This window comes from Macrobrachium rosenbergii, chromosome 32 (genome assembly GCF_040412425.1).
Source record: "Macrobrachium rosenbergii isolate ZJJX-2024 chromosome 32, ASM4041242v1, whole genome shotgun sequence".
Taxonomy (NCBI): domain Eukaryota; kingdom Metazoa; phylum Arthropoda; class Malacostraca; order Decapoda; family Palaemonidae; genus Macrobrachium; species Macrobrachium rosenbergii.
The window spans coordinates 9,538,266-9,610,354 of NC_089772.1; the positions used below are offsets into that span (position 1 = coordinate 9,538,266).

Sequence of the window (72,089 nt, forward strand, 5' to 3'; positions counted from 1 at the left end):
GTAGGAGCCAAAAGATGAAATGAGATGATGCAGAAATGCGTTGCTTAAAAATACAAATAGTAGAGTATTTGTAACCACATTGTCATATATGCAATACTGTTAGAAGACAAAAGAACACTTGAATTTTTCAAATGAATCAGATCACACCAAAACCCTAAACTAAACTAGAAATATATCAGTTGCCATTTAGAGACATTACAATTGATAAAATTTGTGTAGACCTTTGTATGTTCAGAAAATGTTACAGTATTCTTTTATTTGACATGTTTTGAATATTGCTCGCTTGTTTGGCCTTCAGCAGCTTACTTGCATCTTAAATTGCTGGACAAAAACTTGAGTTCGACTAAATTACTTATCCCTGATCTTGTTGCAGTATTTTTATCTGCCTCATTGTTTATGCTGAATTACGGTAGTTCATTGCGTATGCTGCGTGAAACCCTCTCATAATTCTGATCATCCTTTGCATTCAAATTTTCCACCTTGGTGTACTAGATGTGCAGTCAGTTGTAAGCTTTCCCTTGTCTGATGTGAGGTTTGGTACCATAGGGCTCCTCAGAAGTTTTATGGCAGATTTAACCAAGTTGTATAATGATCTTCATCATTATTTGAATCAATGGAGCTTCAGCAAACTTGGTTTCTAATGCTTTTTTGTTGAGCAGGCTGACTTTTGTTATTTTTTCTTGTATGTTTTACTGTATCTTATTCTTATTTGCTTTCCTATGTTATTTTTTCTTCATATAATTTATTCTTTATGTTGTTTATTATCTGTTATTACAGTATTTTTATTTTGCAGTTTCTTCTTTATGTCACAAGTTCTTTTTCCATGCTATGCTGCTTTCCTCAGTGGTACCCCTTGGGCTTGCTTTTTGAAGTGGTGTTGCTTGGCTTGTAGTAATAATAATAATAATAATAATAATAATAATAATAATAATAATAATAATAATAATAATAATAATAATAATAATAATAATTTTGCCTTCTCAACTGGATGTTTAAGTTTCTTCATTTCAGCAGGTATGTTATAAAGCAACTGTCCAAAGTTCATTTATTATCCGGCAATTCAGTAGTTGTTCTACCTTTGGAAAGGATTTGAATGTCACCAGGGGTACATACAGGGCGTATTTATACCTGAAAATGGGTTTACAAAAGAAGGGGTCCAATTTTCCATTGGTCAGTCGTAATCCCGGGAGCTCTCCTATTGGCTGTGGGTCTGGCTGACTGACACAGTCCTTGATTGGTTGGCACCAGGGGGCTCTGCTTGTGGCTCGAGGAGGAGGGTGGCTGTGTCACTGTCTCAGGGCATGAGCAGAGGTCCCCAGCAGCAACCAATCAAGGCCCATGTCGGTCAACCAGACTTGCAGCCAGTTTGAGAGTTCCTAGGATTGTGACCAACCAATGAAAAATCGTCCCTCTTCTTTTGTAAAACCATTTGCAGGTATAAATTTTCCTTTTATGTACCCCTGGTGACATTCAAATCCTCTTCAATGGTAGAACAACTAATGAAGTACCGGGTAATAAATGAGCTTCGGACAGCTGCTTTTTAATTTACCTGTTGAAATTAAGAAACTTACATGCAAAGTTGAGAAGGCAGAATAGAAGCTCAACGGCATACAGAATGCCATTGTTTTCAACGAAGTTTGCCTCAAAGAGGTTCTCTGTCCAAGATATTTTGATAATGATAATAATAATAGTAATAATAATAATAATAATAATAGCAAAAGGCAAACTTTGATATAGAAGAGAAAGGCAATAGATTTACTCAAGTAAGATACTTTAAAAACATTAATTATTCTTTCCAGATTTATTACCCACATTCAGGATTAAACTTTTATCTACGCTTCTTTCATTCATTTCAGTCAGCTAACTCATATTTAACTGACATTACAAATACCAGAAACATAGGTTGATATATGTCATAACCACACCTGAAGTAATGGTCAGACCTCAAATTAGAGTCATAATAAGATCATTATATAAACGAACCCAAGTTATCCTCATACTTTACCCGAATGTAAATGGCCACTCTCCATTCTGCACTTCTGTCTTTTTTTTCTTTTCTAGACTCTTAAGCTTTGTTTTACTTATTTTCGATTCCTCTGATTTTGCTGTTGACATAGGTTATTAGCATACAGCGGCTCATAGGTGCCTCCCTTTTTGCAGTTCCTTATGATGCTGTTGTTTGTAATAAGGGAATCTATCAGTACTTTCATCTCTTACAGCTGCTCAGGAAAAAGTATTTAAGGAGGCCGATGAAGACGAAGAAGGAGAGTCAAGCAATCGTAACCAGGTAGAGTCTTCGGAGAATAACAAGCGAACGTCTGTGTCTGGGGAGAGTGCTCAGAGTGGACATTCAAGTAAGTCCGAACAAGTCGAAGAGATGGAACAGTCAAGCGATGGCAGCAGAGCAGATACAGAGAGACAAATGAAGAAAACTGCAAGTAGTTCTTCTGATAGCAGCAGCAGTGCAAAGCTATCAAGCTCTTCTTCTTTCGATAATTGATTAAGATACACTGTACGTTACTGAATTAATACATTTTTATTTATTTGTTTGTACCTGATAATAGTTAAGGTACTGTTTGAACAGTTACAGTAGTGTGTAGATGGAATTTGTTAATAAAAGATATTTTGAAATATATATTTTTTTAACCCATTATTGCCTGTTTGAAAGATAATAGGTACAGTGCAATTTTACTAACGAGAATATTTGGCATTATTGTTGAATAATTTACCCAAACTTTTGAGATAACTTTCTTAACTCATAGGATGGGGATACTACAAATGTTTTTTAAACGAATGCACTGAATAGTATCAATGAACATTCTGCTTACAGTATTATCACTACTTTATTAATAACAATAAGATAGTCCGTAAGCAAATAATATTAAGAGTTGAACCAAAAGTCTTAAGAGTGCTGAATGGCCATAGTAGTCCCAGTATTTGGCAAGTATGCTTAAAATCTATAAATCAATCAGTCAAAACTCTTAAGAATCACTGTTAAATAATAAAGACAAGGTTTCCAAAAGTAAAGCAATTTAGTACAAAATACCATGGTACTAGATGAAAACTGATTCATTCAGAAATCATGGAAGATTACAAAGGTAGATAATCATCAGATTTGGCAACGTCCAAATTTGAAGTCCTTACATATTCTAGTGAATATACAGTATACTGACTTTGAAATTAGAATGAGAATCTTGCTAAATATTCTCCACATTCTGCAAATATTTATATTTTGCAGTCAGGTGCTCATAAGAGTTTCCATCAACTTTCTACTCTATACCATAATTTTGGGTGAAATTTTCCTTATTTTTTCTTAAGTACATTGGCAACATTATCAGATTTAAGCACAGAATAATCTCCCACCCCCTTCATGTCTCAATATTTATAACGTCTCTGTAATATGCTGTTAGCAACTAATTCCTCCCATAATAATCAGGTTCTCTCTCTCTCTCTCTCTCTCTCTCTCTCTCTCTCTAGATTATTCTTCTACTTTCTCTCTCGTAGAGGGATAGTACTGTCCGTGCGCCTCATTTGTGCATTGTAGGTATTACTGAAGGGTATTTGCAGCATCCCTTTGGCTACTATAATGGTTGCCCTCACGCTTTACCCGTCTCCTTCACCTCTGTTCCCGCTTTTCCTGTGTTGCTATCCAACACCTTCAATTACTGTACTACGTTCTTAGTGCGGCTGTGGAGTTTTCTCCCAGTGCTGCCTCTATATTTTTGTACCGGATTTCCTTCATTTTCTAGATCTTTCTCTTCCTGTCCAACCACCGTACCTCCCTCTATTAACAGTCTTATATTTTCTTCCATTTCCACCTTAAGATCCAAGGACATTATCTTTTTTTCAGGATCACTTTATCTTGCTCTCCTACTTAATTCCCTCTTTTCACTGTCTTGAGCGCTGAATGACCGAAAGTACACCACTGCCTTGGGCTTGACATCGTAATTTTTTACTAAAATCTTGACTGTTTCTTCTTAATGCAAGTGCAGGTTTTCCCCGAGTCTCATCTTTAGATTCATATACGTACTTCATTGCATCCCTCTTACTTTCCACCATCTGCTTACAATTGTGTAACAGTGCAACTGCGAGGTTTTCCTCCTGTTACACCTTTCAAGCCATTTTACTCTCAATTTCCCTTTCAGCGCCGAATGACCCCGTAGGTCCAGCGCTTGGCCTTTGGCCGAAATTTTATCTTCCAATTCCAATCTACGGCTTCCTTAATTTTTGCAGTTGGGGCGAAGTGGCGGCTTGCACCAGCAAATATATAGTGGTAAAAATACTATAAAACGTCAGATAAATTGAAAAATATCCAGTTCGTGTATCTGTCGAAAATAAATAGATAGCCCACAATAACAAAACTTAAAATTCTGTCGTAGTAAAGCTGATAATAATATTTTTTTTAAAGTCTCAGGGTGTTAAATATACTTCGGTTGTGTTGTATTGGGAGTCAACCACGAACCAAAACACGTGCGCAATGGACTGCGACAAAACACGAGAGACGTTTGTTTACAATTGCAACTTTGACATGACGTCAGTCGTGTCCCACTGATCGCCTGCAACGCTATTTCGTATTTTCGGCCATTATTAAGCAGTAAGTAGCCTCGCCTGACATCACTGTTGATTATGATGTAGAATAGAATTCGTAGAATTCAAAATTTAAGAGATGGCGATACTAGAGAAGCCCAAGGATCCTAATCCAGTGTCCGAAGACAGGCTGAGACATGGCCCGCAGACCAGGGTTACCGAGTATTTAAAGCAATTCGTAAGCTTATGCTGGACTCTTAGTCATTTAGTATTGACGAGGAAGGCTCTTAAACAAGGCAAAATTAGTAGTTTATGGTTACACTGGGCTGTGTAACCTAGATAAGGACTGGATGAGGATTACGCAATGCCCCTTGAGCAAGTTGGGGTACACCTATATATAACCTTTGAAAATGAGTTTAGTAATTCTAAGTATTAGCTCTGCGCCTGTTTTTACATTGGAAACTGGTTTTTTTCTACGTTTTTAGGGCTTCTGATACCAGCGGTCATTTGTTTGTTGTCGGCCAAATGGAATGCCCCTTCGCCGTGTTTAGTACTGGCCCGGTTGGTGGGGGGACGGTACCCATATGTTGACAAGTTATTGCACTTGCTGGACGGGATATGAACCGTTCCAAACAGATGTACCCGTGCTCTGTCTTGTGAAGATCGCGTGTGGAAACCCCTGTTGGATGGACTTCAGGGGTTAATTACAGGTCAATTACATTTGTGCAACAAAAATTGAAGGTAAATCCATAATTAGCAACCAAAAAACTGTAGAAAAAGTCAAGTTAGGAGGAAATTGCCGCCGCGGAGCTACTACTTAGATCTACCTTGAGTTTTTCTATAGTATTTTGGTTGCTTATCAAGAATTTACCATTATTATATGGCGGTTGACTGTGATTAACCTCAGAACTGATATGTTATTGTATGCTGGCCATCCTGGAATGCTGTTGCATATGCACAGTGTTATAGGAGAGCTTTTGCTAAAAAGAGGAGTTTCCTTCATCAGGGGGGTCCAGGGGCTCTGCCCCCTGACTAAGTAACATAGCCTACTAGGTTAGCTTAGGTTAGGGTAGGTTAGGTTAGTTTAGTATTGTTCCTGTGGTAGAACTAAGCAATAGCTCCACAAGGGGGTATTACTTTGGAAATTGATTTTTCCTATGGTATTTGCTTATCAAGAATTTACCATTATTTTTTGACAGTCGATTGTAATTAACCTGTGATTAACCTCAGAACTGGTATGTTATTGTATGCCAGCCATCCTGGAATGCTATTGCGTATGTGCAGTGTTATGAGGGAACTTTTGGTAAAAAGTGGAGTTTCCTTCACCGGGGCTCTGGGTAGGTTAGGTTAGGGTACGTTAGGTTAGTTTAGTTCCGTTTGACATAAGTTCCTTAGTCAGTCCCTTCTTGAACATATGGCTCCCATGTGCCTGGTGTATGCAGAGAACCATTCCTGGGTGGCCATCATAAAAATAACATGTCCGTTCCTCTCCCTGTGTTTTACCCACCCAGAACCCCTGTTCCCAAAGGGTCCCGATAAATATTTGAGGTTAGTAATAATTGACCGCCAATAAACAATGCTACCTCCTTCATCAGCAACACTAAAAGCACAGTATAGGAAAACTCAGTTTCCAAGGTAATAAGCTGTGCAGAGTACTATAGTTTTACCCAGCCTGGTAAAACTTAAGACTTCTGGGCCTACTGCCAGTAGCCAATCGGAATATTTACCGCCTTTTTTTTTCAGGCTATGGTTTTGATTATGTTTATGAGATTTAGCCAAATCAAAACTGCAAAAATGGGAATAAAAGCACGTTAAAAGAAAAGAAGAAGAAAAAGGTTTTGTTTGTTTTTTTAGCCGTTTTTTGTTTGTTCATATCTAGCTGAGGGACTGTTGCTAAAACGGCACCCATTTTGCATTTAAACTGGTACAGTAGTTACCGAACCAGAAGGGTTCAGTAGTTTTCAGCTTTACAATGGGGTTTTGTGTAGAAATTTAGTTTTTCCAGTTGTTTTCCATTAATGTGGTCTTATTGAAATTTTAACATTAATATTTGTGGGAAATGTGGTACATTTTTCATATTACTTTACTTTATGGAGTTTTTATGTTGTGATCTCAAGTTTTCTTAAGGTCACCTTAACCCACAAGGTGCTGCATATCGCTAGAATTGACACTTTATATGTTGAGCTGAGACAATGACGGTATTATCGACGCTTTATTTTCAAATATCGCGGTAAATTCAGTCTGTCCCCTTAGCTCTGCTTGAGCAGTGGTAACAGTCTCATCAATCATTCACCTCGCTCTTGAATATAAAAAAGATGCCAGATTCAGTCTTAATCATAGGTATAAAAATAGAAAAATTTTAAACCTGGGGGCGGGACCAGGAAGGGTTTTGTATCCTGAAGTTGAGCAATGATCGAAAATTTTTATAAATCTTTGTTTATTTTGTCAATTGTGGAGGTACAGTAATGGCTTTTAATGATAATGCTTATTCATTTTCATAAAATAGTGATTTCGAGATACATAATTAGAATGAGTGACAATAGTAATACAATATTGGTTTTTAAGTTAGTGTGCATGTGATGTTAAAGTACATACACACATATACACCCAGTCAGCCAGTTAACATCTTGTTGTATATTTTTTGTGCTTTTTTAGGTGCGTCTTGTGACTATAGCTATGTAATTACTTACCAAGTAATTACATAGCTATAGTTTCGCCTGGTGCGGCAGCTTAAATTTTAAAAACCACGGTAGCGCTTCTATTGTTTTCGTGTAGGTGAACAGGCCCCCACCACTACCGGGAAACAATAGGAACAACATAGCCGAAGAGCTCAATTCGTTTTTGCCGGCTTCCGACTGAACGTTGGTTGTATGCAGCGGATTATTTTTGCTTTTCATCGCCTTGTTGGTTGATATTTCTCCAAGATTCGGTGACGTACTCTTACTTTTGGTAGCCTTTGAGCTTGTTAGCTTTAGTTTAGGTTTTTTGAGACATTTCTTGATCTTATTATGTCAGACTCTATTTCCTCCAGTATTTGTTATTGTAGCGAAGGCTGCAAGACGAGACTTACGAAAGCTTCCTATGGTTCTCATACTATTTGTACTAATTGTAGGGGGCAAGTGTGTACTAAAGATCTAACATGTGATGAGTGCAAGGACTGGGATGATAGAAAGTGGAAGGTATTGAAATCCCATTTGGATGAGCTTGAAAGGGATAGGAAGAGAAAGGCGGCCTCTAGAGCCAAGAGTAAGGCTTTAGCTATCCTAGAATCTAGCCGTAAGCCTAGTAATATAGATACAGTGACTACTGTATTCTCTCTTCCCCTGTTCCTGTCTTGTCTCCCATCACCAGCCCTCCTACTATACCACCTACTCCTATGCCTCATTGAGCCTGTTGATCGATGCCAGGCTTCGACAGACAGCCATTGGAAAGGCATCTCTGTGAATGTGTGTTAGACATCCTCCGGTTCTGGGGATTCCAGTCCTGACGAGGCGCCAATGGCGCTTCCCAGATGAGTCGTGGCCTTTGAAGAGGCACAAAGCCAATGCTGACCGCTCTTCCCTGCTGCCCTGTAAGCAGTTTAAGGAAACTTTTTGCAGCCCCCAGTCTTCCTGCAGCAAGTGGGACAGTCCAGAGCATTTTTCTCCCAAGCGCTCTGTTGTAGGACGCCAGTATTTGGCACCCAGGCACCCTTCTAGTTCTCGCAAGCATCCATCATCGTCTTTTAGGCGCCCATCATCACACAAGCGCCCAGCGCCAGCTCCCAAGCACCTGACTCCAGCTCCCAGGCACCGGGCCCCAGCTCCTGAGCATTCAGCGCCAGTTTCCAAGCGCCCGGTGCAACCTCTTGAGTTGCTTGCTTTAGGTCCTTCCGTGCCTGCAGTGGATGATCTGTCTTTGGCGCCCACACAACAACTTGATGACATTTTGGGCTTGCTACAGAAAGCTCCTACTGCAGTAAAGGCAACTATGGACTTGTCCCTGTCCCCAGTCTCCTCGGACGATGAGGAGTTAGAACATGAACCTGCTCCCTCAGTGTACGCAGCTGTACTCAGCTACTTCCTGCCGAGCTTTCCTATGTTTTTTACTACAGCTGCCCCTGGTCTCACCTGCCTCGACCTTCATAATGAGGAACCAGCCTGATGACAGTACAGGCAGTCCCCAGTTAATGGCTGTGGTTCTGTTCCCAGCCAAGCACCACTAACCAGAAATCACTGATAACCAAAAATCGGCAGTAATAGCGCTGATAAACCACTTAATGGTGCAGGTAAGTGGTTTACTGGCTTCCAGTAAGCAGTTTATTGGCGTCAGTAAGCAGTTTATCGGCATTGGTAAGTGGTTTATAAGTGTTGGTAAGAGGTTTATCGGCATCAGTAAGCGGTTTATCGGTGCCGATAACCGCTAACCAGTTATCAGCACCAATAAACAGCTTAATGGTCCTGTTAACCAGTTATCTGCGCTGATGAACCACTTACCAACACTGATAAACCGCTTATGGATGCCAATAAACCGCTTACCGAAGCCGATAAACTACTTACTGGCACCAAAATCGCTTACTGGTGCCGAAAATCCAGTTACCGATGTTGCTAGCCAAGAGCTGTACAGGTAACACCAAAACGCCATTAACTGATGCTGCTGGTAAGTGGGGACTGCCTGTACTAGGCTGCCCAAGATGGTCCTTTCCTCCTCTTCAAGGAAGGCCTTGAATGAAGTTTGAGTTTGGCTCTCTGAGAAGAGAGTACAAGGCAAGGCCATTTTCTCTTTTCCTCCCTCCTGGCTTTCTCGTAGGGGGTACCTGGGGAAGCTCCTTCTTTGAGTCACTGCCTCCTCTGAGGGGTACTTCTCCTGTCTCATCGATTCGCCATGTCAGTCAGCCTTCTCTTTGGCGAAGATAATGTTCTCGCCGACGGAACTCGATCACCTGGTTAGGAACATTTTTAAGGTGTTCAAGGTCTTCAGTTTTCTACACTGGATGGTCAGAGCCCTTGCCAAGAAGATTGAGGATTGTTCTGACTTGGCAGGAGACTTTGCTTCAGACTGGCCTTGGCTTCCTGTCCTGTGTGGACAAAGCCATCAGAGATGGCTCCTTGGAACTTGCTGCTCTTTTCTCTCAGGTGGGCCTCAAGAAAAGAGTTATGGTGTTCCTTCATGACTAAGGGAGTCACTTCTACACAAAAGTCAGCCCTTCTTTTCTCTCCTTTAGACTGTCACCATCTCTTTCTCCCAGGCCATGGTTAAGGAAATAGCTTTGGACCTCCAAAAGAAGTCTACACATTATCTTCTTGCACAGTCTGCTGAACGACCTAGAGTCATCCTCGTTTGGCGCCAAGTCATTCTCACCGCCCTTTCGTGGGAGCAGACAGAGGTTTCAGCCTAGACCCGATCCAACATACGTTTTTCAGCCAGGGCAATCAAGAAGACCTCTGCCAAGCCTTCTTCCAAGAAGTGAAGACTCAGTCCTTTGTGCATCAGTAGGAGGCAGACCTCTCCATTTCTGGGAGAAATGGACGGTCAGAGGAGCAGAACAGTGGATAGTCAAGGTTCTGAAAGAGGGCTACTCCATCCCATTCAGGGAGAAACCCCCGTTAGTCGCTACGTCCATCGTCTTGACAGCCTACTTGGAAGGCTCAGAGAGGTATTCAGCTCTTTCAGAAGAAGTCTCAGCCCTCCTTCAGAAGAGAGCTGTAGAGGTGGTTGAGGACTTCAACACAGAGGGTTTTTACAACCGTCTGTTTGTAGTCCCCAAGTCATCAGGATGTTGGAGACCTGTCCTCGATGTTAGCGCTCTAAATCTTTTCGTCCAGAAGGCGAAGTTCAGGATGAAGATGAACCAGTCAGCCCTGTCATCCATTCACCAGGGTGATTGGATGATTACCATCAACATGCAGGACACATATTTCCATGTCCCCATACATCCAGACTCCAGAAAGTACCTCAGGTTTGCTTCCCAGGACAGAGTTTTTCAGTTTCAAGCTCTGTGCTTTGGCCTCTCTACAGCTCCCCAGGTTTTCACTTGAGTTCTCGCCCCTCTCGCAAAGTCACTCCACCTTCTTGGCATAAACATCTCCCTGTATCAGCCTACCTCATTGCCACCAATTCCTTGTTTGTTATTTTTACTGGTTTCCAGCTGACGCTTGAAGAAGTATCCATAAGTTAAGACTGCAGGTTTGTCAGCTATGAAGAATACAAAGTGATTAAAGATGTGTCATTTTGAAATATTTTGCCTGTTTTGAAATAATGCAACAAGCTATATTCCGCTACTTTTTGTCTGCTCTTTTTTGCAGCATAGTAATTCCTACACAGTTATGCTACGTAGTTGTTATCAACTCGTTTAAGCCCATGAGCCTTTCTTTTTAATTCCCTTTCTAACATGGTTTTACCTTTTGATACAGTGCAAACCTAGTTTGGTCGTAGCCAATGAGCCGAGTTCAGCCAGTCGTTTTCGGTTTGGGTGTGTGTGTTTTGTTGCTGTGTGTCGTAGCTTCAAGAGCTGCTTCATCCCCGCCCTCCCTGGCTTTCGACATTGGATTTGCAGAAGTCGAGCATTGTCCTTCATCTTTTGTTGTAGTCCACAGCCGTGCCTTCACCCGGACGTACCTCCCCACCCGTGCATCTGCCGTCACTTCTGCTCCTCCCCAGATCTTCTTTCCCCTTCCTTCCATTGTCCTCTGGGACATGGGCAAGCTTATCCTCAGTGCCAGAGTAGTTCCTAGCATACTTGGACTTCTCTTTCCTGCATTTTTCCTTCGAGAACAGTTCCTGGTTGCCTTTTTTGGTGATGCCGTCACAGTTTTCCTGAAGTTAAGCTGAAGATACACTCTCCAAGGCAGGAAGAATTCGCAGCCATGTAGCATTGCATGACCATGTTTTTGCTTCACGTTGTACGAGGAGGAAGCAGAGAGGCCCAGGATAGGCAGATGTAGCCTTGCCACGCAAATACTAGAATGTTTTAAAACCAAAATTGTTTTATTCCTCATTTTAATTGTTTTCTTAAGTTTAATACAGTGTATTTTTAAATGTCTCATACAACTTTGTCGTTAATGAACTTTTTCTCTTACATTTTTAGAATTACATTTGTTGTGTGATTTGTAATCTCACTATAAGAAGAAAATTTATCTTTTGTATATTTCCAATAAAAAATTTACTTAATCCTGGGCAAAAACTTTGGGAGAGCAGTGTCAGAAATTATGTTTATGATAATACAGCTAGTTGTATGTTGTGTCATAAGTATCATTCAGATAAGTGTTTCGTAGACAAAAATAGCATATTCTTATATGTTAAACAATGTTCTTTAACAGTGTAAATTTCATTCCCTTGTTTATTTTCAGATCTCATGAAAAATGAGTGCTCCAAGCCTTCCGCTTTCAACGATCTTGAAAAGCAAACATGAAGAAGCAGACGGTGACGAGCCTAAGAAGAAAACACGAGAGGAATGGAAAAAGGCTAAAGAGTTAGAGGAGGCTCGAAAAGCTGGTACAGTCCCTGCTGCTGTTGATGAGGAAGGTAAAGATATCAATCCTCATATTCCTCAGTATATTTCCACAGCACCTTGGTATTTTGGTTCAAGTGGTCCAACATTAAAACACCAGCGCCCACAGCCAGAAAAGCAAAGTTCTTTCAACCATCTCAATGAACATTACGTGCGAGGGCTAGCTGGCACTACAGCAACTCGCTATCGTAAAGGTGCCTGTGAAAATTGTGGTGCGTTGGGTCATAAAAAGAAAGACTGCTTCGAGAGACCACGTAAAGTTGGAGCCAAGTATAATGCTAAACAGATTGCCCCAGATGATATTATGTTACCAGAGCTAAAACTTGATTTTGATGGAAAAAGGGATCGCTGGAATGGCTTCGATCCATCACAGTATGCAGCTGTAGTGGAAGAGCACCAGAAAGTTGAAGAATATAAACGACAAATAAAAGCAAAGAAATTGAAGGAAGGTGAAGAAATGAGTGGTGAAGAGCCTAATGACGACGATGAGGACGAAGACAAGTATGCTGAAAGTGTTGATATGCCAGGGACTAAAGTGGACAGCAAACAAAGAATCACTGTGCGTAATTTGAGAATTCGAGAAGACACCGCTAAGTACCTCAGGAATTTAGATCCTAATTCAGCATACTATGACCCCAAGACGCGTTCAATGAGGGACAATCCGTATAAAGACACGGGTAGACGAGACGAAGAAGTGGACTTCGCCGGTGAAAACTTTGTCAGGTTTACTGGAGACACAGTCACTCAGGCTAAAGCACAGTTATTTGCGTGGGATGCTTATGAAAAAGGTGTTGATGTAAGCTTACAGGCTGAGCCAACAAAACTGGAGTTATTGCAGAAACAGTTTATAAACAAAAAAGATGAATTTAAGAAGAAAGGATCAGATGATCTTCTAGAAAAATACGGCGGGAAAGAACACCTTGATGTCCCTCCTCCCGAAATGCTTTTATCACAGACAGAATCATATGTTGAATATTCACGTCATGGTAAAATCATAAGGGGAGCTGAAAAGCAAGCTGTGAGGTCTAAATATGAAGAGGATGTTTACCCGGGGAACCACACTAGTGTTTGGGGAAGCTATTGGCATGATGGAAAGTGGGGTTTTCAGTGTTGTCATTCCTTTGTCAAGAATTCTTATTGCACTGGTGAAGCGGGTAAAGCTTCTCAGGCAGAGCAACTGTTACCCAAAGCTTCCAGTCAAGATCAAAATGATTCTGAAGAAAAGACTTGTAAAACACTACTGGAGATGCATAAAGAGAAGACCAAGAATAAGAAGAAGAAAAGGAAAGCAAAGAAGAAGAAGACAAGCAGCAGCAGCAGCAGTAGTAGTAGTAGCAGTAGCAGCAGTAGTAGTGATTCCACAACCGAATCTGAAGACGAAGAAGAAAAGGAAAAGAAGCGGAAAAAGAAGCTACGGGAGGCATTAATTCGTGCCAAGTTGGAAGAGGATGCTGCATCAGAGATGTTGAAGTTGGATGAAAGAGAAAGAAGTTATAATTCTATGTATAATTACAAAGCTCCCACTGAAGAAGAGATTGAAGCTTTCCAGATGAGGAGACAGAGGGAAGATGATCCCATGGCTGCATTCCTGGGGAAGTAAGTATCTTTTAGGGAGTTTGTATATAACTGCTGTATTTTATTTTGACTGTTGAGTTTGTATTTGAAACACTGTCGATTTACAGACAACTGAGGTAGGCTAATTTACAAAGCATAGCTTTACTCTCCCACAGAAGCACTTAATGACCTAAAAATTAATTTTCAAGATGAAATATTTCAACGTGCACAAAACCAAGATACGCTATTCCGTTTTGACGTGTTACTTTACTTTAGGTTCTGAGATTTATATAGAAATGTATTTTGCCGTTTGTAATTTTAATTTTATTTGATGCTACATAGAGGTTGCAAAGCATTGTTGCCTCCTATCATTGAATTTAACCAAAACAGGATATTGTAGTAATTTTTCCATTTGTTGGAGCTTGCAAGGAGTCAGATCTGAGGTTAGTTGTATTATGGTATGGTGATTATATATATAAAATTTATTCTTGGTGGACTGGCTAAACTTAATGATAATGTTACTCATGATGCCAGGATATCCATATTAAAGCAGGGAGCACACAAGAATTAGAAACCTTTTTTTCTTTATTGTGTGCTTGTTGAACTAAACTCTTTGCCAGAGAACCAAAATGTCTGTTGCCTTACCAGTTCAGTTACTAAATATTCCTTTATCCAAACTAAGATTTGAGGAGGAAGTAAGAACCAAAATAGCTGAAGACATATCTCTTCGCCATCAGGGAAAAATTCAGTGTTCTGGTCCACTCTATTTGTTAATCAGCCTTTGCGTAATAGCTGTAAATTTTATTAGCAGGGCCATCATACACCTTCCAAATTTCATCAATTTTTCCAATATTTTGGAAGCTATAAATTAATTACACTTTATTTCTTTTCAGTATATAATCAGTGCTCCATTTCTTTTAAGTATGTAATCAGTGCTATGTTAAATGTACCTGTCATTGTTAAGCACAGGTGAAATAAAAGGTTTATAAATATGGAAGATAAAATATATAAAATTTTGTATATTCTTGTAAATTTGAAATATTATATAAACTTTTGTTATTTTTTATAAGTAGGCTAACAGGTCAACATAAGTTTTACAACTCACTTAATTCCTCTGTATTGAGTATTAGTTTATGAGTTGTGTGAAAATTTGATAAATTCCAGCGTATTTTGAGTGCAATAACAGGTATGTATAGTGTTATTCCCCAACTTACATGTGTATCCTTAGATTATAAAAACAAAATTAACTTATGCCCATTTCATTTATGTTTTCTCAATTCTCTTATAAGTAAAATTATAATTATTTTACTTAATGCCTTTCATTTTGAAAAGTCTTGATATGAAGTTTATTCCTTATTCACTTGAAGAATAAACAAAAATTTATTTGTTCCTGTGGTAATACAACCATCGGCTTTTATCTTATAGGTGTAACTTTCAGAGTGAGCTGGATCGGTCATTGAAAGCTGGTAACAACATAGTTAACTTGTTGAGATGGGGTTGAGAGGGGGTATATTCCAAACTTGCCCAACCTTGCCACTTACTTTTTCTTTAGCTGTCATTCTGAATGGGTGCATCTGCTCTTTCTTTTCCTTGTGTGCACATTGGATTTTGAATGTGGATGAGTAGCTTGCTATTCTTATTTATTTATTTCTTTTGCATGCCCCAAGCATTGGTTCTGTTTTTCTTTTGAGATGAAGAAGCAAGACCAATGCTGGTGCAGGGGCTGTTGGCGACCGTGTGGTCACTTCTTGTCTTCCTTGTCAGCAGACCCGTATTTGATCCCAGACCTGTGATACTGTAAGTGCGCCTCCTGGTCCTCTCCTCAGTAGAAGTACGGTAAGCGGAGAAAGAAAGACAAGAAGCATTTGCTGGTTTTTTCAGGGATAACACTCGCCCAGTGATGCTACCAAATCCTTCCCGTTCCTTTTATCCCTCTTCCTCCTACTCCTGGATCTCCTCCTAGGAGGGTTAGCTCCTTAAAGTACAGTACCACAAACCTGTTCATCCTCTGGGGACAAGGAAGCCCTTTGCATATCCTTGTAAAATCTGGCCACCCTCAATATTCCAAGAAGTCCATCATGAGCTTTCTTCCCCAACTACCTCAGGGGACCCTCTGGTAGCAGTATTTGCCAGTATGATTGTGACTGCAGTTTTTGCAAGCTGGTTCATCACAGGTCCACTTTGTTTTGTGATCATTTGATCCACAGCATGCACATCTAGAGTTGCCGTGGCATTTTGTTTGTCTCCATATTTACTGAAGTTATTTGCACTGTAAGGGTTTAGGCCTTATGTTGTTACCTCTGTTCTGACTTAAAATTTTTACTTGCAATGTTATTTTTTGCCCTCAAATTTTATTTTTGCTACTTTTAAAGAGGTTTATTATTCATTCATGACATCTAGATTTCACACTCTTGCACATTATTTCTTCTTTTGATAGTCTATTTTTTTATTTGGTTAGTGTTCCTTGTACATTATTAGGCCATGCATTGTTATTTTAACTTGAGTTATCTACAGATTGTATTGTAATGTAACTCTGACTGACTTTTTGGTGTTTGCTTTTATCTACCATATTTTGCTCTTAAATTGTCTAAAAAAGTTTTCTCAATATAAGGTTCTATCCAGTTATGTATGGGGACATATTTTGAAAAATAAATCTCTAAAGAGAGCATTTGGGAATCTGTTCAAAAGCTCTCTAGAGATTTTTTTAATATGTACCCATACATAACTGTGGATCTGTTTCTTCAATTGTTCCATAGTAGAACTGTGAGGTATTCCTTTTATGCCTTTAAAATCTTTTTTACCCTTTACTTCCCTTTCAGCACTGAATGACTTAATGGGTCCCATTGCTTGGCCTTTGGCCTAAATTTTATATTCTTTCTCTCTCTCTTCCTAATCCAGATAATTTTAAGGTCTTCATTGAAAAGTCTTTTGATAGAAGGGAAGAAAAATGAAACTGCTATAGGAGAAAAAAGGCTTGACTACAATTTGCCAAGTCAACAGTCGGTGTGCTGGGAATCATCACCAAAGCACTGGGATATTGCCTCTCAACAATGGGTCATGGATCCAGGTGGTTTGGGGGTTGGGGGGGGTTGAACAAGGCCCAGTAAAATGCGTAATTACTTCATAGATTATATTTTCTGGATATAATACATTCATTTATAATAAACTACACTACAATCATCACAGAAGCGCTTTATTATAAAATCCTTGGGTTGTTATATCAAACCAAGACACTTCATAGGACTAAAACTGGTTGTGACACCAAGATCTCAAATGACAGACCTAATAGGGTTCTGTTGGTCAAAAAACACAACAGTCTGGTAGCACAGCTGAAATACATTTCTGCATTACTGATGACTCGTAAACTTAAATGACATGTTAGCACTGCTAAAAATGATTCAGGGTTCTGAAACTTGTGCAACTGTTGTGAATTCAGTACACCAGTCAAAAGTGGATAATGCACAGGTTGTCTTGAACAGGTGGAATTACACAATTAACTTCTAGGACTGGAATAGTTATCATAAATTTTTTCACAGTGGTTATTGTGTTGGTTTAGATTTTGGTCACACATGTATAAACAGAAATATTCTACTAGACTAGTTAAATGTCAGCATCACAGTCCCAAAAAACTTATTTAACTTCAGTACTTACAAATGATTATCACATTCGCATTAAGAGTAAATTATATTTACAATGTGATTTTACTTTCATTTCCCACTAGCCTAATTATCTCTTTGCCATGTTTTATGTAACATCAGTTCATGCTCAAACCAACCATACTTGCAAACTACATCCTTTTCTTCTGGAAAAACAAGATGACTGATAACTGAAAAATTACCATAAAAAAAAAACTTCTTTGGGTTGGGAACACTTAGTCAACGTGCCTAATATCCGACTCTGCTAAACATACAATGATATTCTCCAGTGCTTAGAGTAATTTGCTTTTAAATTAATACTTGATCTTTCTTCCTTTATAAAACATGAATTATTTTCAGTAATAAAAATTATGCCTTTGTTGAAGCCAGACGGTTGCTGTTAAGGAGAAAATACCTTCTAACACTTTTACCAATCACTCCAATTATGTAAAATATTTCCACATGGTCAATCAAACCGTATCAGATATGGAAATTATAATTTCATTAACACTGATTTTTCTTGGGGAGATAACAGTACTAATCTATAATTTTCTGAAACAAATTTTCCTTTGCAAATTATAAAATGGCTATTTACTTTAAACACTACTGAAACTGTGGTGACAACACTATTTTACAATAAAAGTTTTTTTCATAAAATCATTCCATACCTATTTTCATTAATTTTACGAGACATGAAAGTGTTCACACCCAAGCTGGCAGGTCACTCATGCCAGGTTCTAACACCTTTTGTGTAATTCTGCCTATCTTTGCCATTTCCCAGGTATTTTATGTTCGTTAGTAGAATGCAAAATAAACATATCTCAAAATGGTTTTGAATTCTAACCTTGCCATATTTCTTGTTCCTATCCAGCCATTATGATTACAAGGGGAGAATTTGCACAATAATCATGGTAAGTCTCACCTTTACTACTGCCACTTTCAGGTGTTCCTTGTTAACACCAATTATTCTCCCTCATTTGTATCGCAAAAATGGTCAAGAATATTCAAAACATAATTGTGATAAAAAGTAATATCTATCTCCCAGGCTAGCTATCTTTTTACGCAACGTATACCAATAACTTTTGCTGCTCTACCATCTTTGAGGGTTTCTTCTGTAATTATGTAAACAAATGTACCCTCTTTACAAGTTGATGTAAATAATGCATTTATAATTCAAAGTAAAAAATAAAATCGTAATGATTCACAGAAATCTTGGTAAAAAAACTTTCTGATGGCATCCAGAATTTACTCCCTGGTTAGCTAATACCCAACCATATTCTTCCAATTTTACACCTTCGAGTATGACAAAAGCATCGAGTAATCACTGAAAACTATCAGCTACTGAATAAGCCCATCACACCACTTTCTCAGATAATAAAAGCTTCAGAAAGTGAACACAGCACAATCAATCACCAATAAATTGGCTATCACGACCAACTAAACTGCCCCATACCATATTTGATGGCTCCCAGTTCCTATATGTATCCAGTAAGCTGATGTTTACAAGTTGTTAATTACAACAGCTTATTGGTATAAATATATTCAACTTGGCCCAACTCTAATAGTGCAGGGTAATAGTACTTGCTAAATTTAATTACTATTATTTCTATTCACCATCATCATAATTATGGGCGTTTTATTCAGACAAATTGCCTTGAAAACTCAAACCAAATGTACTGACATGCTTATTAATAAATGGAGCAACCATACCATGAAGTTAACATGTTCTATTCACATCTTAAATTTATAAATTCTCAGGAACTTAAGATATAATGAAAACATAGAAAAAAGGCAAAATTTCCTTTAAGGATTTTCTACTTAAGCTTGATATTCATATTCATTAAAAAAAAAAAAATTTGGTAGTTCCTCATTGGATGGGTGGGTATAAATTCTCAAGAAACTTATTATAATGAAAATATAGAAAAGTCAAATTTTCTTTTAAGGATTTTCTACTTCAACTTAATATTCAAATGTAAAAACAATTGGTAGCTCCTCATTGGACGAGTGGGTATCGTTCTCAGCTAGCACTCTGCTGGTCAATTATCCAACCAGCCAATGAAGAATTAGTGGAATTTATTTCTGGTCACAGAAATTCATTTCTTGTTATAACGTGGTTCGGATTCCACAATAAGGTGTGGATCCTGTTGTTAGGTAACCAATTGGTTCTTGGCCACGTAAAATAATCTAATCCTTTGGGCCAGCCCTAGGAGAGCTGTTAATCAGGTCAGTGGTCTGGTTAAACTAAGGTATACTTGACTTAGTAAAAATTGGTGCATAAATTACCTGACACATAATACAGTATTACAAAGAAATTAACACATAATACAGTATTACAAAGAAATTAATAAGTTTTCTACTCTCTTTCTCCGTGTATTTATACCAAAAACAACACAAAACATGAAAAGCTTGAGTGCACCAAATGTTACTGGTCTTCACAGTTACTGGGCTACAGAAAATGACAAAAGATTGCAAAATTCTTACTCGAAAAATAAAACTGTTTTACATTTTTACCCAGATGAAGGAAAACCGAGGTTTAAAAAAACCTGTGATGAAGAAAAGCCACGGCATGGAACACAAGTTTAGCAAAATAAATTTAATCCATGGGAACATTTCAGACTATTGTTCAAAAAAAAAAAAAAAAAAAAAAAAAAGGGGGAGATTCATTGATCAAGTATTCACACAAACGTGGCAGCATGATAACTCTGTGTATAATTTTCATAACACCCACAATACTGTACTACTAAAGTACTACCTTCCTACTGATGGTAAAATTTATGTATGGAAAGAAATACAAAAAAATCATATTCACCCATTACCATAGAAAATTTAAATGATTCCATAATCAACTTAGATTTTACATCTGAATATTCTCTGCCAAATTTATGACAAGGAACAAAGATCAAAATTCAAACTAACATTGAAGAACATTCTTTAAACAATTCCCTTCACTTCTCCTTTCGATGCAACTTACTTCAGATTATCAAAGAATACTCCAAGGTAATAATAATTTGAAATAAATCTTGGTTCCTTGCATATAAACCTCTTATTTTACTTAAGCTATAACTCCCAGAACCATGCAGTGTTAACCAAGAGGAGTCACCAACAAAGGAGTCTTTGGCTTCCATTTCACAGAGTATGTATCAGTGATAAGCTAATACTACATAACATCATCTGCACAGCTCCTTACAATGCGGAAGCATTTCTTACTAGTATGTGGTATCTTGGCCCAATTTCAATAACTTGTCACTAGTTGCTGTGCACCAGAGTAAAAATCAGTTGTGTTGGGAGTCGGTAATGACTCAAGAATGAGGTATGGTTTAGTTTATTTCATGAGTACATGAAACAATGAAATGATCATCGTGGATGTAGTTGTCTGATGATCATCTGTTTGTGTTTCTGATGAGTGTGTGCATTATCCCTCATTCCTATGAATTCTGGGAAATTGGGTGATAGTAATATTTTGGGATGGTGTGATCAAATTGCTTTCATCACCTATCAGTACGTTATAGTGATGGCTTTAAAGAACTGGTCTTAAATAAAAGGTGAAAACTAGAGTTCCAAAAGTTGAAGTTCAGTGGAAAACTGCCACAGGAAACATGAAAAGTGCAAAGGTAAACAGTATATACTTCCTTTCTGGTGCATATGCTTCAGCAAGCTATAGCAGAAGTAGATGGCCTGGTTCATTCCTCCTTCATGGTGGTCTTTAGAATGAATTGACTTTTTTATTTAACTTCTTTTCATGGGGAAGTACAACACATTCTCCACCTACCATACTCACGTGTCTCTTGAGGAAATTGCCTACAGAATGAAAGCCTAAGGACCAGATGATTAGGCACTCTTCATGCTTGTGAATGTATTTCATGAAGATCTGTGTACAGAGGTACTGCCTACAGTGTACACAAAAAAAAATTGTAATAGTTCCCACAAAGAGCTACACACAACACACTGTAGCCAGTACCTCTGTACACAGATCTTCATGAAATACATTCACAAGCACGAAGAGTGCCTTATCATCTGGTCCTTAGGCTTTTATTCTTTAGGCTATTTCCTCAAGACACGTGGAGTATGGTAGGTGGAGAATGAGTTGTACTTCCCCATGAAAAGAAGTTAAATAAAACGTCAACTCATTCTAAAGACCACCATGGAGAAGGATTGAACCAGGCCACCTACTTTTGCTATAGCTTGTTCGAAGCATATGCACCAGAAAGGAAGTCTAATAACTACAGTACTTCCTCTGACAGCTGACAGCTGACAGTCTTCACACTACACAACTGCAGACTGTATAGCAGATGCAAACTAAGAGGTTTACACAATGTATAAATGCAAGTTTAAAATCTGCTATAATTTACACGATTCCTAGCAACAATTTATATAAAAACAACTTTTTAAAATACTGCCCCATGAGGCTGTTAATTCTTTCAAAAGATTAACCTTAACCCTTAATGTTCTATTCTCAAAGATGTCTTCTTAAAAATTTCATTATGCAAATGCCAATCTTTTAAGTTTCCCAGAAATGAAAGTTTGCTGACCAAAACTACACAAGGAATTTCCACACGATTAAAAAATCCTAGAGCCAACATAATTTGAATCCCAGCTTTCAACATTCGTGGATCACGGCACCAAAATTCGCTGAATAATTCTAAAAAACCAGTTACTACTTTGTCTCTCTCTTTGAGGAGTAATAAACATTAACAAGAAAATTATGACAATGATACAGTATTCTAACAACCAGAATCAACCAGTTGGACGGAGAAATGTTACCGATACCATTTCTTATTCACATTCCCATTAGTAGTGGTAGATAACAAAAACCTATTTCTAAGGTTTCCACTGCACTACAACAAAGCAGATAAAAAATTACAAGAAAATCAGTGAACACAATACATCAAGATTTGACCCAACAATCATGGATAATGCACTGATATATACAGTATTCTCAAAAGTGGTCAAGAGACAATCTACTTTTACCTTCTAACCAATCTTCTGAGCACATTTTTTTTTTTTAAGTTATTTAGAGATTATTGTCATCTGGTCTCTACAGCCCAAAAGCAAGTAGAACCACTAGAAATATATTCTAGCATCATAAAAAATACTGAATCACACTTAAACAACTTCTTTTGAGCAAAGCCAATCTTGGCAGTACTTCTTGAAGGAAAACTTTCCAAGTCTATTAAATGCTATTTATTGGTCACATGTCATCAACATTTAACAATAATAAATTTATCATTTATTTATATTATCAGTATAATTAATTATTCTTGTTGGAGCGCAATCTTCCCAAGCCTGACTGGGAACAAACACCACCTCTCCTATCTTCTTCGTCATCTGATGTACAAACAACAGGTGCTACAGCTCCTCGCGTGGATGTCGCCTGCATAAGCTCGGCATCGGGTCCGGTACGATTTTCATACAACATAACATTTAAGGTTTCTTCATAAATTCTCGCTTCAGGAAATTCAACCTATAACAAGGATAACAGAATATGAACTTGAAATTATATGGACTTACTAAACTACAACAAAATGTCAAAAATAATAAAAAAAAAATTCATGTTCACAATAATCATTATATGGAGCTACTACACTAAAACAAGATTTCAATGTTCAATAATTATTACTGGATAAATCATCTTGAAACATCTAGTACAAATCAACTTTCTTTTATATCTTATCATCACAGGTTATCATCATCTCTTCCTCAAAATTTAACCCTTTGTTAGGTACATGCAGCCAGTAATATTTCCGAAAAGCAGTGTTCTCTTGCATTATTCTTTTTATTATATTTTAGAATAGAACATTTGATGGGTGCTTAGGTTACCGAAAAAGTAATCCTTTTAATTTTGTTACGCTTAATTGATTGAAGCATCACCACTACTTTCTGTGGCTGTTGGCTCTGCTCAGGTGCTACATTTAGTTGCCTTTTGCCAGCTGGTGACCAGAAAACCACTTTTTTCAAACCTCGCAATTGTGCCACGCCTGTTGTAATGTGCCTATCTGCAGTCTTTGGGCTGAGGCACACTTTTTAGTTTTCTGAAAAGAAAACCAATGTGCCGGCTTTGTCTGTCCAGTCCGCACTTTTTCTGTCTGCCCTCAGATCTTAAAAACTACTGAGGCTAAAAGGCTACAAATTGGTATTTTGATCATCCATCCCCAATCATCAAACATACCAAACTGCATCCCTCTAACCACAGTAGTTTTTATTTTATTTAAGGTTAAAGTTAGCCATGATCGTGTGTCTGGCAACAATATAGGATAGGCCACCACCAGGCCGTGGTTAAAGTTTTATGGGGCGTGGCTCATACAGCATTATACCAAGACCACCAAAAGATAGATCTATTTTTGGTGGCCTTGACTATACAATGTACAGAAAACTCAGTTCCACCGAAGAAACTTCTGGCGCATTTTTTACTTTTTTTTTTTTTTTTTTTTAGGTACACTCAAGCACCCTTCCCTCAAGTACTGTATTCATGTATTTGAGGTTACTTATTCATTATGAGATATTCCCATCAAAAACCATGCTAAGTGCCATCTGCTTGAATTTTCAAACTATGCTGAAAACATTATTTTAACCCTTTACGGCCCAACATGACAAATTTGTCACCTAAATTCGTTATACAGAAATACTCGTCAAGTATTGCATCATTCACATTGCGCCACAGCCTGGACTCTCTTAGTATGTTTGTTTTCAAGAATATTAAGGAATGAAGTGGAAATTTAGGTCTCTTTCTCTGTGGTCACTGATTTCTCATTTGCCTGTGTGTTTTTACATCTACATAATACATTAGCACATATGATTGTTCATCAATGAAGATATATATAAAAAATCATTTCAAGAACACTAGCAAATTAATTTTTAGAAAACTAATTAAAAGTTATCACTTCTCTTTATTAAAATAAATGTTCCAAAAAATTTTTGCAACATTTGCATGTGTGCGCAGGATGCTGTCTGCTATGTTGCCCACATTTCCATATTCACTGTCAAGGTTCTTCTCTTACTCTGTGAATGGTTATTTACTTTCTTAGTTTTTGCATATGTCATAACCTATTAAGCTAATTTTAATTCTTAGACCTGAGTTAATTCTTCAGAGGAGAGATGAAAACAGGTGGTGTGCATGTTTGCAAGTATGTTATGTGCATTATCGGAACTGCTACTAGTGAGAACTGCCTGCTGCACAAAGTTTAATAATCTTTTTTTTTTTAAATACTTTTACTTTCATCCTTTTTTTTTTTCGTATCTGGCTATTTTTGTAATCGCAGACTGTCGTACATTGCACCTGTTCTAAGACACCACCTTCCTATATTTCACGTCATGTTTATATTCCGGGGAGATACTACAAATGATAGGGCAAATTCTGATTTTGTTAACAAAAATCACATACTCCCAATCTTATATCAGAAATTGAAATAGAAAACAAGTCTGGATGACACTGAAATATTCCTTCACAGCTGAAAACACATCATTTATAAAACAACTGTTATACACATTCTGCATTATCAAAAACAATGTTTATCAAAAACCAAAAAGGGTAAAACAAAGAAGCAACTCATCCCATTACATTTTCCTTTACAATTGCATGCTCATATGAACTAGACAATTCCTTCATACTCCTAGGAGTAATGCCTACAATGTACTTGATTACGTGTGCTACATGCAGTAAAAATTCTTTACAGGGCCACATCACCCCTCCAACTTCACTACTTTCTGCCAATTTCCAAAACTCCTTTGGTGTCTCCCCACCTTGCTATTTCATCTTTCAGTGAAGCCCAAAATCCTCTGGCTTTTGAATCTTATTTATATGATTCAAGTGGTCTCTTCACTATTTGTTATTCATATTAACAGAAAACTAATACTCTTGCATTGAATATATATATATATACAGTATATGGCTTTACAAAAGGAAAAAATGTAAAAAAAATTTTATTCAGGAAAAGATCCAAATTGATGCAACAAATTACAAAGGCAAGGCTGCACACAAGTCCCCTGCTCACCTCCAGGGAGTTCACAGCAGAGAGATTACTTTCTATAAATAACCAATCTGACGAGGGCTCAAAACTAGAAGAAATATACACTAATGCTGGGTAAGATTTTCATTAAAAAAATTGACTGCCCTTGCTTGTTTACAGGTAATCATTACAGTCCTTTACTTCTACTTTGTTCGACTTTAAAATACACACATACGTGTTATACCCTCAAAATGTCTAAAGCAATTAAACGCTTTTACTATCGTTAGTAGCCCCCACTGCTCTAACGCATTTTATGCGCTGGCGATAAAATGCCTATACCTCACGTTCGTTATTCATTACATACGTTTTTTAGGTCACTTTGTTGACCCTGTGCATGATAGCTTTCAATTTTCAAAAGGAAGCAATCTGATATCTATTATCATCATTAGTTTAATAAGACCACTTTTAAAATTGACAAATGAGATTTGGAGAAAAGGTAAGTTACAGAGGCTGGAGAGCTAAGTGGGAGAGACCAAAGAGTACAGAGGAAAAGTTAAAGGTATTTAACCTTTACAAAACTGATTAAGAATGTCTTTACCACTAGTACCTACATAATGAATGATTTGACATAAAAATGAAAGACACTTACCTCAAGCATGGCACTTTAATAACTACCCACAAGACGTTTTGTAAGCAAGGGCGCCACCACGGGTCAGCAGGCAGGTTGACTATCATACAACCCAACTGAAGACTCGTCGGAGCTCCCAAGCTGGTCCAACTCATCCACAGTAGTCAATCCTCTCCACTTCTTCAGATCTATAACTACTTATTCCATGAAAATGAAACTATTGGCACTAACCTTGGTGTGTTTTCTATCTGTTGCATAAACAATCGATGTACAGCACACTTCTGCTAATTTTTTCCCATGGCCATAATAAGCCCATAGGCATATTTCGTTGGACCCAATGACATCCTTTATGAATAAAACTCTTTGACTAAAACGAAGGGACAGACGATCAAATAATTCTATATTCTTCAGTAAATTATCATCAGACGTGCTGTAGAAAGAAAAAAAAAATGTAAATTACAATGCTGCCTCTTAATTAACACTTACAAATTTCATTTTTATGTTGTCCCCTGGTAAAGTACTTTCCACAACACATTTAGAGAATATAAAACTGTATCATATTCAGATTGAATTTGCATAAAAATTTTTCTTTTTGGAACATCTCCATTGAAAACTGGTACTGGCTTACACAAAAGATATAAGCCACATTACTTTGCATTTCATATGACTGTAATGGCATGCATAAGTGTTGTAAAAGCTAAAAGTAATGATAAGCCTTGATAGCTGATCAATTACCAGCTCTGATACCAAATTACCATTATAACTATTAATAAAAGTTCTACAATGACTGCAATATTTGATTTAGTTCAAGAAATAATTTGTCTACTAATTTCTTCTGGTGATATACAACCCACTTGTGTAAACCATGCAATAATTATGACAAACTGTGAAAAGTACAGAACTTACGACTGAATATACCATACTTGTCCCGTATTATATCTGATATATTTCAAGTCAATCACATATGCTTACGGTTTTGATAAAGACAACTGAGAAGCAGTTTCGGATACAATAAAAATACTCGTTAAAAATAAAACTGAAAATTTACCATTATGTGCATTGCCAGTCCAACATCACCCTTACCTTGTATAGGAATATTTATTGTTATGTCTATTAACATGTAACTTTACAACTGGTGTACTGGAAGACTGTATAAGCATTTGTTCTTCTCTCTGTGAAGTGATTAGTGGAACTCTGCAAACAGGATCCTTTTCTGGCTCTTTTTGTTTAATGGCTCCTTCGCACACCTCCACTAAATCACTCATGCAGTAATACCGTGCTTCTGCTAACAACTCCTGCAAAGTAATAAGTTTTACAATTAAAGGTAACTTGATTTAAGTACAATATATGCCATGTACATAATGCTATTATAATACCAACACCTTTCCTTGGGGTAATGATGTACCAACATATCAAGATACTTCCAATATCCATTTAACTTACTTTTTTATTGTTAAAAGTCATCAAAATCTACTTATCGTTATAAGTCATCAAAATCTACTAACTTAGTCAAACACTGACCAATCACACAGAAGTAGCTATCTTTCAAATAATACAAGCCCAAACTGAAATGGAAGTGAATTACTGTATAAATTACAGAATGAGCATCCTTAGTTTTCAATTAAAAAAATTTAATGCAGGGTTTTCAATCAAAAAAATACATGCCTATATTTATGAGTCTATTGTTTTCCAGGTCACCAATCTTTTGTATACCATAATAGGAGGTAATATATGCATGCAAGCACCATCAGGATCTCAGGCTTGTCTCAATCATTAGCCTCATGTTTCCATAAACTGTATCTGAGGCACACAGATTAGAGGCCCTCACTGACATCATTAATGGGTTTGTATGGAATAACTTTTTGAAATAAAGTTTGTCCCATATAAACCACATCTATTATATAAATTCCAAAAATAGCTATCTATATGGGCTGCTTGTTTGTGATGGGTTAACTGATTATGAATACTAGTTTAGGCAGGCTACCAGTTAACCTTCTAAGAGACGGGTTTTGAGTCGAGACATTTTGCTTCGCAGCATCATATTTTTGGGTATTTTGTGTTTAATATACACATCTTAAATGAAAATTACTGTATACTTTTGTTATTTTGAATTCGACAGATTTTTTTTAAGTTTGTGTGTTTCACAGGCAATTTATGGCTAGGCTAATCATTATTCCCATGAACACATTTTGGACATATCCACAACACCCACCCCATATCTATTACTGCAGCTGGCAGAAGCATTTTTAAAGTACAGCAATTAAAAAATAAAAACGAAGAAACACAGGTATTATCCTACTTACGATGGGGTTAGGTTCCAAAAACCCCACCGTTTGTTGGAAAAAACATATCTCGAATATAGCCTAGCCTACACTAGGTATTCAGTACCATCTATACATATATGATAGCTTAGCCCACACTATAAAGTATACTCTATACATATCTGGTATAGCAATTATTATTAGCTAATTCTGGAGGTTCATGCAGATTGACTTATGATAATGATTAGCTTGGTCTACACTATGGTATATCGTATGCATATACAGTAGCCTATCCTACATTACCCTGTACTCTATATTCACATATTGATATCGTATTATACAAACAACATAACGAATATGCATCTTTTCCCTGGATCTTTTAAAAACTTATGCTTTACTTCACTGTATCCAACAACATTGTATGTATATTCTCATACTGCTTTTATGTATTAAAATTGCGATCACAGCTTTCAATGTTTTGGTTTGGAAATCGATTACGCAGAAAGTTTACTGTGCCGTACTTAACTCAGTTCAGAGCGCTTTTCTTGCTTCTAGTTAGCGTAAATGAATCTCTAGATACTTTATTTATATGGGACAAGGTTATTTTTCGTTTATACAAAGTGTTTTTAAATAGAAATATAACAAATACGTCTTGTGAAATTAATTTGGCTATTTTTTTTATTAGATGATGTTGGCCCTTGGGGTCATGTTTGTTTTGTGTAAAAAATATCAAGATTCCGTTCGCTATTTTCACTTTATTTCCTCCTACTACGAGCTTTATGTATTTATCTATTATTGGCGTGAAACAGGCAGTAATGTGTTCTTTCATGCCAAGCAGTTTTGATTAAAATACTTTTCTCTCCAATTTTATTTACAGCCGAGTTTCATCCACGTTGCCAATGCACGATAATTTATAGCCATTAGGAGCTTGAACATTGTTTTCTCAGCTTCAGCTACAACTTGCAGCTTAAATTTAGCAGTATATTTCCTTGCCAATCTTTTCTCCATAGCGAATAAGGGTATAATGTAAAAATTTATCAGTCCTATTCTACTTAACATCGTTTGTAACACAACTATGGTAATTGTTTACTACCGTACGGTGGTTGAAATGCAAGCAAAACAGCTGTTGTTACCCGATTCGGTTGTTATTAGCAGAACAGCAGTTTCTCATTCGGTTGTTTATGGCTATACGCATTTACACGAGTATAACATCACTAACAATACTTTTATCATTCTCTTTTACTTTTTTAACTACAAGATGGGATAAAGAGATGGAGGAAAAGGAGTTGGTCTATTGTAATAATTTGGTCCCTCGAGCTGCCTGATTATACGCTGCTGCCTGCGCCTGTGCAGAATTTACAAATATTTTCTAGATATTGTCATATTGGTATTAATTGCTAACCCCATCGCAAAATCGAATTCTCGTAAGCCAAATTATCATAACTCAAGCACTACCTGTATAGTACTGGTTTACTTCCTTCAGGTAAAACTAAAAGGTAGGGCATTACTCAAATAAAATAGATGATTCACCAATACTGCTCTATTTCTGCTTTTTAAATTTTGCTCCAATCAATCTAGAAAGTATTCAAGTCAACTTACTTTACTTACTTACTTGAGGCACACCTCCACAAGTCAACAATGTACAAAGTACAACCTATAGCACTGTTAGCTAAGTTTTCTACTTACCTGCAAGAACCAACGAGATAATTAAACTTTCAAAACTGGTGAAAAAAAAAAACAATCTATAACAAATTAAAGACATAAGGTAACAGTTATAAAGGCCTTACCTGCAGTTCACGCTGGTTTTCTGGCAAAGGAATCCATTCGTCGCGCAAATAGTTCAAAATAGTACCGAAATGCTTACCACATCTATCAATTAGAATCCAACCTGAAATTTAAGCAAAACACAGTGGTTCAACAAACACGTCTCAGCTACTCAATGTGTCACAAACATACAATAACCACAAAAAATGCTCATTATGTTTCTTAATAATTAACCTATGACTGCTCATACGGTACTGACATTATCTATCTACTAACATCAATAAATGTGAAATTCATAATTTATGTTCTGCAGCAAAGAGGAACAACTGACTGGACTTTTTGTGGGTAATTTCACTGAGCTTAGAAGTCAAGCTTAGGTAGTCAAAGAGAGCTGAGAAGGTTTATAATGAGGGTGTGAAGGACGTCTTCGTCTCCAGTGGCGACTGACCATAAGCGGTGGTCTACACTCATCACTCTGCAGTTGATTCAAGCGTGCCTCCCTTTGTAGAAGCTGATGGAACAGCTGTATATTGCCAAAAACAGAAGGCAGAGCTTTTGGCTCAAGTCTTTGTGAGCAAACAGTGTGGTGGGTCTGTGGCATTGCTTTCGTCATGTTTTCCAGAGCATAAATTGTGTTCAACGGCCTTCAGGTCTCAAGAAGTCGAAACTCCGCTTCTAGGCTTGACAGTTATGGTGGCATAGACCCTACCAGAGTCTTTCCCATCTTTTTTTAAAAAAAGACTGCTGGGTTCACTGCTCCTAAGATAACTAAGATTAGCTGGACTTGCTTGTTTTCCTCCTGTTTGGTGGAAGGGGAAACATTGCTGCATCACCAAAGGGACTAAGTCCATCCGCAAGCCCCTCTCAATATAGGCTAATTTCAATTACCACTGTTTTATATGAGGTTTTTTAAGAAGCTGCCCTCTAAACATCTTTGTAGGTTTGCTGAAGATGATAATCTGTTACCAGCGTTCAGTTTGCTATGTAAAGCCTTGGTACTTCTGATGCACTCTTGTCAGTGTCTACCAACTTGCAGAGTACTCTTGATGAGGCAGGCATGGTTGATCTGGACTGTAGTCAGTCTTTGACTGTGTGAATCATGAAGCACTCATCTACAAACTAAGATTACTGGGAATGGATGAATCATTCATTCATATTTTAAATGAATTTTTAATAGGCAGAACCCAAAAGGTCTGTGTTGATGGTCAGTAAAGTAGCTTTATTAATGTCATTTCAGGTGTTCCTCAAGGCAGTGTATTGAACTTCACAAATGAGAAGGCAATACAGTTAAAATTGAACTGAATATCTAGTACTATATGGTTAAAAAAAATTTAATACAGAATGCTAACTGAACAATGATCAGTTATTAACACTAATATTAATTGAATATTTTTGTCCAGCAATTTAATCCCTGAAAAGATTCCATTGATGTCCAACAGCATCACACAAACTTCATCCCTTGAGAATCTTATGTTATCCACAAAAAATAAAAAGTAAATTTAATCATGAATAGCATATCATTTCTGGCCATTTTTCTTCATATTATTATATGTTATATCACAGGCATATAATAATAATGAAATATATGCTACTGTAACAAAAATTTTTAAACTTTTTCTTGGAGCATAAAGAATTATGATCTTACTACCCTGTTTTGTTAATTTTTTTACAAAAAGTAACTTCATTATCAACTGACTTTGGCAAATTCAAGTTGGTAATTTTTTAGTTCACTTCTAAACGATAAAACATATACAATGATATATTCCACTTCAAAATATGACCTAAACCTGCATTTTATCATGAATAATAAACTTACATTAGTGATAAGAGAATACCACTACATGAAAGGTTCAGGTTACAACGAATAATGGGCAGGCTGCAAAAAGTTTTGGAATAGGCAAAAGAGATATCAGGAACTGGCAAAATCACACTTTTACTGCCTTTAAAATCAAGTAATTGCATATTTTACACTCAACTTAGTTAATTTACAAGAAAAAGTATCTCCAAATTATGTTTCTTCTGGCAATTAACAACAATTATGTCGGTAGTACATACTTCATCAGGTGAAATTTTGAATATAAACAACAGCAAATGCAAATGGCATATGATCACATTTATATTATGTAGTATAATAACAATATGATGATAATACATGAAATATTCTGTAAATGGGTACATGCAGAACAACTTTTATTCAAATCATCATTATTATATTTTTGTACTGTTTGACTGTTGCAAATGATTACTTTTCTCCAAAAAATACTTCGGTTTTTAGAGCTTCTCAATTTTCAGGATTACAGATAGATCATAAAACTGCACCTCTTTTCCGATAAACTGGTACTTCTGTTTTCTTCCAGTCATAGAGTAAATGCATAAGGAATGAAAATGAAGGTCAGTAATAGCAGAGAAATAATCTCTCTTCCTCCAGGAACATTTCTTGTCTTGTACTCACCTTCAGAATCTGTCAGAACCTCCATGCGGCCAGAAAACATAGCTCTTAGCATATTGTCATGTTTGGTCAGAGTGCCAATCGTAGTATAATGTAAAGAGCCTCCAACATTTAACTTGACATACTGAGAAGGGCTCCCCTTAATAACCTGAAAGAAAATTATATATTCTCAGAAATTGTGTCACTGTTCATGAAAGGTTATTAGGAGCAAAAACTATGCATATGGCACTCTGGTATGTAGAACTAATAAGAGTACCTGAACTAAAAGCATTTTTAGTGAGTGAAAAGTTAAAACATTACCCAACATTCTCCAAAGTCATACCATTATATGTACCACCTGACATCAAATACGTATATATTTTTTATTTTCTTCAGATGATAAGTTTAGACAGCATCTGGAATGAAATTTTGTCACTGACATTAACGGAATCTCAAGGCATTAATCACTACATTTTAATTGTTTTTACACTTGCCTTTTTGTGATCGCCCGACATGTCTGAGGTGGGTGAAGGTGGCGCCACCACCACTGTCCTTGTCGACTCCAGGGTAACAGCCTGCGTCACTTCTTGCACCCCCGCCACCACCACACCACACCCACTGCTTACGCACCTAATGAAATACAAATTTAAATAATAGATTAATAGGACCATCCAACGATGCATAAAAAGATAAAACATTCTAAAAAAGAACAACTTCAAAAATTACTTTACAGTACTCTAACAATTACAGTACTGTATTAACTTACTGTACTCTAACAACTACAATATTAACTTAATGTACTCTAAGAACTACAGTATTAACTAACATCTAACTGCAGCAGGTTAAAAAATAAATATACAGTATAGCAAATTTCAAGGATCCTTTCAGAGATAGACAAGCCCAAGTCATATATACCAGAGTATTCCTGGTGCCAGCTTGAAATGGTGATTAAAGCTGGTAATAAAGTGGCTAATAAGTGTTAAGTGGGTACTGCCCACTCACCTAACAGTAACAGAGCACTTTTTCTTCGGTACCAATGACTATACAAAACAATCACCTTTTTAAAGGAGACTTCCTCCTTAGCTGGGATGATTTTCTTATGGAACTGGTTAGCTATGTCCCTTATCTACCTACAAATGAAATTTTCTAAGTCATGAAAATGAGCAACGGAAAACCGAGGGCAGCTGACATGGGAATGCAGAAACTAATAGGAACCTGAGCTGGAGATAGTTATGTCTGAAAGCCCCTTTTAGGGAAAAACTGAAAGCTCATGTCCTGCCAGTATTTAGTACAGGTTGGCAAGCAACAAGACTGTAAGGAGGGCAATATAATGTAATGGATCCTTATGATAATGTTCTACCCATTCACGCTTGTTAAAAAGAAATGGGAATCTTGCCTTTCTAGCCAAAGCTCAATAGCACACACTGGGACAGTGGGCACTTGGGCTGACCAATGCTGCTTCAGTTGTAACTTGAGCAAGTGCAGGTGGAAGCATCCATGCAGAATGAGCTTCTCCAGAGACAACAGGCGACTAATGACTACCTGCAAAAGCCAAGCTGTTTGTTCCCATCAAGACAGAAAATATGCTAACTCTCCTTAACAGGCTGATGTGAGTCTGATTGAAAATCTCTCCTTACTGTTGTATTTATCAGTATGACTAAACTCACAAACAGTCTTGGTGCAAAGAGAAGTGGAGGTACTTCCTGGAGGACTGATGGACAGGAGCCTGAAAGTGCATGGCCTCCAGGTTCACCAAAAGCATGAAGTCACCCTTTTTGATGGAATCTAAAATGGAATGTACTATGTACTCTACCATGAACAAAGTCTGTACGACAAACTCAGTTAAAAGATAGAAATCAATGATTTCTTTCCAGCTGCCCTCTCTACCACGACAAATGACTATTAGAGCCTGGAGAGTGGTAACCTACAACTGACAGTGTATTCTTATCCAATATCCACTTCATCCTGCCAACAGGGACAAAGCTTTCAGAGATCCATGAGGGTAAGTCAGCAACAGTAACAATTAACAAGAGAGGTGAGAGTATCTGTCATTGAAAGGTAGTCTGGAACTATCCCAAAAGGACACTAGATCACCAAGGGCTCCATTCCCTGTCTCTCCCACCTTGGTCCTACAGAGAGGGAGACTGATAACCCCCCCTCCTTTCTTCTTGTTCCCTTTACCTTCCATCCTAGCTGAAGCTGGAAAGGCTGCTGGCTCTTACTAGTAGTAGTAGTCTGGGTTCCTTGCCTTGGTTTCATGTACAGGAGGCCAGCTTCCCAAACCAGATACAGAAGGAATGGCCATCCCCAAAGGCTTGGTTGCTGGTCCTAACAGGCTCCCAAAAGCATAAGTTGGATCATCTCTCACAAGAGAAGCTGACAAACTGGTAACCTTAACAAGACCTAAAGATACCGATCACTGAATAACAAGGATGAGCGCTCACTGTGCCCATACACAACAGGAGTCTTGGACAAACCAGAAACATCCCAAGTGTCTTGAAAATGACATACTTACAGCTCATCATGATACATACTTGGTGGTATGGTAATGTGGTGACTTTCAACAGATGTGTGCACAATACAAGGATCATTTGTGTACACATCAGAGTTCTGGACGAACCCAGCACCACCAAGGGGGTTATAGCACAATCATACACATACTGACTTACATGATTCCCAACAGCATCATTCAGAGGTGACCTCTCACATTAACCACCTGTTTGCAAGCACATGATCCAGGATCATGTATGAGCTGAATAAAAAACTAACAACAGATCCTCTTTTCACAACTCAGCATTAGTAAAAATACGTCAAGAGTTTGGGACAGGTTCATAAGCATACTCAGAGCCCCCTACAGCAGACATCCCACCACCAAGTGAATGCCATGCCAAACCCCAAAGAAGGAAGGTGCTCCCCAAGGCCAACAGATAGCCTTGTGAGAACGCTCGGAAAACTGGGCGGTGGGAACATCTGTCTGTATTCCAGTGAAGCCATCGACGAATACCGATTGAAAGGTGGCAAACCCATGAATACAAAATACTGTCTCACTTGGAGAGACCTCAGCATACACACCTGGACTGGCAGCCTATCCACACAAGTGTAACCCCCTCACGAAAGCAGGAGGAAGGAGCCAAAAAGATTTGGTGATGTCCCTTCAAAGAAATATTCAAACGTCTTTAGACCTTCCTTCACTGTTGCCGAACATCCTCACTGTGAAGTGAGCAGCCAACACACCAATGCAGATCAACAAAACTGATTACACTAACACTTTCTTGTTCATTTATATACTGAACAAAGACCATACAGTAAAAATGATGAAAAAGAATCATCTTGGTATCAATCAGAACACAGCAACATGTCATAACCACATACAAGAAAAAAGTGCTTGATGACAACAGGCGAGTACAAGGTCCCCTCCCCCCTTACGTATGTAAAACCAGTCAGATGCCATGTTATTACCAAGTTTCAACAACCAATTCCAGATAAAGATGAGGAATACTTCTACACAGTACCGTTGTGAGCCAATGATAAGTTTTAATGTTGGAACATTTACCATTCTACAAAAATATCATCTGAAAAGTAGGATAAACTAATTTGATTAAATAAAATTACAATACAAGTAAGCATTTAGTTACTATAAAAGTAACCAATATGTTGGGACAGTATCCAAGGTTAAGTTAGGTAAAAGTTAGGTTATAATCCCTCTGAAAATATACTACAAAAATGCCAACTAGCCTACAATAACCCTGACCCCTTACTCTGCATTCATTCCAGTTATTCTTTTAAATCATGAACCTTCTACATGTGATTTTCAATGATTTTACTTTGATTACAAATACTATGGTTAATGGATAGCACTGTTTAGCCCTTGTAAAAATAGACTTGTCAAAATAAATTCAAGATTTCTCTCTAAAGAGCAATTTATTAAGAGATTTCGCTCAAACTTCATAATCTGAGACACTAAAATGACAAAGGCTGGGTAGTTTGCAGAACAATGGGGCCAGGATGTAACACCACCTCTGAACAGAAACGCAGTCCAATGTTTCCGATGCTTAAGTGTTAAATAGGGGGGGGTCCAGGGGGGGAAAGGCCCTCCCCACCAGCCAGGTCAGGGCACAGTGCCCTAAGTGAGGTTACGTTCGTAAGATCTGGTGAGGCCGTAACATAGCATTCTAGGAAAGGTTAGGTTCGTTTTAATCTTCCGAACCTCTTCCCACTGTCCTGCACTCGCTCCCAAAGGTAAAAGAGTATTGTATAGCATACTGAATTTAGGCCAAAGGCCAAGCACTGGGACCTATGAGGTCAATCAGTGCTGAAACGCAAACTGACAGTTAAAAGGTCTGAAAGGTGCAACAGGAGGGAACCCTCGCAGTCGCACCATGAAAATTGTTAAGAGAGGGTTGGGGAAAGTAAGATGGAGGAAAGAGAATATGAAAGGAGGTACAGTAAAAAGAACAAAAGGGGTTGCTGCTAGGGGCTGAAGGGACGCTGCTAAGACCTTCAAGTAACGCCTACGGTGCACCGAATAAGGTGCACTGTCGGCAGTAGCCCGCCCCTTACGGGATAGGTAAAAGAAAAGAGTAGCCTGTAGCCTAGGTATTGAAGCTGGTCATTGTCCCACAGTGAACTGTCTGGTCAGTCTAGACTGGGCAAGAATTCGAAGCACAAATAAAAAAAAAAAAACTCCACACGCCCAGCCATTTCTCGAGCAGACTTGTCAGTAACGGAACGGCTTTCAGGCTAGCCTGGCCTCAAGCTTATGTTCCCCTTCCCGATCGACCGCCCGAAGTGTACCTTGCGAAATGGTTATTTCACTGCCGTCCCCGGAGCCACCCTTCCATTTCTTCCGTCCCTCCAACACCCGAAACCACAACTGGCCTTCGCGAAGCTGCGAGACCCGAACCCAGGAATCGCTGCTCCCAAAGCTTCCAAATCTTCTCTAAATCAGCCCGCAAGCGACCGCGCCTTTCCAACTTGCCCACGACCTCAGGCTGAGAAGAGCCAGCAGACCAGACCGGACGCACCACGCCGCCGAAGGAAAGGAAGGGGGCGCATTCCCCAAAACAGCAATGTGTTCCTCGACTTGACAGCAGAGGCAGGAGAACACTCCCCCCAAAATGGCTGAATTGATCAATTCTAACGCCCTACGACCACCGACTCGCCGCAATCACCCAACGCTTCACAGCAATTGCTGTTGTCGTGACATATCGAGGCGTACGTAAGCAGGCAGACGCTCCCGTACCGTAAAATGTTGGCAGATTAACGACACAATTTAGAAGACACTTCACGAAACCTTATTCAGCACACACCACCATCTTGTGAACAAGTGTTGCCAGAACGTCACGTTGACACAACCCCACCGCTTGCGAGTCGTTCAGTATGATGGTCGGCACGTTGCAAAACAGTTGCAGTTCTTAATTCGGTACTTGAAAACACCTTATTCTGATTGTATTGATAAATTTCCATCATATTTTAACCTCTGGCTTAATTTCCCAAAATAATGTAAATATTTTGTTGTTTAATTTTGTATGCGTTATTCTAAGTGGACGTTTGTAACAACTCCGCCGAATACGGGCATTAGAACGAACCCTCTCGGAATTACACTTCTTGACAGATAATCCTGCAAAAGACAATCTGACATTAATAGTTTAATACTGGATAGTATTTTAAAATTCGGCAATAAGCCAAGAAACACCTGATCTGTCCCTAGTTAATATCTTCAAACGCGCCCCGAAAATGCGGAAATTCCTTTCCATCTGCTCATATTGAATGCCGCGTTGTGGATTTCACATTCGTTCGCCAATGATTCACAGTCTTAAATTAGAACTACACAAGGGAAATTGCACTAAATATCTTCGTGTAACGTCAAATAAGAGGTTCTTTGGTCACGGGAAGAATAACCACCCGTTATTATAGGAATAAAGGATGACAGGAGAATAACGTATAAAGGTGGTAACACTGTTTTGGGGGAGACAGTGAGCAAGACTTGGGCCGATTGAGTATTGGGGTGCGGGTGGGGCTTACTTGCCGATTTTGTGTAATGTGCATCACCCTCGATTAATGCGTATGATCGTTCTGCTAGAAAGAAAACAAACATACATTTAATAAAACTGCCGTCTCCAGTTTTTCGCGAAAATAAGATGTTTTATAAGCCAAAAGATTTCATCTACCGAAGGGTATTTGGAACATTCCTTGTTCTCAACTGGCAGCGTGAAATCAAATCGTAATATATTACCGTTCAGTCTCGAAATGTATTGGTTTGGCAGGTTTAAAAATCAAAAAACCTATGTTTAACTGAAGCAATTCCCGAGTTCTACATCCCCTTACAATAACGATGTGTATCCCTCTACATTTACACCATTTAACTCGCGTTTTATTCTTGTCCTTCAAACAAATAAATGATCAGGTTATTGTTCTAGGTTTACCAAGTATCATGAGTTTCATAGGGATAGGCCTATCAGTGCCTTATACGTTTGCATATCACGTGTAGTACTGTGTGCAACGAAATGCAAACAGGTGATTGCCTTTGCTTGTCAACAATATCTCTCTCTCTCTCTCTCTCTCTCTCTCTCTCTCTCTCTCTCTCTCTCTCTCTCTCTCTCTCTCTCTCTCTCTCTCTACATGTATAAAGGCTTTTCAGCTGGTTACAGTGCAGCCATTTTAATATAATATTAATTTCAGATTAACAGGGTCTAATTAATTACAAATAAATCTAAGCTAATTGTCCCAAAGGAAAATAACATTATTTTCATCACGTTTGGAATATACGAATTTAAAAACATTATGAAATGTGTTCCAGAGTATTCAAGAGCTTTTTACTAACTTATCGCTGTGCCGGTTAAGCAAAATTCATGACTGATCTGAAACGATAAAAAATCTGGCCTAGCTCTTACCCTGAACTGCAAATTTGATCGTCTATAGCGAAGCCTCCCTACCTTACTCGGCTCTGATGCAAAAATTTACTGACAAGCAAAATATTACATTCAGTTTCTTAAAGATATACCCGTACTTATCTGATACAAAGACGCTATGTAGGTTACGTAAAAATTAGTACTGTATGAAATAGGATGTAGCACTTCCTGTATTCAAATGAAAACTAAGTTGGATAGAAATATAGATTCAGTGGTGGCTGATCATTTGCTTTTCTTAATAGTGCTTATTAGATATCAACCTCCTTTGTAAGAGAAGTTGCCCATTCTTGAACTCTATGATTTTAATGAGTTCATCTTTCTCAAACTCCATTTAACCTCAGCATGGTAAATGGCGGTAGAGGTTTGTGAATCCGTCTGAAGAGAAAAGCCAACCTCTCTCTTTTTAGACCAAAGACAAACTGCATATGTATACAACTTGGACAATGCTGCCTTAGGAAGTTCCAGTGGTTCGAGATACAATAATAATGTGCCCGAAGACAGAGGAGCACCTAGTGAAAGGTTGTGGACCTCTCGATGGGAGGAAAGGCCCACCTCAGTGGTAGATGCATCTCGTCTCCTGAGGCTAATGGCATCTGCACTCTCGCATCTTTGGATACCAAGAAAGGAAAATTGGTTTTGGACGTGCATAAGAGGAGGGATGCACGAGAGTTCATTTATAAACTTGATCTTTGTCCTCACTTCAAGACAATCTCAAGAAAAGGCCTCAGAGTAAAGGAAAAAGATCTTGTACCGTTGTTGTACTTTCCTCATGCCTATGTCCTTAGTTTGTATTTTATTTCACATTTTACTCTCCATAGTAGGAGTAATGATATAGATGATTTGTTCAAGGAGAGGACGTTGGATACCGTGGCGCTTAGTGAGAGGTGAGAAAGGAGTTTGTACAGGAAGGAGCTTGGTAAGGGGAACTTGTGTCTGAAGTAGCTGACAGGTATGGAGTTAAGCAAAGGGTCACCCTTGAACATTTCCTTTACCTTGGGAATAATTTACACCCCACGGGAATTATATGTAAATGCTTCTGTCCCGGCCAGGATTCGATCCTAGGCCTTTGTTTAAAAACTGTGATTCAGATCCTGGCCGGGACAGAAGCACTTATGTATATAATTCCCTCTGGGCGTAAATTATTCCCAAGATATAGTGAATTCGATATTAGGTGATATTTGTGGCTTAATAATTATGAATATAAAATGCTGCGTTTATAATCGACACAATACACACACACACACACACATGCATACATACATTTATTCATATATACATATATATGTATGAATGTATATATATATATAATGTATATATGTATATATATATAAATATTATATATATATATATATATATATATATATATATATATATATATATATATATATATATACAGGGTGTCCTAAAGTCATGGCACAATTTAAAATACTTGTAGCTTCGTGACCATACATGATAGATTTAATCTGTAAAAAGGATAACAAAGCTTGATGTGTCTAGTTTTGCTGTTCATCTGAAGTTTTATTTGTTATTTGTTTTATCAAATATTTTCCACAATTTCTGAAACTTAAAAATGACTTCTTTTTCAGAACTGCTGTTAACCTATGGCTACGCTTGAAGAGAAATTAAACTATGTTTTTTAGTTGGCTGAGCTAAAATGTACTGTTGCTATCCAAAGAAGGTTTATAACCCAGTGCAGTAAAGAGCCACCACACAGGAACTGCATAGCCAGGTGGATGAAGACATTTAAGAAAACAGGTTTTGTTATTGCTATACCACGGTCTGGTAGACCATGTGTTGATGAAGGAACTGTAGCATCTGTGCAACAGTCCTATGAAAGAAGTCTGAGAAAGAGTCCAAGACGAAGAGGATTATCATGACTCACCTTCTGTCATCAGTTCAGTGAAAGAATTAATACTGATAATTCATTTTTGGATAATTTTATGTTCTCTGGCTAAGCAACACTCCACATTGTGACAAGGTCAACAGGCATGATTGCTGTATTTGAGAACTGAAAAGCTACATGAATCTGTTGAACAGAAAAGAGATTCTCTCAGAATGAATGTCTGGTGTGCCCTGAGAAAGCATCGAATCATGGGGCCATTCTCTTTTGAAGGAGGTGTTGTTAACGGTAAAACAGTAATAACTATTAAGAACCTGAACTATTAAGAACTATTAAGAACTTGAACCAAACAGAACTTATAGAGAAAACAGTTCTTCAACAAGATGGTGCACCTTGTCGCTTTGCTCTGCAAGTCAGGCAGCTTCTAGAAGAGAAGTTTCCTGACAGATGGATTGGAAGAGATGGACCATTATTTTGGCCTCCACGTTCGCCAGATTTGACTCCACTGGATTTCTTCTTATGGGGACATGTGAAAAGTATTGTTTATTCAACTAAGCTTCGATCTTTAGAAGACTTGAAAGCAAGGATAACTGATGTGATTGAAAGCATTGCTGAAAATCAGCTGGAAAATGTTTTCTGAGAAATACAGAATTCGTATTCCCCTTTGTATTGGTAATGATGACGTGTTGAAAATTAACAAGACAAATAAAAGGAATTAAATCATTCTTCTATCTTATCCTTTTTACAGATTAATTTTATCGCGTATAGTTACGATGCTACAAGTATTTTAAACTTGCACCATGATTTCATGGACACCCTGTATGTATGTGTATATATATATATATATATATATATATATATATATATATATATATATATATATATATATACATATATATATATGAATTTTATAACATCACAGTGACATTTTATATACACAAACATTAAGCTACAAATGATGTTTAATATAAACATATATATATACATATATATACACAGTGCACACACATATATATATAATATATATATATATATATGTGTGTGTGTGTGTGTGTGTGTGTGTATACATATGGATACAATAACATATTCCCTACACAGGCTGGTCATTCAACCACAGAAATTGAACTTCTCTAAGCCTGATCATCACCTGAATAGGTTACCACTGATGGAGGTCAAACCTGAATAGACTAATTTCCCGTGATTATATGTTCTGTCTTGCGCGTTTGGTTAGTAATCCAGTTCCTGAATTGAATGCTCAGGAAATTCCAACAGATCTTTCAAGTCTGGTATTAGCAGTTGTGGATCATGATAGGAAAATTCTGCCACGATATCTGTATACTGCAAGTAATAAAATTACATATTATTATTATTATAATATTATTATTATTATTATTATTATTATTATTATTATTATTATTATTATTATTGTCTGTCTTTACTCATCCTCTGTAGGGGGATGTGCCGTCATGCGGTGCACTGTAGGCATTGCTTAAGGTTCTTTGCAGCTTGCCTTCGCACCTTAGCTGCAACCCCTTTCGTTCCTTTTACTGTACCTCCTTTCATATTCTCTTTCTTCCATCTTACTGTCAATTTCCGTTCCAGCGCTGGATGGTCTCATAGGTCCCAGTGCTTGGTCTTTGGCCTAAATTCTATGTTTAGTTCAGTTCAATTCTATCTTCACTCTTCATGTGGAGTGTATGCAAGTTCGAAGATGAGAATCTTGAGTCAGTCTCAGCGACGTAACGTCATTCTCTGATTCCCATATGCTCACAAACTGCCCCTTTTCCGAGGTGAAACTTGTCGCTGTTCGTTATGTTGTATTGTATGACGTCGGGCAACTGCCTACACAAGACACTGACGGACACATCACGCCTGCAGGTCCTAATTGGGTATTCAGGCCTTCGCAATATCTCAGTCAAAGTGCGCACAAACTCGGTACATCCCTGGACGCGTCTGGGAGCTTCCAACTCTGCAATTTGCAGGCGTCTGTATTCAAATGAGATGGGTCGTTTAAATAGGATCTATTCCATGGGTATACAAATTCTATGATTGTTATGAAACTTCGTGTCATGTAACAAAATCTTACAGTGAACTGACCCATTGCAGTACAAGTTATAGTGCAATGTTGCCAAGCAAAGTATGCAAATATAGTAATGCAACACTATATATATATATATATATATATATATATATATATATATATATATATATATATATATATATATATATATATATAAAGACAAAATCCACGAAGGAAAGAGGAACAATGGCGTCTGCTAAGTAAAGGACTATAAGTCGAAAGGCCTTGCAGCACTCAAGAGTTTCTCTTTCCTTATCGGATTCTGTCTTTATTTATATATTCATCACACTCCATATTTTCGTGATTCAGTTTTACACACACATGTATATATACACACACAGGCGCAGATTTCACTGAGGTAAAACCTGAGCGTGACCAGTTAAAGAAGAGTCAACAGCGGTGGTTTATAGTTAGAGTGAATTAGAGCAAGAGGGTTTCATCGTATACCAAAATACTTACTAAGGACCAGGAAAGTAACACTTCTTGTATCCCTGTCTTTACGGCAAACACACACACACGTATATATAGGCCTATATATATATATATATATATATATATATATATATATATATATATATATATATATATTCTTACAAAGGCCCACAAGAGAAACAAACAAACCTTAATAAGCCGCTATATTCATATTTCGCCGAGTACACATTGGCCTCTCGTCCCGGTGAACACTGAGGGACCTTGCTAGAGGCAATATTTATATGGCATCCAAGAGTGTTTAGACTGCACTATAAAACGAGTGAAAAGTCCGAGAAGGTGCTACAAATGCAGTATTTATATGGGGTCAGATTTGTTTTCTTCCAGGGGATTCATTGCGTGCTGTTCTTGGAGATAGATTGCAGTTATATAGTCTAGACCTTGCTTGGGTTACAGGGCTGACCTGGGGATTTTGCTTAGCGTGGCTATATGGCTGGATTGTCCTTTTAGTAAGACTCGAGGAAGCATCTTTTTAATTTTAGTATAGAATTTAGGCCAAAGGCCAACCACTGGGACCTATGAGGTTATTCAGCGCTGAAACGGAAATTGACAGTAAAAGGTTTGAAAGGTGTAACAGGAGGAAAACCTCAAAGCAGTTGCACTATGAATTAATTGTTAGGAGAGGGTGGAAAGTAAGATGGAAGAAAATATGAAAGGAGGTACAGTAAAAGAAACGAAAGGGGTTATAGGGGCCGAAGGCACGCTGCAAAGAACCTTACGTAATCCTATAGTGGACCGCATGAGGTGCACTGTCGGCACTAAACTGTTCTCCCCCCCTCCCCAATACGGAGTCGGGGAGGTATCGTCCATGATGTCTGCCTTACTGACAAGTTTGTGTTATTTGTTTGGCTAACGAAAGCTGATTCCAGAATCTTGACTTTGTAAGGACAAACGCTTTTAAATCGTAAAGATGATTCACCTGCAATAACTCAATAACCATATCTCTAAGGTGGACGAGGACTGCCGAACTTTTTGAGGCCGTACCTGAGAGATCTTTCGTGATCTGCTAATCTATGCGATAGCGAACGGCCAGTTCGTCCCTCATAAACTTTTTTACAATCTCCGCATGGAACCTTGTGTACGCCGGATTCAGTTTCTATTTTATTTTGTAGATACTGAAAAAGATCACTCCCTATAGTTCTTGCATATGAAAAGAAAAAAAGGCTTTTAGCAAGGTCTCAAGACTGGTTATTAGATTCGATGATTTGGGTTACGTTCTTAATGCTCTTTACCTACTGGATTTTAATTTTGTTGGTTAAATCCCTTTTGTTGTTATTCCCACGGCTTTGAAAAATATTTTGTTGTGTTTTTTGAAAGTTTATTCGGTGTGAGAAGGACACTGGAAGGCAAAAAGTTTATTCGGTATCAGAAATACACTGGAAGGCAGACGTGGATAACACCCCCCCTGAATCCTCTATTAGAAGGATAATCCAGTTAGACCGACCGCCAGACAGCCACCGCTAAACAGATTCCCAGGTCAACCGTGGGTCCGGATATTATAACTGTAATAATCAGTCTCCGAGAACAGTGCACCAAGAATCTTTTGAAAGAAAACAAATCCGGTTGGAACTCTTTTAAACTGGTTCAATGTATGCCCCGTCTGACCCCATACCGATGTTGCCTTTGTAGCACCTCTCAGGGCCGATGTGCTCTGGCTTATTAAAATTTCTTCGTTTCTTTTGTGGATCCTCTTAAAAAATATTAAACTAACTAATAAATTACAGTAAACAGGCATATATATATATATATATATATATATATATATATATATATATATATATATATATATATATATATACATATTATATCTATAAGCGAATTTTGTTTACGCTTTAAGACTTGTTCTATGGGGTCTCTCTCTCTCTCTCTCTCTCTCTCTCTCTCTCTCTCTCTCTCTCTCTCTCTCTCTCTCTCTCTCTAGAAGCTGCCAGAACAACAAAACGCTGATATTATTATTATTATTATTATTATTATTATTATTAGTAGTAGTAGTAGTAGTAGTAGTAGTAGTAGTAGTAGTAGTAGTAGTAGTAGTAGTAGTAGCCCTATTTGGACGATCAAAATGCCACAGTTTCAAGAGCCCAATAGTGAAAGCCACCTAACCAGAAAATGGGACTCATATGAACCTTCTCAATAAAAAAAAAAATCGCATTTGCACTCAGTTTGAACTTCTGAAGTTTCGTGTTTCAATTACCGCTGCAATAGCTCCCAGGAAACTGTATGGTATTGAACCTCACAACAGAAAAGGAAAGACTTTTAGAATTAACTGTACTGTTTTAAAAAAATATAAAAAAATAATCTGTCCTGTTGAAAAAAAATCAATCTGGCTCAAGCAAATCCCAGTATCCTTCCATTAAAAAAAAAATAATCTCCCAGTCAGAATGTTTTCGCCATTGATTAAGCTATGCTAGAATGGGAAGAAAGAAGAAGAAGAAGAAGAAGAAGAAGAAGAAGAAGAAGAAGAAGAAGAAGAAGAAGAAGAATGATTAGCCCACCTTGTGTTTCAAAAGCATCCCATAGATTGCTTTCTTAATTTTTACAAACATGCATGTAAAAATTTTCAAGGAACAGTGCGAGCACAATATAAAGCATAAGAGAAAAGGAAGTGTCCATTGACACCGATAACAGTTCGACTTCCGAGAGGACATCCTCGACTATACCTGGCTCCAGCGTCTGTTATGAAGATATTTGTTTTCTGTTTTGTTGACAGATTTCAAGATATTCGCCTGGGATGAAAATAGAAGTTTAACGTATGACAATGAATCATTTGCTTTCTTGGTCATCGTGTGTTCTGGTACGGTTACTGGTTCTTGAAGAAGCAGGGAGCATTTTCTGAGCTCTGAAGGAAGCGAAAAAGGAAGTTATGCTAGAGAAGTCCCTATCAGGCCGTAGCGTGATGTCTGATTGCTTTTCTCCAACGTTTCATTTGTACAGTCTTTATATATATATATATATATATATATATATATATATATATATATATATATATATATATATATATATATATATATATATATATATCAGTAGCCTATTGCATTTGGTAATGCCTGATATAAAGTACAGAAAATACTGACCCTCATTTGTACATTATCATGTTTACTGCACCACTTCATTGTATACTTTGTTTCTTGTTTCTTATGTTAATGTATTGCTATGCTATTAGGTTATTTTCATTATTTCAAATTCACCTTCTACTTTTTCAGACTCTTACTGTAAGACCCATGTACAGACCAGTCCTGACTATGGCCCCCACTCAGAGAAATTCCTTGCTACGCCCCCGGTGCTTGTTGCATCAAAGTGCACTGCGAAAGCTACTAGCAAATTCACTAACTCTGGCTAATGCACTTTGGTCTGATGCAGCAGACAGCCCAGGACCAGATGGCGAGATCCAGCGCTGTAGAAGGAGTTCTTTGTCGTGTACCTGTACAAGGAGAAGTCCTCTAATATCGATAGATCTCAGAAAAGTACGGCAGGGCCACAGCATGTCATAGATACCTACGCAGACGGTCCCTCTCCAAAGTTTTCAAACCCACTTGAGAAGAGCCAGTAGTGTGGTACAACTGTACACTTCACAGGAGATATGAAACTTCATACCATAAACAGAAAGTTTGTGGGTAACAAAGAAACCACACAAAGATTCATTCTTCTGGGAGCGCAAAGGATATCAAGTTTTAGGATATACCATCAATTTGATGAAAAGTTGAGTAAATTATTCTACGTGATAAATTTCTTTAATAGCCGATTGTTACCGCAGTTTTCGAAATTCTCGTTAAATTCTATATTTTATTGAGTGGGGGGAGGGGGGAAGGGCGGTATGGTCTCATGGGCGGCAAATCTTAATGAATACATGGATGGTTTCCGGTATCAAATAGACAAACACTTTTGACCCATTGAACTAACAGGTTAATTCCAAAAACAGTATCAGCGTCTATATATATGATTTTTTCCAGGATTTCAGGGGCCGGGGCAAGTGGTCCCTCTTACCTCTACGTGCGGGCGCCCATGTGTGGTCGGTAGGCGTGGAGCCACCCTCAGTCAAAAGTATTGTTGCAGATAGGGAAAAGTGCAACTGCACTGCGTTCGCGACATTCACAACTGTGTGGAAAGATTTGCACAAACTAGTAGCAGTTTTCACTTCACTGTTCGGCAATATTTGCATAAAGATTGATAGATTATTCAATTTAGCTAGTGTTAAGCATCAGAGGCCATAGACGCTCATTTGAAATAGAGGCTGACAAATTAGCATAAAATTGCGACTTCCGGTGACCACGTTTAACCTAGAACTATAATGTTTCCCTACCAGATTTTCCTGAGATATGTCATTCTTCAGCACTTTTACATAAAAAAGAGCCCAATTGCAAAACGACGTTACCCAGCTAATTCTACCTAAAAATAACTCTAACGTGCCATTTTCTCTAATCGGTTCCTTTATCAAGGCCGAAGCATTACTTTTATAAACTACAATTTGTCAATTATAGCTCACAAAGCATCTGCCTGTTTTACAAGAGTTTATTTATACAATCCTCAATAAATGTTAGAAAAAAGCACAGGGATAGTTAAGGTGTGTGAAGAAAAATTTAAGGCACGGCTATCACATCTGGACTGAAAATATGGTCAATTTTTCATTAAAACACCTCCGATTTCTGCATACAGTCGTTATTGCCAGCTGAAACACGTGTAAATGTAAGTCTGCGCACTCGCCGGCTAGTCATCGTCAAGTTCATGCGAGCATTGCAAGTGAATGGCGACGCCAGTCAAGCAGTCAGCCACATATGCACATGAACCTCCCTGTCTGGGAACGTGGACTCGCCCAGCGCACATTGTCAGTGTGTGTATTATAATTTTCTACTGCTTTCACACTCGTGCCATTCCCTCATAACTTAGTGTGTGTGGTTTAAATGTCACTGTGACATACGCTTGTCATCACAAGTATATTTCTATCAACATTCAAGTCGTACCGATGTGTTAATTTCGGTTAGTGTTATTAATAATTTATCCAAACACGCATATATATATATATATATATATATATATATATATATATATATATATATATATATATATATATATATATATATACATACATATTTATTTATTTAATATATATATATTATATGTATATACGGTATATGTTCTATGACTTAGAATTTGTAAAGTTATAGTATTTCTGAGTGGCCCATTGACGCTTCGCTTAGTATTTAGTTCATTTTAAATATAAATTTTGTCTTGCGCGTAGTAGATGAAAGTCTCGTTAAAATAAATATGATTCCAGTCTGTAAGCAGCCAATTCAGATTTTGTGGCAAGACTTTTCAGTCTAGAACAGCCTACAGTACATAACTGTTATCCACTCGCACAAGACATTATCAAATGAACTTGTATACCAGTTAATATCGATATATTCGTGATACTATAATATACTGCGTCTAGTACAGTTTCTGGTAACAAAAGTAAGGAAAAGAAATAAAGAAAAAAAGAACACTCGTGTCTACTCAGCTAGAGTGAGGTGCCAATTCCTGGATTTTTGGAAATATATTAAACTAATACAGTGTAAATAAATGTTATACTAGAATACCTGGCCAATTCAGAAACAATAAAAACACTCACAAACGAAGAAGTGTATTACGCATTGGTTAGTGATGCTGAATACCGGTAAAAATGCAAACCAAATTTCTGATGAATTGCAACCGAGAATCCCAGACAGGCAGCAGGCAGACTATATAGTCAGTCTGCCTCCATCCGTGCGAGAGGTCGGGTGTCGTGTGTTTTCCGTTAGCCCTCTTTCAATATTTAGCTTGTGTCGTTGCCCTTCTTGAGGCTTTATTAATTTTTGATATTGTGTGACAACTGTGAGTCCTGTGTGGATAAGGAAAGTGTGCGAAGGAAGGATAGCTCAGGTATTGTGCGTTGCCTAATAGCTTGAGACCGAAGGTTTGCTGCAAGCAGTGGTGATGATGGTGGGGAAAGGAAAAATATTCAATATTTTGCATCTCTCGTCTCCGGAATAAATGCCCCGGTTGAATCATACGTGTTCAGAAAGCGATATTTTCCACTTTCGGGTCCGTTTTTTGGTGAGAGAGAGAGAGAGAACCACGTCAAAAGCACGGGAGGCAACGCTTTAGAAATACCCCTACCACGGTTCTTAATAAACGGGTACTTACGTCAATTTGGGATCTTTTTTTTTTTTTTATATTTTCACAGGTTTGACATCAGTATAGCCCCCACGCGTTGCTTGAAAAACTGTTTGGAAAGAAAAGCACCATTTGGCTAGATTGATTTTTTCATTCTTGAACTTGGACCCCCTCCCCAAGACATAGCTGCTAACACCACCGCCCCCTCACACCACCACCACCACCACCGCCCGCACATTCGATCGAGCAGAGGGTGAGAATTTGGAAGTCTACCCCCTCCCCCACCAACCCCTGTCCGTAAAGTAACCCCTCGGAGAGCAGCAACATCGCAAGCAAGCAAGCAAGCAAGCAAGAAATTGCCGAGTGCCGAGGAACAACCCCCAAAAAAAAAAAAAAAGAAAAGTGTTTCTCTGACTGTTTTCCATCCATGCAAAGAATGAGGCCATGTGTCTAAAATACGGCCGTCGTCGTTGCACAAGATGTCACCAGATTTCTCAAAATGGGTCCCCTTACTCCATCTCTGCCTTGCCTTTGGGGGTGAGTACTCTAGACCTACCGGCTTGCAGTCGTAGATCTCTAGAATTGCCTTTTCCTGATGTAGGCGGGTCTGGCCGACGGTAGGGCTGCCAGTTCGTCAGGTGTAGCTATACAGGGTTCTAAGCTGCTGCTGCTGCTGCTGCTGCTGCTTTTTTTTTTCTGTGCTTTTACTTCTGTGTTTTTTCTTCTGTGCTTTTTCTTTCCCTGTGCTTTTTCATCTCCTGTGGTTTTCTTCTGTGCTTTTTCTTCCATGCTTTTTCTTCTGTGCTTTTTCTTCCATGGTTTTTCTTCTTTGCTTTTTCTGTATGCTTTTTCTGCTGACCTTTTTCTTCTCCTGTGCTTTTTCTTGCTTTTTCTTCTGTGCTTTTTCTTCTCCTGTGTCATTTCTTGTGTGTCATTTCTTCTGTGCTTTTTTTCTCCTGTGCTTTTTCTTCTCCTGTGCTTTTTCTTCTGTGCCTTTTCTTCTGTGTTTTTTCTTGTGTGTCATTTCTTGTGTGTCTTTTTCTTTTGTGCTTTTTCTTCTTCTGTGCTTTTTCTTCTGTGTTTTTTTCTTCTGTGCCTTTTCTTTTCCTGTGTTTTTCTCCTGTGCTTTTTCTTCTCCTGTGCTTTTTCTTCTCCTGTGCTTTTTCTTCTATGCTTTTTCTTCTGTGCCTTTTCTTCTCCTGTGATTTTTCTTCTGTGCTTTTTCTTCTCCTGTGTCATTTCTTGTGTGTCATTTCTTCTGTGCTTTTTCTTCTATGCTTTTTCTTCTGTGCCTTTTCTTCTCCTGTGATTTTTCTTCTGTGCTTTTTCTTCTCCTGTGTCATTTCTTTTTCATTTCTTCTGTGCTTTTTTTCTTCTTTTTGTCACCTTTTTTCTTCTGTGATTTTCTTCTGTGTTTTCTTTTATGCATTTTCTTCTCTTGTGATTTTTCTTCTCCTATACCTTTCTTCTCCTGTGCTTTTCTTCTCCTGTGCTTTTTCTCCTCCATGTGCTTTAAAGCTTCCTTTTCCGTACTGGTTAGTTCAAGCCAATCTGTTTTGTCTGTCATTTTCAATAGACTAATTGTGTCGCAAGAAAGATAGCTAGTTCTTTAATCGGTTATTTTTCGGAAGACTCCAGCCACCTCCCACTTTATAATATATATTTTTCTTGGGTAAATCACATCAAAACAAAAAATTTCTCAATACAAAACAAAAAATTTCTTCTCAATGCATAACCTTCGCAAATGCTAAATAACAGAGAAAAATAATTAATCAAATTAATTACGTCTTAAAGGGTGGGACAGTACCAGCCCCTCACCCCCCCCTCCATAGGTAATACGGCAAAAATGTAACCAGTAAACACCCCTAGGTTACGGTAGGTTGGTATTATTAGGTTCTTTTAGTGCCCTACCATTTCCTAGCCATTTTTGCATGTAGAACCCAAAATGGTTTTTCATGCAAAGATGGCTAGCTGGCGTCTTTCGAAATGGCTGGCTGGAGTTTTCCGAAAAATTACCCTTTAATCTGTAGACCGTCGATACTTCATGTACATTATTAAATAGTCGGATGTAGGCCTATGCTTAAATATCAGCATGATCAGTAAGTTGCAAATAAATTTGCTCTGCTTGTTGATATGCATAGCCCAGTTACCAATTATATCATATTTACCATACTTGTTGAAGTCTGTGTGGAACTCCACACTAGGGTGTAACATGCTTGGGGCCTTAGGCCTAGGCTATGCTTGGTGGTTATCTGGTATATGTTGTTTTATAAGCTGCCAATAAACAATATGAAATTGTAACCTCCATTTTTGAAAAGAGCTCTTCATTCTCGTTATTTTGAACCCCATAAACACTACGCTCAAATAATAAATTGAAAATTAGTCAAATTATGATTTATAAGGTAAGACAATACCGCCCCCCCCTCCCCCCGTAGCTAACACGACAAAATTGTAAACAGTAAACACCCCAAGGTTATGTTGGGTCAGTATTTTTAGGTTCTTTTAGTATCCTATCATTTCCTAGCCATTTTTGCATGAAAAACCTAAATTGATTTTTCATGCAAAAGTGGCTGGCTGGAGTGTTATTGGCAACTCATAAAATTTTACTGGTTATCCTATGATGTATCAGTTTCTTGTCAAACACTCGAAGTGGGTATTTTCCAGTTTATCTTATATTTTAATCATATTTTATAATTACTGTTGCTGCAAACCACACTTTTTTTTTTTTTCTTAATTCCGATGCCTGTCTCTAACAATTACTGTATTGGGTGACCCAATGGAAAGTGAGGGTTTTGAGGTGGGGATAACCAAAAATGAGTTAACTGCACCAACAGAAATGGTAAAAAATGCATAAATCATAAGATAAGCAGTTGGTAGATTCTGTGTTCATATTTGCTATCAGTACCTTAACAATGCACAACTTAGAGCACCAGCCCCCAAGACCGACAAATCTAACCTAACTTTATGCAGCGTAAATTAGAAAGCACTTAGCTAGTGGCCTCTCCACCCCAACCCATAACTTGTATGGGAAGTGGGGTACAAGCCTATAAGTCCTTATTGCAATAAGGTTTGATATCTCACAACCATATCTCAATTGGCAAGCTTTATTGTTCAAGGCCAAAGGGACTGTGCTCCTCCTGGACCACTTTGGTTTACGTGTGAAACTGGACAATAGTGTAGGCAGGTGGTTTGCACAGAGTAGGTACTCACGAATACATTTATACTAGTGCCGCCCTGTCTGGCGAGGTAGGAAGTATAATGTGTCCTACTGAAAGTTGATGTGATGCAAGTTGCATCCTGTTCGTATCTCCAGTCTGTCAGTCTTTCTGTATTCGTAGAAGACAACCAGGATCAGATATAATAGCTGAACCCCAGTTACGCTTTGGGTATGTATTTTACATGAGAAGAATGTTGGACGACATTGTCTTTGTTACCAGAAGGCTGAAATTCATATTCTCCATTGGCCAAACAATCTTTGGCGGAGGGACATGCAGCTCTTAACAGCCGTAGTCCTTTTACAGAATGATGCAATAGGGTGCGTTTTGTAAAGCATGGAAAAGAATGTCAGAAGCTTAAGTTTTCCATTCTCTTAAGCCCTTAATATATACTACTATGTTTTGGACAATATTCTCTCTCTCTCTCTCTCTCTCTCTCTCTCTCTCTCTCTCTCTCTCTCTCTCTCTCTCTCTCTCTCTCTCTCTCTCTCTCTCTGTATGTCTGAAAGATTCGTCGAAAACTGTGAAATGCATTTAAAGGCATATGCAGTAGTAGGAAAATGTCTAGCTTAAGGCAGGGTGTCCTCTGTAACTTTTCCAAGGAAGTGCAGACATTAATGAGATAATAATAATGTTGTTTACCAGTTCGTCATATCGTTATCTCTGCTGTTGTTTTGACACAAAGGGCTCTGAAATTCCACCACTAATGTTATTCATGTGCTTTATCTCTCACATATGTTGAATAATCCCCAGCCTCCCATCTCATAGTTCTCATGTAAGTAAGTCTGGGTTGTCCAGCTCTTTTGGTGGCCACAAGAGCCCAGCTGACACTGTCACACTCCCAGCGGTTGTGTGAAGGACTTGTCCAAGACATCTCCATTTCTCCATCATTATTTCCTGTAGCTAAATATGGGACTTTCACGATTTCCCTTTTGGTATCCTGCCAACTGACTGTATTCCTTTTGAAACTTGTCTGTAGTAATACAAATCATGCTAGACTTATGTATAATCTTAATTTTGTAATTAATTTCTGTCTGTTGGATTTCCAAAACTTATTCAGCCTGTCCATTGTGTGATTTGCCAGTTTCAGTCTTGTACGATATCACAACGCTAGGGAATTTGCATTCGATATTGTTTCTAAATATTTGAGTGATTCAGCGTCATGAATCCTTTTTTTCGTTTAGAGTTATTTTATCCCTTTGCGTATAGGCCTACTCAGCATTAGTTATGTTTTTCTTAGATTTATCTTAAGTCTCACCTGTTTAGATACGTGTTGCAGTCTATCATGCAAGCTTTGAATGATATATGGTACATTCTATTACGCAAGCTTTGAATATATTGTGTTGTTTTGGTGATTATAACAGCAGCATTGGAATGATCTGTCAGTAATTTTCTGTTACTACTCCACTTTTTCATTATGGAATCTGAATCTATTAGAGGAGCAAATAGCAAAGGTGAAATAACAGAAATAATACGGTATTCCTTCTAGCACCTCACTATTTACTGCAAATTTACTTGGTAAGACCCATCAACATTGGCCTTGTATATGTGTTTCATGGATAATTTCAGTTAGCTTTATGTATTTAGGTCCTAATAGGAAGCTGTAGCGATGCAAGACCTTCCATAACATTGGTGTGTGGATGGTGTCAAATTAGGCTAGGCCTATATCACCATCAAAAGGTGCTTTTAAAACCACATAAATAATTTAATGCAAAATTTAATATGAAAGCATTAAGAAGGGAATTCCTCCTTAGAAGGCCTAATTCCTGGGGTGTCAAATGCCTATTTTGCCCATGTCTCAGGACTTTGATCATGATACCCCAACTACTTATTCGTGTTATTTAGCTAATTGCAGCATCAACGCATACAATGGATTCACAAAAGTTGCAGACTATAGTATGGAATATATTTACTGTGCTTTCTTTAAAAATAAGGAATACTGTGCACATAGCCATCTTGTTCTTCTCAGCTTAGTCCTGTTTCTATACGGGGTCGTCGCAAATCCCTTCTCCCTCAAGTCTTCCCTCACACAATCTCTCCATCTCTTTCTTGGTCCTCCTCTTCGTTTATCCTGCACTTCCATCTCCATAGCATGCCTTCCAATATGGTCTTCCTCCCTTCTTGGTAGGTGCCCACGCCATGTGTCTTCCCTCCTGCACTTTCTTTGATATTTGACCACCTTTGTTGACCCTTTTATATGCTCATTCCCAATTCTACCCTCCTCGACATACTGTAGATCCATCTCAGCATTCTCATCTCTGCTACGTCCATATGTACCGTCTACAAAGCCATAGAAAAGAAAAGTAAAGCAAAAAGTCTAGGGTGAACACAATGAAATGCAACTGCACTATGTCTCTTTAACCTTTCCATTGTATATCACACTTTTCATTGTGCATCCATTTTCCATTGTAAGCACACAGGTTGGGAGAAGCTGTTGTATCTCTAATACCAACTGAATTGGACTGTCTGTTGAGTGAGTGTGGGTTCAGACTCATGAAAAATAGAGTACTGTATACATTATACTATACCATATGTTCTTTAATAGGAATCCTAAACAGCAAGTTTCATACAAGACTAAATAATGATTACACTATAAATATGGTCATCTCTCTCTCTCGTTCATGTCTCTCAGATTGCTTACCTCCTAAGGAAGGACAACCTTACTACTGAGGGCAATTCAACTTTGGAACTTTCGCTTGTCCTTCCTTTCAACCTGCTCTGCATCAATAAACCAATCAGCTCAAGCCATTTATAGTGAACTAATTGGCATATATTCAATACTAAGCAAGGTCCAAGTGCTTAGCAGAGGTCATTAGTGCAGAACGGCATTTTCTATTTATATTTGGTGTAAGTGTATGCTGTAGTGATCAAAAGATCAGGAGGTCTGTGTATGCATGTTTTCCTGTCCAGGGTTTGGCTGTTCTACTTTCTTGTGGCACTGATGGTTCCACTTTTTTTTGAATTCATGTGATGGTGTGTCTGTGCAAATGAAAAGAATGAAGAAAGAATTTTGAATGTTTTGATTTGATTACAGTTTGACATAAGCTTTGTGGGGGATCTCAGTCACAGACGAGTGGCAGGATGAGTACAGTGCAGTATCACTGTTTAGAAGGTATCTTTGGTATGAAGGATTTTGCTAGCCCTAATTCCCCATGTCAGTTAGGTCTACCTAGCGTAGGCTAACATCTTTTCACTGACAGTCAGTGTTGGTGAAGACCTTGGTGACATTGCCATCAACACGTATAACATAGTGGGTTGTTTTGAAGGAAAGAAAAAGGAGGTTGTCTGAGAGTGGAAGTGGTCTGAAAATCACTTGTGATGAGTTTTAAACATTTACTGTAGGATAATCTGAGCTGTAGGTGCTGATTGGGATCACCACAGGGAGCCTGGCAGGATGAGACACTGTACTCTATAGAGTTTTTTATCAACAGTTTGTACTAGCTTTGCTGAAGGTTTCAAGACATATTTCCTTCATATCTAAAATGTAATCAGTAAGACCCAGAGCATTGTAGATGCAACTTTAGTGTTAGTTGTCATTTCATGATTATATTTCATCCTGAACAAAGACCTTTAGAGACATTTTATGCCTGAAGGGCTCACTTTTGCAATTTTGAAGTCCTCCACGTTGATGCCTCTTCGCTTCAGATACTACTGTAATGGTATGCAGCTGCTGTGATTAGTATTTTTTGCGCCATATCCTTTTTTCCGCACAGAAGGAGTGATACAAGTAGGCATCATCCTTCTGCAAATTTCAAGAGATGAAGTTGCAAGCTCCATACCCCTGCCTCTTAACTTTTCCGATTGAAAGGCCAGTGACTCAGTGCTATTAATATTAATGGTACTGTTCTTGCTAGAATGAAGTGCTATGTGAAAAAAAAAAAAGATAAACAAGTAGAAGTAAATTACTGAATATATTATTTGTATGGTATGCAAAAGCACCAGTGCTTGTTATAAAATAACCAAGGCGGTGGTGCGTAATGCTGTAATGTATATGTGATCAGTCTGGTCAAAAGTGCTGTGTAAAGATTGCAAGATAATGTTGACATCTTTATTTGTTCTAATAACGATAGAACAGAAGATGAAGCATCTGACATTGGTACCACCATCTCTTGTTTGTCTTCCTAATGAAGAAAACTACAAAGGAATGGAGAAATGGAGGCCCCAGGGAATAAATATATGCTGATGACTTAGAAGTAACAAAATCAAAGGAAAAATTCAAGGGAGAAAGAGTGGAATGGAGATGGGAAGACTGAAAACCAACTTGAAGCCAAACAGAGCTAGTGGTAGGCTAACTGGAGAGAAAGAAAAAGTACTGGTAGCAACAACATTTCAAGAGAATGATAGATTTTTGGTAAATAAAAGTATCTTATTAGTAAAAAAGCAAACTATATGATGTTAGTTTATATATAGCCTCTACTACAGTGCTCTTTGCAACAGTTGTGCAAACGCTGGCGAAGAAAATGGAGATGTGGTAAGGTATGACTACAGTCGTAGAGAGATATGTTGTCTGGCTGCTGGAAAAATAGATTTAGATCTCAAAGACTGCGATTGTGTTGATGAGAAGTGTGGAAAGTTAGTCAGGACAGTAGAAGCTCCAAAAATCTTAAATGAAGACTTAGAACAGCACAGTATTTATTATCTGGCACCATTCATTCTTATGTCATATAAGTTCTGTGAAAAGAAAGCTTTGGGATCAAGATGACACTTAAGTATTGTCAAACATTAAGAATCTTTAAATCATGTAGGCTAAGTATTATGTCATCCATGCAAAGCAAAGTCTGTGGGAGAATATAGTGTGAATTTGACTAATCAACAGAGTTGTGGTTTTGCTTTAGGTATTCATACTCCACTAATTACGCTGCTACCTCCTGATCTGTCTCAGATCTATGTCAAGGCTGATGGCATCTTCATTTGATATTTGGGCGCGTGCATTACTGTAACAAGAATAGAATTTGCTATATATTTCACTTCCTCTTATTCTAATCCCTCAATCTTGTTACTAGGTATGACTAAAAACAACAGAGGTTCTAGAGAACACCCCATCAAGGAATGTAAAGTTGAGCCAAATCTTGTACTCCAACAAATAAGGTAGGCCAAAATCAATAAGAAGACACAATTATCAGATATTATTTCCTGGTTTACAACGCACGTTCTGGGGTTACAACGCATACGATGCCAATCCGATGGAAGAAATATGGCTCCAAAATGGCAAAATGGTTAAAACTTGGAGGTTTTTTGATGAAAAACTCAATCAAAATATCAAAATGCAGGTTATGCCATTTTCAAGACGCCCTAAGGATTTTTCGGTGTACGATGATTTCTGGCTTACGATGCGGTGTAGGGATGGGACCCCTGTTGCAAACTGGGGACTGCTTATCATCACTGATGGTTATTGCAGAAATTTCACATTTGTAGGTGATGTAGATAAGGGATGTTAATAATGGTTTTTCTTAGTTCAGTTCAGTAGCTGCTAGCCCCTATGGCTCTTTGCAGCCTCCTCCGACCAACATTCCTTTTTTTTTTTTTTTTTTTTTTTTTTTTTGTAAATCATTTATTGTCATCATTTATGGCTTTCTTCCCTCTGGTTTTATTGCTATTTCAGTAGTGAAAGGAGCCAATTCTCTCAGCACCTGGGCAGAAATTTTAATGGCTTGTTCTATGGGACATTGAATAAGGAGGCTAAATGATTTTTAAGAAACAATCCCTGTGGATTCTAAATATTTGGTAAAAATATTGAGTAAAACAATCAAGATAATTCATCAACCAGTACTTTAAGGAATTAGTATTTTTTGCCATTGTGTGATAGAATACTCCTCTGTGTTAAGTGTCTCTGTTCATAACACTGAGAACTAGCCTTTAATGGAACAAGTAACCTTACCTGTACCCAGGTAGCCTGCTGTGGGACATTGTAATTTAACCTGTCGGAGTCGGCAGCATGTCTTGTCTTGGATTGGTGACATAACCCATCGCGTGATGGCTTAAGAGTGGGATCAGTTGAATTAAGGTGTAGTAGCAGAAGAATGGGTAGCTGTTTGAAGAGGTTATGAGCTCTGATGTACTTAATGTCTCATTCAGGTTTTCAAAGTCTTATCCCTGTAGACTATGGGAAAATAAGAAAAAGTCTCTACTATGTCAGCATACATCATCCAAAAAGAAGTGAGATCCCCCCCCTTTCATGCCTCAGACTGTCCAAATAACCTCTTTAACAAATTCAGGACCCTCTGGCAAGATTCATTAGCCAGACAAGATTCTAGGGAAGCCACACAAGTGTCGTCATGCATCAGCATCACAACCCGTAGTGTTTCATCTAAATGTGTCAGTTCTGAAGTGCAACTGCTTTCAAGCCATTCAGTGAAACCCTTCCTCGCGATTCACATGAGAGCCTTATATGTCAACTTGCGGAGGCGGACATCTCTGTTATACCACTTACCCTCCTGTACGATGTCAATTGACCCTATAGCTATCACGCTAGATTCCACTGCTAGGTCTCGAAGTCCAGCATATCGAAACAATTTCCATATTATCGACAGCAGGTTGCAGATAATATGAAAACTTCCCATCATCAACTGGATACTCTCAGATCTCTGGCATTGCTTCCAGACAGCCTCGGTTGCTTATGCGTAGAGAACCTGATCTGTAACTAAGGCAATCTTGTCCAGACCAAGTCTCTGTTGAATGCAGACTGCCTGGGAGAGAATTTCTTGCACAGTTGACAATTCTGTTGCCAGTGCATTGACAGTAGGTAAAGTATCCCACTTTATCTGGCTTGAGCATTACATCGTCTTTGGTTTTGGTACTGAAGCCAGTCCAAGAGTTTATCGTTTGGTTTGCAGTATCATGGAGATGTGCCAACAACCGCAGGAGGTTTCTCTGCCTTGCCCTATCCATTACATCTTCAAGTGGTAGGTTTGATATACTTAACGGTGGCGGGCCCTCTCTCTTGGTAGAGATGTACATTGGACGGAGCTGCTCAGTTACATCTAATGTTTTCCTTTTCTCCTTTCTGTCAACAACTGACTTTCTCTCTGTCTCTGGTACACATGGCTGTGTTTGAGGTTGAACAATAATCCCATTGACACGATGGGAGGTGCCTGCTCCACTGTTTCTTCCTGTCTGTCAATGTTATCAAAGGCAAGTACACTTGGGGTGTGTAGTTGTGTAAAGATGGAAGAGCTGGTTGGATTTTATCTTCATTTTGCATCCTTACCATGCATATGGCAGTATCTATCTCCAGTAGTTTTGTATGTGAACGCCCATGTCCAAGACGATTCAATGTCTTAATGAGTTCAACATTGCCAGTCAGTATTTTTGTAGCCCAGTGTCAGAGAATATACTTTGGAGTAAGGACCCGTGAATGTGTAACAGCGCTGATGATGTCCTGACCAAATGAGAATGACAGCTGCTGAACTTTGTCAGAGGTGACAGACTGTTGTCTGCATAGGAGCTCAAAATTCAGCAGCTGTATCTGTATCAGTCAGCTCTTGCAGATGAGGTGGCCAGGCCTGCTCTTTGATATTTTGTGTTATTTTATCTCTCAAGACAAGTGCAACCTGAACAATCAACTGCTCACATTCTTTGCTTTCTGAATATATGTCAAGTTTTTCTTTCACACTTGAATATTCATTAGAAATACTGTCCGCTGAAAGGTTATGTGGTCTAACATAGACTTTGTTACCATCTGCTGAGAAAAAGTGCAAGTTGTCCCCAAATTCTAATTCAAGGTTTCTGCGGATATGCTTCTTCGTGGATGGTCGAATGTCTTCAACTCCTTCATCATTCATGGCAGATACAACTTTTGAAGTAAGGTCTAGTAAGGACACAATACGAGGGTTTGAGAACAAGTTAACTCCGATAAACATGTACAAGAGTTGCAGTGCCAAGACTAATATGATTTTGTAGTCATCTTCCTGGAAATTGGAATCTTTGGAGGAGCTAGTTCTTATTTTTGTGTACTTCTTGTAACATGACACATGGTGCCATCTTTCTGGGTAGCAACATTTCTGAGTGTCACATCTGCATGGAGGTTACTGCCTGAATCAAAGTTTCTCCTGTTGATTTACTACCTTTTAGACACTTGTTACTGCATTCACAAAAGATACACTTTCGTTCATATACTCGAGTTGTTTCTGTAACTCCTTGACGTAGAGAATGTTTAGGTTTCAAAACTTCTTTTTCAGTTTCACCAGCAAGCTTCTTCAGTCTGGACAGTTCCTTTTTGTGAGTGAAATTCAGTCGACAGTCACGACAATAAAATACGTTAGGTATACTACTGGGATTATCCTTTTTCAATTCCAATATTGGAGTGAACAGCCTAATCTTGATGGCAATGCAGAATGTTTCCCAGGACTTTGCATCGTTTGGTTGAACAGGTGTGGACATTTGTGTCTCATGCCCACAAATGATGCATGAAGCTAGAGGTCCTTTTGGGCATTTAACTGGGAGAGGGCAATCATCCATGATAGTATCAGCAGCTCCAGATGTAAAATAAAAAAGACTGGATTTAGACCCTAAACTGGAAAATTGAAAAAATTCCAAACAAAATGTATAAAAATGTGTTTTTTATTGATTTTGAATTTTTCTTTAGTAGAAACATGTGGAACCCAATAAATTACATATCAAAAGATTCAGAATTTAAAGAAGAGCATTTTGAGCCCATTTCCAGTATGATAGGTTAACACAGAAAAGTGTTATGGGAGATTTTCTGAACCTAGCCATTTCAGTAAACAACGGCACCCTTCTTTAAAGGTGGCTGCCAGAGTGCTATATAGCAGAGTGACCCAAAAGTCCATCAACGATTTTTGAACACCTTAGATACATGCTAATCAAAAATCATAGTGGGATCTGTTCACCGCTGTGGTACCAATGCTCCAGATTTGGAGGTCTAGAATATGCCAGTGTATTCTTTTATATTATGGTTTACCCTATTTGAAATGGTGTTTTGGGGGTGGGGATGTGTACTCAGGAGGAAAGGTGGACTTTTTCTTATGGGACAGGTCTGGAGGTTGCTGCTATTGCATATTAGGCAAAAATACAGTATAGTAGGTTTATACTCTGTAGGAAAAATTCAATTAATTTCTAAAAAATTTATTTTTAAAATGAACCTTACCTCTCCATTATGTAGCTTTTACTTCCGCGCCAGTGGTAGTAAAAGCTATAGCATAGTATAATGGAGAGGTAAGTATTTAAAAAATAAATCTTAAATTAGGTGTTTATATTTTAGCATACTGACAGTGCACAGTACTTGTGGTTTTATATTTATGTATAGCCTATGATATATTGTATGTTTCTGTGCATATTTATATATAATAAGGTAATCAGTTGCATTATTTAATTGAATTTTCAGGAAAAACAATTCCCTAAGTACAGTACTTCATTAATCCTCTGGCAAAGCCTTGTTAGTTTAGAAAGGTATTTCAGCGGTCTCTTTAAACTGCAGTTTAATACAGTGTTATTGCAGATTTATTGATGAGCTATTGCCATTTCTTCAAGTTTTGAGAGTAGCGAATTTTAAGCTTAAACCATCTATGTTGGTTTGAAAAAATGTTCTCTTGGAAATTATGACATAGTGGTTCGTGTAGCAATCGTCCCATAATACTTTATTAACAGGATGGTTAGTTAATGCCTCTATGGGTGCGAAAGGAAGTAAAAAATAGAATTATTGTTAATAATCAAGGAATTTATTGTGTCCATTGTAGTGAGGGAAACTAAAAGGGAACTCTGTTCTTTGGGCCATAAAGGAATCCCTTGATGATGAGCATCTGTACCAGAACCTAAAAGAGTCTTCTGTTTTACGCCACTTCTTTCACTGCTTTGTTGAAATTTGAATGAGGAATGAGCCTGCCAGTATGATATTTCTCATTTGTGTGTACATAAAATCTCAGGTTTTGTGTTTGTCAAGGGTTTGTTCTGTCAGAAAAGCATTTTTGGTTTAGGTGTAAATAGACTTTTTGTTCACTTTTGGATATTTTTTACTTAATACTGTACCTTGTTTTTCCGATGCGAGAACAAACCCACGTCATACGATCAGGATAGCCATAGGTGCTTGTTTTTGTAAATAAATTCCGTAATTACAGGATTTTGCTGTGATGAAATTAAGTTTTTACCTTTGTGACACGCATTTAGACTTGCACCCTAGTCCGGTAATTATAATTTGATGTTTGCTCTTACCATAACATTTTCTTAAGCTTGTTACCTTTTAACTAGAATTGCATTAATTTATGACTGAACTGATATGAGTTGAAAGGATTTTGTTTGGACTTCTGGTTAATATGATTGAATGATACTGTAACTTCAAATAGGCTGAATAGCTGCGCATATTTTGCTGCATCCCTGTTCCTAGACATGAGTTATGTAAAATCTTGACCTATAAGACACATTAGAGCACAGCACTGCGTATTTTTCATTAGTGTCTTTCGGACAATACGTTGGGATAAGGGTGGATTTCATCTTGAGAACAACTTTGTAGTAGATATGGGAACTTTAGAATTTTGAGACAGCAGTTCATAAATGACAAATTCTCTGGAATTGAAAAAACTGAAACTCATCATTGATTATTTCTTTCATATTGAATTTTTCAAGCTCTGTATTGAGAACAGCACAACAAATCTTTATAAACCTTCACTGACTGCATTTCTAAGCGTTGCACGCAGTACAGCATGCGAATATGGTAAGCCCTACGTGTACAATGAAGATTTGGGATTATGGGAGCCTGTTTCATGAAGCATACAACAGTAGCCTAATATTTGAAGCAATTCAGAGAATATAGGCCAGTGACCTGACCTTATGTACTGTATTTGAACAGAAGCACAGTTGAAAGGAAGAGCTTGGGCATTGATAAGATGGAAAGCCTTCAATCTGATTGTCAAGAAGAATGATTTTTGGAGAGCTTTCCTAGATTTTAGGAAAGTAGTGTTATGAAGATTGTTACAGTACACATCAATCGGAAGTATCAGCTCAGAGATATACATCGATCATATAAGCATAGTTAATCAGGCCAGTGAAGGAATCTTTTCAGTATACAATGTACTACTGTGTTATCTAGGTTTTTATTTGTAACATCATTGCATTTCACTAATTGAGATTCAGATGAAACTTCTAAAGAGGTTCAAGAAGGTAAAATGATGGTACAGTAAGTGAAATTTAAAGTAATCTCTTAAGAATGGGTAGGAATAGAATGTGTATGAAGCAAACATTGATGGATAGAAGGAAAGAAGAACGGAAGAAATCACTGAGTATTGTAAATGTGGAGGAATCCATCTTGCCCACGAAATAACAGAGAATGATTTGAATATAACATCAAGAACTTTTGCTGTGATGGAATAAAGAGTGGTGTGGGAAAGTTCTGTAGAACAAGTGTTATGGCAGCTCACTTCCAAGAGGAAGTTTGAATACCAAGTGATCAGAATAACTTACGCAATAGATTGAGTTAAATACCTGGGCAAGTTCATCTCCAAACTCTGAGAAACCAAGAGGAAGTCTTCCTTCAGTGATGTGAGTACTTCAAGGACTCTATGGACTTGACAGAGTAAGGGAAGGGTTCATAAAAAGTTGAGTGTGAAGGAAATAAGGAAGCCTTGAAATAGTAAGGGAAGGGTTTATAGAAGGTTGAGTGTGAAGGAAATAAGGAAGCCTTGAAATAGTAAGGGAAGGGTTCATAAAAGGTTGAGTGTGAAGGAAATAAGGAAGCCTTGAAATAGTAAGGGAAGGGTTCATAAAAGGATGAGTGTGAAGGAAATAAGGAAGCCTTGAAAGAGTAAGGGAAGGGTTCATAAAAGGTTGAGTGTGAAGGAAATAAGGAAGCCTTGAAAGAGTAAGGGAAGGGTTCATAAAAGGATGAGTTTGAAGGAAATAAGGAAGCCTTGAAATAGTAAGGGAAGGGTTTCTAGAAGGATGAGCGTAAGGAAATAAGGAATCCATGAAATAGTAAGGGAAGGTTTCATAAAAGGTTGAGTGTGAAGGAAATAAGGAAGCCTTGAAATAGTAAGGGAAGGGTTCATAAAAGGATGAGTGTGAAGGAAGTAAGCAACCAAAGAGATCCTCCATGATGAGGAATTCAGCAACACTTAATCTTTTTTTTATCTCTCCCAAGTGTACATGTACTGTAAATGCAGTATTTTTCTTTGGAATCCATATATTTCCAATAATTAAGCCCCTTTCCAAACACATTTCCACAAGACACCCCATTCTCATTTTCCCCAGGAGCTCCAAATCTGCTGGCAATAACATCCCATTTTCCTTCTCTCTTGCATAGTTCCTTGTTGGATGAGTCGGTAGAGTTCTCAGCTAGCACTCTGCTAGGCCCGAGTTCGAGTCTCCAGCCGGCCAATGAAGAATTAGAGAAATTAATTCTGGTGATAGAAATTCATTTCTCGGTATAATGTGGTTCGGATTCCACAATAAGCTTTAGGTCCCGTTGCTAGGTAACCAATTGGTTCTTAGCCACGTAAAATAAGTCTAATCCCTCAGGCCAGCCCTAGGAGAGATGTTAATCAGCTCAGTGGTCTGGTTAAACTAAGGTACACTTTCTTCTCTTTTGCAGTACATTCATAGACGCATTTCAGAACCGCAACATTTATTTTATTTTTTACACTTCTTAAAAGTAGAAGTATGGGTTATATGTCTGGAAACTCCTTGCCCCTCACAAGGCACGGAGATTGGAATTACAGTGCAGTACTTTCTGACATTCTACGGGAGTGAAAACATGGTTGCTATTGGCCGCTCGTGAAGGGGTTCGTTTGTCAGCTTGGGAGCATTTTTCCCGCCAAGGATCGCCACATCCCCTCTTCAGATACTCTTTTACCTTGGAGTACATAGTAATGAAGGTAATATATATATGTATATGATGTAGAAGAGAAGTTGGTGAAAGCAAATAATGAAATAAGTTTGCCGGAAGCGACGCATGCGTGAGACTATGTAGATGGCTGGTTGGTGTAAATGGGCGTCTGAGACCAGTGTTTATTATGTCTCCGTGGCTTTTTAATGTCATTTTTGGGTGGAGCGGTGGGAGAAATCAAAGAATGGATGGTGGATTTACGTGCGAGGTTGTTGGACGTAAAAAAGTACCTGTGAACGGTGTGGAATGGTTGAAGCTTACAGAAGGTACAGTACACAAACTGGTGAATTAGTTTGGCAGTGTTTGCAAAGAGAGAAAAATGAGAGTTCATTTGAACAAGATTGAGGTTTTGAAGGTAAATGAAAACGAAACAGATGACTAATGACTGCGATTGTATCTGTGAACCACCTCCGTAATGAAAATTAAGTAGGGATGTTGAAAACAAGTAAAAGAGATAGGGTCAGAGTTCTCAAGACGAACTGTTTGCTTAGGGCCCAACTAAGTGCGGATAAATGGAGCCAAAGAGTTGCTGGAAAAGGAAGGTCCTCAGTATTCAGGAAATAAGAGAGTACGTGCAAGACAGGTCAATTTCATAGCGTGTACGGGGTGATGACGGAAGCATCTATATTTGTTACTTGTTTGCACCGTGATCAACATTGATTCAGCATTTAAAGCATGAATATTGCCGTGACTTGCATTGGTTCTCTGAGGTTGTATGGGCTAATGTGTATTACTGCAGCTGTCGCCATCAAGCAGCACTGCTTCTAGAATGCAAGCCACTTTCTGAGTCACGTTTAACGAATCAGTGACAAGACTCTTCCCCCATATCACGGACAGTGTATAACCTTCCCCCATATCACGGACAGTGTATAACCTTTCCCCATATCACGGACAGTATATAGGCTAGATGCTCTGTAGTAGGATATGCCCTGTGTAAAGAAATGCCTCACTAGAATATAAGTTGCCCTACTAGTTTACAGACAACCTCTTCTCTTCCGATGTCTGGCCACAAACATCGTCTTTTCCTACTCACGGAGCCTTGTGGTCACGTCAGATTGAAAAATGTCTCGTCATGATTTCTTTCCTTTCATTCTTAGCGTAATTTTGATGCACGTAGATTTACGCGTATTTATATCACGCTGGTATGTATGACAGTGTGACTTTACCGATGTAAGTGCCGAGATTAGGCTATTTATTAGGCTATTTGCATTTTATCACTGTCTGATCGAGAGGGAACTACACGTTTTTAGAGGAGCTAGACGCATTTTTTTGGCGGGGGGGGGGGCGCTGGGTTTACATCGAAAAATGCGGAAGTGTAACTGTTGGTTTCTAGATTAGTGACAGTCCGTATTGGATCAGACATTTTCCCTAGAGGAGACGGAATGTATTAGGGAGTTATTGCCGTGCATATCTGCAAAACTTATCCAGGTATTACCGCACATCTGTTATTAAGGAGGAGGATTGTGCGTTAATTAATCTACCCATTGCAAGGAAGATTAAGACGAATGGCTCGCATTTGGCATCACGGACGAGTTGCGTCATAGCTATCGTCATACAGTGTCATTTTGAACGTAAATCTCTCGTGTCATGTCTTCGACTTGTTCCTGCGACATCCCGGCGTCGAAACCATGAATTTTTATGCTATATTGTAGGTCATAATGGCTCGTGTCAGCTTTTTTATGGCCGTGCTGTTCAGTCGTTTTTCAAGTCCAGTGATAGTTTGTGACGTCGGCGAGATGCAAGTGCTTTTGCGATTGGTTTCAAGACCGTGGCCGGAATATACCTTATTTTGCGTCGTATGCACTTATTTTTATGAACCTTATGACTGGTGTGCCTGTGGTGAACTGTGTTACTGGGGAAGTCAAGAGGTTATGAGAGAGAGAGAGCGTGTGGGGGGTGGGGGATGGGGTGGGGACGGTTGAAGGTGATATGATTAGGAGAACGGGGAAGAGTAAGAAAACATGGATCAAGATGCATGCAGCCTGGCCTTATACCCTGTGCATCTGGAGTTGTGTATGCATGCGGAGTGTGCATATGCCATGCAAGCACTTTCGTCAAGGGTAGGCGTTGAATGTAGTATCCGTCGTATACTGGTATTTCGTGTTGTTTATAATTTGCCAGGCTGAGTGCATGTGTTCTTGAATGCATCCGAGACGAAGATTCGCTTATACTCCCTCACGATGCAAAGGAAACATTGTGGCGGAGGAGGGAGTGCATCTTTTCTTCTTCTTTCGCGTCCAGATTGCTGGCCTTGAGGACTGTAGAGCTCTGCTTTTCAATACTCGTCGAACAGAGGATCGTTGTCGACTCTGAAGCCGAAGTATTGTTTTCGTAAAGGATCGTAGTAGAAGAAATGTAGATATCCTTATTGTTCATAATGTGGTTGATGTTTGGCAACAGCCACTGGCCGAGTTGCCACGTCGTCATTTATTGTAGCTACATCCAGCAGAACTGGCGCCGTTAGGGTGATGGTGGTGGCGGTGTTGACTGCGACGGTGGGTTGATGCTGGGCCGGGGGCGGATGGGAGATGGGAGGGCGGTTGTCTGTACACCTAACTTCAAGTAGGTTTGAGAGAGAGAAAGAAGGACTGACTGCTTAGAATCATTCTTTATAAAGTGAGAAGCGCTTAGAGGAGTTACTCGGAAGTGCAGTTCTTTCCACCTTGATTTTGTTGTTGGGGTAGATGGGTGTGGCTGTTAAATAAAAAAGAGGAAAATAAAAGGGGCCTCCGGTTGAGATTGGGTTTGGGTTGTAAAGGGGGAGGGAGCCAGGAGATTGTTGGTTGCCTGTGAGGATCATAATCTTAAAGGTCTAAAAAGTTCCGAGAGGTCTTTGTGGGCGAGATGGCAACGACTAGTCATGTTGGAGGTTTTATGTAAGTGACATAAAAAAAAATAAAGTAAGGCTAATATGCAATATGTAATTTACTAGGATAGCCGTATGTTAATGCTTTCTAGTGAGAGAGTTCTTTAACACTTAATTTTTAGAAAATATTAAATGTACATACAGTCTTGGAACAAAGGTAACGGTCACGAATTTCTGTAGGCAAAGTTCCTCAGATTAAGATGGTCCTGTATGAAAGGAAAATAATAAAGATGAATAGAGGAGGACTATATATATACTTGTCTATATTTATAGTATTTATATATATATATATATATATATATATATATATAATATATATATATAATATATATATATATATATATATATATATATATATATATATATATATATATATATATATATATATATATATATATATATATATATATATATATATATATATATATATATATATATATATATATATATATATATATATATAGAGAGAGAGAGAGAGAGAGAGAGAGAGAGAGAGAGAGAGAGAGAGAGAGAGAGAGAGAGGTGGGTTTCCACATTATAGAATTTTCATTATCATCTTTACAAACTGTGTAACCCAAAAGGGAACTGAGAAGTAAAGAATATACAATGAAAAAGAAATAATAAAGAAAACAGTGAAATAAATAAAAGACACATAGAGGCCTTGATGTTACAGTCATCTGCTTACTCAAACCAAAAAAAATTGCGCCAGTTGGAATTTCTGAACGTCCAACTGATTGACCACAGGATCAAGAAGTTTATGCCGCAATTGAATCACACGGAAATGAAGAGAAGAAAATAATAGTAGAAGTGACCTCGGTCGATAGATGATTAACAATCATTGCTCGGCTGGTGTCTTTAATACGCCGTCAATCCATACCACTCTGTGAGAGTGAACACTAGCATGTTTACGCTTTCGATGGTGTCAAGAAAGCTGAATTGGGCAGCGACCGAGATCGTCGCTCTTCGAGAAAGAATGACGAGAATCGTCGCTCTTCGAAAAAGGAGGGTGAGAATCGATTGCCGACTATGGTGGTTTTGGAACGGAACACTGTAAAGAACAGGAAAATGAGCGATGCAGACCCCAGGTGTGTATTTTAGGAAAAATACAAATTACATTTAAAATTTGTCACTTTTGGAACAGGAAAATGTAAAGAACAGGAAAATGAGGAGAGGCTTTTTGACGGCACCAACAGCAAAGACTCGGCTTTCATTTAGAGGACAATTCTGCAGTCTTTCCGTCAGAAGAAGAAGCGGTCTCCTGTAATGGTGACGCGCCCACAAAAACAAACTCCGCGGGACGCGAGCTTTTTCCCCACTTACGGAACTACATCGTGGTTTGGACATGGGAATTATGTAAACTTTATAAACCTGTTCGTGATGTAAAATTCTTGGTTCAGATAGGCGTTATTTTTATTTTTTTCAGCCGTGGTGTAGATTTCAAGTCCCTGGGGAAATACGGCAGAAGAGACATGTCTTGAATTTGCTGTTGCCGCTGCGAGCCAAATTAGCGCAACCCTGGATGTTACTAACATACAAAGCAAGCTTCTGTAACATAATGTCTCTGTGTTGAAAAAGGGAAGACAAAATCTCGAAAATGGAAGATGATTTACAATAGGAAAAATATATATATATATATATATATATATATATATATATATATATATATATATATATATATATATATATATATATATATATATATATATATATATATATATATATATATATATATATACATATACAGACACAAATTTATACCTACAGCAATAGGCGTGACTCTCCAGTGGTATTGTAACCGGTTCTCAACTTGAGTACAGGCGGTAATAACACTGCCGGGAAGACCCCCCCCCCCATATTTTACTTGTAAAGGGTTAAGAGAGATTCCTGAGACTGGGCATTAGGTCGTGGGTACTAACGTCAATTCCCGCTTAGAACAGAACATATGGAAGATGGCTAGACCACTGATAGGAAAGAGAAAACCGCAGCTTTGCGAAATCTTGTCCAGTGGTACAGAACCTGGGAGATTGCTGGCGTCCTGCAAGGAGATGTGCCCATGGTGGTGTGACAGATTTGCCTTTTAACACACGCATTCTCCAATTTAGCCTGCTTTCATTTTAGTTGTCTGTCAGTGAAAACTATTGTGCCGTCTTCGTCTCTTTGTTCTGTCCGCCCTCAGATCTTAGAAACCACTGAGGCTAGAGGGCTGCAAATTGCTATGTTTGATCATCCACCCTCCAATCATCAAACATACCAACTTGCAGCCCTGTAGCCTCAGCAGTTTTTATTTTATTTAGGGTTAAAGTCAGCCATAACCGTGCTCCTGGCAACGATGTAGGATAGGCCACCACTGGGCCGTGGTTAAAGTTTCATGGGTCGCGGCTCATACAGCATTATATACCGAGAGCGCCGAAAGATAGATCTCTTTTCGGTGGCCTTTGATTATACGCTGTAGCGGCTGTACAGAAAACCCCGTTGCGCCGAAGAAACTTCGGAGCATTTTTTACTTGTTTGCTTTCGCAGTAGATGTTGATTCGTTCACTAGACCCCTGTATACTGGCATTAATGTTATTGGCAATTAAAGGTTAACTGATTGAAAATGTCATTTTAATAACATCGTGAGGGTCATTTGAAATACACATGAACTGTCAACTTCTAAAATTTGTAGGTCTGTAGACCTGGTGAAAGCCTTATGTCTGGACGCCAATCAAGGCAATACTCACTTTTGCACGGATGATGAAAGGCTGGCCCTCTAGAAACCACTTGGGGAGAATGAAAATCATTGCGAAATCAAGGTCTGCCGTTTTATATTCTTTTTTACGCTTTAATCGCATTCATTCGAAGTGCTTCTTATGCTTGAATGAAAGCATTTTGCGCAGAGGAACAGACCGCTGGTCTCTTTCATCCTAGTGTCATGCACATTTTTTATCTAATACTTTGCCCCGTGTTTGTGTTTGTGCTTGAATGATTGCCTTGAAAATACGCCAGCTAGTTAGTATGCGTTGCCCGTGCGCAGTGAGATGAATCGGCAGCTCTGTTGAGTTCGTAATTTGTCCTTAGGTAAGAATGACACAGTGGCTCGTTGTCCGAACGGGCGAAGCCGAGGAATGTAGGCATGTGTTTATTTTACATTCTCGAGATACGCCAAGGTTATGGCGGTAGGAGAAGCCTCTCGTCAAGTGGTGCCTTCCCGGCCCTTCAACCCCCACTTTCCGAAGTCTCCTGGAGGGCGGCACCAAGGTGTCATTGTTTTGCCCGTCGAGGGAGTGAAACGAAGGCTTGAGATGCTCATGTGTCAGAGATGTAATGTGTATCAGTCGTTTGATTTGCGGATTTTAAGAAATAGGGGCGTCAAGTCTCTCTCTCTCTCTCTCTCTCTCTCTCTCTCTCTCTCTCTCTCTCTGTGCTAATATACTTTTGTTTTCAAAGACGAAGAATTCGAGAAGTCAAGAGGGCATTGTGGCTATTACAATTACATATGCATCCGGTAAAAAGTGATCA

The 72,089-nt window shown here is 38.3% G+C and overlaps 4 protein-coding genes across 10 annotated transcripts in view; 3 read left to right on the top strand and 1 right to left on the bottom strand.

Annotated features, from left to right (window-relative positions):
* LOC136855650 (kxDL motif-containing protein CG10681) overlaps positions 1 to 2,631 on the top strand; it is an 8,087-nt gene extending 5,456 nt beyond the window's left edge. Inside the window, exon 3 of the mRNA XM_067132848.1 lies at positions 2,220 to 2,631. Within this exon, the coding sequence (XP_066988949.1) occupies positions 2,220 to 2,500 (281 nt within the window). The 3' untranslated portion in view covers positions 2,501 to 2,631. The remainder of the gene's footprint in view (positions 1 to 2,219) is intronic.
* Positions 2,632 to 4,455: 1,824 nt separating this feature from the next.
* On the top strand, positions 4,456 to 17,144 carry Slu7 (Pre-mRNA-splicing factor Slu7). Its single transcript, XM_067132849.1, has 2 exons — positions 4,456 to 4,594; positions 11,856 to 17,144. Exon 2 carries the CDS (start codon positions 11,868 to 11,870, stop codon positions 13,614 to 13,616), a length of 1,749 nt encoding a protein of 582 aa, XP_066988950.1. The 5' UTR covers positions 4,456 to 4,594; positions 11,856 to 11,867; the 3' UTR covers positions 13,617 to 17,144.
* Positions 16,687 to 37,607, bottom strand: LOC136855652 (BTB/POZ domain-containing adapter for CUL3-mediated RhoA degradation protein 2). Of its 5 annotated transcripts, none has more exons than XR_010858095.1 (8): positions 37,472 to 37,607; positions 32,724 to 32,859; positions 32,254 to 32,398; positions 29,825 to 29,925; positions 26,860 to 27,071; positions 26,008 to 26,206; positions 21,372 to 22,666; positions 16,687 to 21,042 (listed from the first exon to the last, which is right to left on the bottom strand). XR_010858095.1 is itself a non-coding variant. In XM_067132850.1 (7 exons), the coding sequence occupies exons 2-7, from the start codon at positions 32,742 to 32,744 to the stop codon at positions 22,454 to 22,456; spliced, it is 891 nt and encodes a 296-aa protein (XP_066988951.1). In that variant the 5' UTR covers positions 32,745 to 32,859; positions 37,472 to 37,607; the 3' UTR covers positions 16,687 to 22,453. The 5 variants fall into 5 exon arrangements, 3 of the variants coding, with proteins under 3 accessions (XP_066988951.1, XP_066988952.1, XP_066988953.1); XR_010858094.1 differs by having other exon boundaries at positions 16,687 to 21,018; positions 21,346 to 22,666; XM_067132850.1 differs by having other exon boundaries at positions 16,687 to 22,666.
* An 11,649-nt stretch (positions 37,608 to 49,256) lies between these two features.
* Positions 49,257 to 72,089, top strand: part of LOC136855653 (bone morphogenetic protein receptor type-2-like) — a 151,533-nt gene continuing 128,700 nt past the window's right edge. Inside the window, exons 1-2 of one of the 3 annotated variants that reach the window (XM_067132854.1) lie at positions 49,257 to 49,297; positions 49,749 to 50,215. The gene's annotated coding sequence lies outside the window, so the exon portion shown is untranslated. Of the gene's footprint in view, positions 50,216 to 72,089 lie in introns of all 3 variants that reach the window. The other 2 variants (XM_067132855.1, XM_067132853.1) reach the window with 2 other exon arrangements.

What these genes read in the sequence shown, in the direction of transcription:
- LOC136855652 (XM_067132850.1), bottom strand. Translation starts at nt 32,744, where the DNA reads ATGTCGGGCGATCACAAAAAG. An exon ending in AAAACCAGCGTGAACTGCAG is followed by an intron (nt 27,072 to 29,824) that starts GTAAGGCCTTTA and finishes ATTACTTTGCAG; the next exon opens with GAGTTGTTAGCAGAAGCACG. An exon ending in CAGATAGAAAACACACCAAG is followed by an intron (nt 22,667 to 26,007) that starts GTTAGTGCCAAT and finishes TCCTTGTTATAG; the next exon opens with GTTGAATTTCCTGAAGCGAG.
- Slu7 (XM_067132849.1), top strand. Translation starts at nt 11,868, where the DNA reads ATGAGTGCTCCAAGCCTTCCGCTTTCAACGATCTTGAAAAGCAAACAT.